Source organism: Dreissena polymorpha, chromosome 1, assembly GCF_020536995.1.
Source record: "Dreissena polymorpha isolate Duluth1 chromosome 1, UMN_Dpol_1.0, whole genome shotgun sequence".
Taxonomy (NCBI): domain Eukaryota; kingdom Metazoa; phylum Mollusca; class Bivalvia; order Myida; family Dreissenidae; genus Dreissena; species Dreissena polymorpha.
Window position 1 is genome coordinate 145,136,924 of NC_068355.1, and position 60,948 is coordinate 145,197,871.

The window sequence follows — 60,948 nt, forward strand, 5'->3', positions numbered from 1 at the left end:
GACCGCGGCACACAAGGATTCGGTTGGTGCTCACTATAACAAACATGTGGGGTTTGCTTCACGTACCCCGGCCACGACCTGGGTTTAATCACTGACCGCGGCACACGAGGACTCGGTTCGTGCTCACTATAACAAACATGTGGGGTTTGCTTCACGTACCCCGGCCACGACCTGGGTTTAATCACTGACCGCGGCACACGAGGACTCGGTTGATGCTCACTATAACAAACATGTGGGGTTTGCTTCACGTACCCCGGCCACGACCTGGGTTTAATCACTGACCGCGGCACACGAGGACTCGGTTGGTGCTCACTATAACAAACATGTGGGGTTTGCTTCACGTACCCCGGCCACGACCTGGGTTTAATCACTGACCGCGGCACACAAGGACTCGGTTGATGCTCACTATAACAAACATGTGGGGTTTGCTTCACGTACCCCGGCCACGACCTGGGTTTAATCACTGACCGCGGCACACAAGGACTCGGTTGATGCTCACTATAACAAACATGTGGGGTTTGCTTCACGTACCCCGGCCACGACCTGGGTTTTATCACTGACCGCGGCACACGAGGACTCGGTTGGTGCTCACTATAACAAACATGTGGGGTTTGCTTCACGTACCCCGGCCACGACCTGGGTTTAATCACTGACCGCGGCACACGAGGACTCGGTTGGTGCTCACTATAACAAACATGTGGGGTTTGCTTCACGTACCCCGGCCACGACCTGGGTTTAATCACTGACCGCGGCACACGAGGACTCGGTTGGTGCTCACTATAACAAACATGTGGGGTTTGCTTCACGTACCCCGGCCACGACCTGGGTTTAATCACTGACCGCGGCACACGAGGACTCGGTTGGTGCTCACTATAACAAACATGTGGGGTTTGCTTCACGTACCCCGGCCACGACCTGGGTTTAATCACTGACCGCGGCACACAAGGACTCGGTTGATGCTCACTATAACAAACATGTGGGGTTTGCTTCACGTACCCCGGCCACGACCTGGGTTTAATCACTGACCGCGGCACACAAGGACTCGGTTGATGCTCACTATAACAAACATGTGGGGTTTGCTTCACGTACCCCGGCCACGACCTGGGTTTAATCACTGACCGCGGCACACGAGGACTCGGTTGGTGCTCACTATAACAAACATGTGGGGTTTGCTTCACGTACCCCGGCCACGACCTGGGTTTAATCACTGACCGCGGCACACGAGGACTCGGTTGGTGCTCACTATAACAAACATGTGGGGTTTGCTTCACGTACCCCGGCCACGACCTGGGTTTAATCACTGACCGCGGCACACGAGGACTCGGTTGGTGCTCACTATAACAAACATGTGGGGTTTGCTTCACGTACCCCGGCCACGACCTGGGTTTAATCACTGACCGCGGCACACGAGGACTCGGTTGGTGCTCACTATAACAAACATGTGGGGTTTGCTTCACGTACCCCGGCCACGACCTGGGTTTAATCACTGACCGCGGCACACAAGGACTCGGTTGATGCTCACTATAACAAACATGTGGGGTTTGCTTCACGTACCCCGGCTCCTCCAACAAACATGTGGGGTTTGCTTCACGTACCCCGGCTCCCCCAACTGAACAAGACCACTTCAAAATTTAATGTACTTCAGTAAAAAGGTAAATAGGTGGTAATTGCAGCTACGACACAATATCGTCCCGAATTTTTCATAGACCAATAAACACTATGTTAACCGCCCGAATGGGCGAAACGTAATGGCTTTCGAAGTTTTATCACACCGTCCTTCAAACAATGTCAACAAAAATGAAGTGTTTACAAGTGCCTCAATAAATTTACTACACATTTCCTAAATGGATTAACATATGGTCTCTCAGCAACGACATATCGCAAAACGTGGATTTTTCAATGTCGAACTCATTAAAACAATCCACTTTGACAACTTAAGATTTAATTATGTGTTTAGTTTTAGCTATGTTATTTATTATGTTGGAGAAACCAGTATGTTCATTACGATTGTAACTGGTTTTTTATTGTTGCATGACAAATTGAAAATCTACACTGAATTGTAGCTTGATTAGGAAAGATTTGTTTTAATTGCCATATCAAACAAAACTGAAACACGTACCAAACAACTGTTTGGATTTTAAATCTTGCTATTATTTTACAAGAACACAATGTTGCCTTTAATTAATGAAAGAAACATTTTCAGCACTGTCATGTGATGTAAGATTTAATGGATCTAACTTGTTTTCTTTTACCTAAATTAAATTCTTTTTTCTGTTGATAATAGCAAAACTGAATGCTTCTTTTGCTTTTTATACCAAAATTTTGTTTGCCCAAAAGCAATAAGGTTTCTTTTTGTCAAGCATTTATTAAAAATGCTCATGTACTCGAAACATGAACATTTAAAAACAGATACAACAAGGGCTGTTTGTAAAACATGCATGCCCCCCATATGGGCTGTCAGTTGTAGTGGCAGCCATTGTGTGAATACGTTTTTTGTCACTGTGACCTTGACCTTTGACCTAATGTAAGTTATCATCCGGAAACCATTGTACTATTTAGAGTCACTGTGACCTTGACCTTTGACCTGAAAATCAATAGGGGTCATCTGCCAGTCATGATCAATGTACCTATGAAGTTTCATGATCCTAGGCGAAAGCATTCTTGAGTTATCATCCGGAAACCATTTTACTATTTGGAGTCACTGTGACCTTGACCTTTGACCTTGTGACCTAACAAGAGCTGTCAGAGGACAGTGCGCTCGACTATTCGAGTGCTTGACAGTATAACGTAAGCCATCATGGGGAAATAGTTCATATTCACTAATTTATTAGACGATCTTTCAAAAATAAAAAAATATAAAAAAAAATTGGGGGGAGGGGGGGGGGGGTAGGGGGGGTGAGATGGGGGTATAATGTGGGGTGTGGTAATTTATTATATGTTTAAAAAAAATTGAGGTGGTGGGGGGGTAGGGGGGAGTAAGAGGGGGGGGTATAATGTGGGGTGTGGTAATTTATTAGATGTTTATTAGATGATGTTTAAAAAAAAAAATGCGCGGGGTGAGGTTGGGAGGGGGGAAGGGATTCTGGTAGGTGCGTGGGGTATTGTTTGGGTGGAATCCATTGTGGTATTCAGGTAAGTGCTGTTTTGTCAAAGTAATAATAAAATGTGATCATAAAAAATAACAAATGATCTCACACTGACATGAACAAATATCCTCTATTTATTAAACATGAAATTTAAACTTATTGCATTTGTTTCCACTGTATATAAGAAAGATATAGTGTATTACCTGCCCTGTCCTGCTTATATTTATATTAATCAACAAAATTAAACATTAACACAATATTTATTATACAAAATATACACAAAATCTCATATTCTGATATTTTTACTGATCCACTTTATTTTACTCAAATGATGATGTTTCATTGGACTGATAATTATAGATTTAGGATTACAGACCAGTTGCTTCAGTTGTATTGTTCAGAGTTCGCCCTGTTGGCCGTGTATACGTTCTTGAGTTATCATCCAAAAACCATTTTACTATTTCAGGTCACCGTGACCTTGACCTTTGACCTAGTTACGTCAAAATCAATAGGGGTCATCTGCGAGTCATGATCAATGTACCTATGAAGTTTCATGATCCTAGGCCCAAGCGTTCTTGAGTTATCATCCGGAAACCACCTGGTGGACGGACGGACCGACAAACCGACCGACCGACAGACATGTGCAAAGCAATATACCCCCTCTTCTTCGAAGGGGGCATAATTACAAAGCCGTGTGCTTTTTGTAGATCAACTCAGCAAAGTAGACCACAATAAAAACCACTTGCAACCTTAAATCAACAGATACCCAAATACATACGAAAAACAACAAAACATTTTACGGGCACCGCACTTATATTTTCATAATAAACACAAAATGCACTATTTAAGACATATCAAATAGTGAAATGAAAAAAGTTTACAAAGATTTTCTATGCACGTAGAGAAATCCAAACATTGCGCTATGCTTCAATGCAAGGGAGGTAACTTCAACAGGTTTTGTTGTAAGCCAATTCAAGGGAGGTTACGCCAGATAGCTCAATCTGATTCGGAGCCTGACCCAGAGCCGCTTTCGCTGCCAGACTCTGCGGCAGACCCAGGCTCAGAGTGCTCAGGGGAACTCAGGATCTCCTCCTCATCAGGCAACTGAAACAGGCACGGGAAATATTAAGAATACAACATTAATTGTTCAAACAGTCACTTGTGTTTAATGCTAACGTTAATAAGTAACACCACAATCAAAATAGAACAGGCCAAAATATACCTTAGCAGGAAAAGTTTCATATAACATGATGTTTATCTGAAATATATATGTTTATCACATAAATTTGACTCTTAAGATTTTGTTATTGCAGTAATGAGCAATGAGTAGGAATTAAAACCTACCAGTGTGATAATGATTGTCATTGTTCATCCATATTTAAGGCAGCCAGAACAACATCTGATTATATCTTTAAACAGACGTCCTAAATATGTGTATATTTAGACTAACCATAAGTAAAATACAAGCATTAGCCATCAAAATAGATCTGAGACCCTAGGTGAACATCTAAACTTTGTTATCTTCGAATTGGCTGGAGGTCACAGATGATTTTTAGATAAGATCAGCATATCTCAATATAGGCAATTTAAAGGTAAAAAGCGCTATGTAACAGGAGTGTCAATGTGCCAATGAATGATAGCATGTGTGAAGGTGTGGGTAGACAATTAATTAAATTGGGGTCAATGTGTGAATCAGTTGTTGTAAACTTTTAGTTCTTACTCATGAGAGAAATTGACATAAATGAACAAGAGCTGTGTTTGTGAAACACAATTCCCCCTACTGCAGTGCTTTGAAGCCATATAAATGACCTTTTGACCTTGAGGGATTACCTTGACCGTTCACCACTCAAAATGTGCAGCTCCGTGAGATACACATGCATGCCAAATATCAAGTTGCTATCTTCAATATTGCAAAAGTTATTAACAAGGTTAAATTTTTGGGACAGACACACACATACAATGACGGACACATACAATGAGACAGATAGACAAGCCATAAACAATATACCCTTGATCATTCGATCCGGGGGGCATAAAAACAGTATCTCCTGCAAGAAATAAATGACCGTTAAAGGACAATATTATACTAGAGCTTTGTCACAGACGTGACGAATACCCCCACATGCTGCATTGACACAGAATATTTTGCACGTTGTCTTCACAATAAACAGAGGACACCATGCTCAATGTTTAAAATGCACTCAGTGACCCCGTGACCTAGTTTTTAACCCGGCATGGCCCATGTTCGAACTTGACCTACACATCATCAAGATACAACTTTTGACCAAGTGTGAAGAAGATCGGATAAAAACTACTTTAATTAGACAGCGGACACCATTCTCAATGTTCAAAACGCACTAAGTGACCCCGGGACCTAGTTTTTGACCTGCCATGACCCATGTTCGAACTTGGCCTAGACATCATCTAGATACAACTTCTGACCAAGTTTGGTGAAACTAGGATGAAAACTACTTGAATTATAGAGCGGACACTTAATAATGACTGACAGACTGACTGACCGACCAACAGACCGACAGACAAGCTCACTCCTATATACCCCCCTAAACATTGTTTGTGGGGGTATAATAATGGAACACTAGAAAGCAATATACTAAAACCCATCCCGCCATGACATATCAAACCAGGTCCTCACAGTAGAGTTGAGTTCTAGCTAACACAACTCTGAAGTGAGTTCTAGCTAACACAACTCTAAAGTGAGTTCTAGCTAACACAACTCTGAAGTGAGTTCTAGCTAACACAACTCTAAAGTGAGTTCTAGCTAACACAACTCTGAAGTGAGTTCTAGCTAACACAACTCTGAAGTGAGTTCTAGCTAACACAACTCTAAAGTGAGTTCTAGCTAACACAACTCTGAAGTGAGTTCTAGCTAACACAACTCTGAAGTGAGTTCTAGCTAACAAAACTCAAAAGTTTGTTCTAGCTAACACCACTCGAAAGTTAATTCTAGGTTACATATCTTATACCTCTCCAACATCTGACTCCTCCCCCTCCTTCCTCTGTGAGCGCCGCTTGACTCCAGTGGGCTTCTCTTCCTCCTCATCTGAACCTGAGCCTGACCCTTCGTCTACCTCCATTTTCTCCTCTTGCTTCATCTTCTGATGCGATACAAGCATTCACAATCAACATACACATTTACAATACATTTGAATGTAGTGCATACTTATTGAAATAAACAAAATAAATTTTTATCAGTAATTAGGTACATTTGCAAATGAAATAGCCATTGCATAATAGCATTCAAAGTATGAAACAACATAAACTACTCAATAATAATTGCTTTTGAAAAAAACGACATAGGACAATTACCAATAAGAACTATCAAGTTGATGGCTGTAAATCAAGTTATTTACTTGAACTTGACATTGAATGAGAGTTGTCATTACAAAATGTACTGTGGGATAAGTAATACTGTGAAACCATTTATTTTCGACAGCACAAAATTTCGTCATTTTTATAAAAATGACGATTTCGTCAGCACTTAAATTCGCCGATTTCTGATTTTGATATTTAAAAAAATGCGTTAGTCAATATCCGATTTGTGTGTAATACATATTCGCGATCAATCGCAGTTGCGAAAAATCGTGGTACGAATGCGGGAACACACTAGAGAATCACTGCAGTAGGTGGGGCCTGTTTGTCACATGCCAATTAACTACCGGTAGTCTTTTGTTATCAAGGGACAGTAATGGACCCTCTTTATGCATGTCATTCACACGTTCATTGTTATGATTAGCGGACATGTGGGATGTAACTGGTATGATTTTTATTAAAATGCTGTCAATACCGTTTTAAAACTGTTTGTGTTATACGAAAGAGGTTCCAGTTTGTTAAGTGTTTTTTTTCAAATAAAATGCTTTTTTATTCTGATATCAACATTAAAATTATAAACTCTATGTGTGTGTTTGTTCTTAAAAAGTAAACTACCGGTATATAAATCAATAATGTCAATAATTTAAAAATAAATAAATTGATACATATAAAATAGTAATAAGTGTGGTTAAACGCAAACAATCAAACAACAAACAGCAATTAAAATATTCTTTATTAATTTGTGATAAATACGCATGTTGATCACACATCGTCATCTTTTCATTTGGTTTATTGTCTTTCATCGGCATTCGCTGCGTGATGGCTAATATGCAACACCCCTGAAAAACACAATGCACCTAATGGGTAATTAAGTTATTAACAATTAGCGCTAATTCATTACCAATCTACATAAACGAAGTCAACGCATTCGATACAGCTGTAATGCACACGCGTTTTAAAGAAGTGTAACGTGTCAGTTAAGTACCTTGTGTAATCTACATCCCTTTGTGTCAAAACCGGATTAATCTTGATTACGAAACAGCAGTGAATGTGTGCATGGATTATGGTGGAATTTAATGCCTCATGTCTTCGGTAAAGTTTTAAAATATTGTTCAACTTAGTGTTTGTTTTTGTTCAAACATAGAGCATGATTGTTCGTTAGGATCTTAAATTCGCCGATCGGTCGACTGACGAAATTTATGAAAATTAATGCCTGACGATTAATAATGGTTTCACAGTATACAATATTGTAAATCTCAACACAAATGCTCATACTGAAAGTAGTCATTGTGACAAGAAATAAACAAGAAAACTTTACCTAAATCAATGTGAATTTAAGATATTTAAATGAGTTGTGATATGGGAAAACAAGGCTTAATGCATGCGGGTATGTATTTTTCCAAAAAGGGAAAAACCTTTCTGCTTTATTTTTTATTTTTTAATGCTCCCCGAAAATGTTTGGGGAGCATTTAGTTGCCAGTTTGTCCTTCCTTACTTCCTTACTTCCGTCACACTTTTGTTACAGTTTCTCATAGCACCTTCAATACTTAACCGATCTTTATCATATTTGGCATGTAGGTACCTAGCATGGACCTCTACCTTTTGATGAGGTTTGAGGTCACTGGGGTCAAGGTCACCGAGGCTAATAATAGATTTTTCCGTCACACTTTTGTTACAGTTTCTCATAGCACTTTCAATACTTTACCAATCTCTTTCATATTTGGAATAGGAACCTTGCATGGACCTCTACCTTTTGATGAGGTTTGAGGTCACTGGGTTCAATGTCAAGGTTACCAAGGCAAATAATAGATTTTTCCGTCACACTTTTGTTACTGTTTCTCATAGCACCTTCAATACATTACCGATCTCTTTCATATTTGGCATGTATGTACCTTGCATGGACCTCTACCCTTTGATGAGGTTTGAGATCACTGGGGTCAAGGTCAAGGTCACTGAGGCTAATAATATATTTAACGTCATGCTTTTGTTACTTTACCGATCTCTTTCATATTTGGCATGTAGGTACCTTCCATGGACCTCTACCTTTTAATGAGGTTTTAGGTCACTGGGCTCAAGGTCACCAAGGCTGATAATAGATTTTCCGCCACGCTTTTCTTACAGTTTCTCATAGAGCATTCAATTCTCTACCGATCTCTTACATATTTGCCATGTAGGTACCTTGCAAGGACCTCTACCTTTTGATGAGGTTTGAGGTCCCTGGCTCAAAGTCATCGAGGCTATTAATATATTTTCCGTCCCGCTTTTGTAACAGTTTCTCATAGCACCTTCAATACTTTACCGATCTCTTTCATATTTGGCATGTAGGTACCTTATATGGGCCTCTACCTTTTGATGAGGTTTGAGGTCACTGGGGTCAAGGTCACTAAGGCTAATAAAATATTTTTTTAGGTGGTTATTAACACATATATTGACAAAGGGCATCATCGGGGAGCATCCATCAGTTTCACTGATATTCTTGTTTCTTTTTAAAATCAGGTTCAATCAAGCGAGTTTAGAAATTGTCGTCCTTGAATAGCCTCAACAGGCTAATCTGTGATGACACTTACGTATCTGCATTCATCTCTCTTTTCCAATACCCCAACCGAATTCATTTTTTTTCTGTAAAAAAACTAAATCCTATAACAAAACCCCTTACAACAATATGCTACAAACCTTCAGAGGCTTATCATCATCATCAGAGTCACTGTTTGAGGACGACTCCTCATCAGATATGAACTCCTTGCTCTTGTATGCAGAACCAGACCCAGATTTCGTGTCAGATGCAGTCTTCTTGGGTGAACTTGACTTGGACTTTGCTGGCTTGCTAGAACTAAACAATCTTGCAATTAAACATTCATTGCTGGAGTATACTGTATGAATAGAATTATAAACTAACATTTTGACAACAGTTGCCCACATTTATTCTTGTTAAAGTACTGTTGGTATTGAGAAGATACAATTTTAACAAATAATTAGGAACTTCAAAGCACTTGTGAATTTTAATCTCTGTATACACTATAAACCATTTAACAAGAGCACGGCATAACGGTTGCCACGCTCGGTTGCGAAAGCTTTTAAGAGGTCACAGTGAAGTTTCAAAGTTGTAGGTGGAAGCACTGTGATGTTAATGGCAAAGTTAAAGTTTTATATTAGAGGTCACAGTGACCTTGACCTTTGACCTAGTGACCCAAAAATGGGTGTGGCGTGTAGAACTCATCAAGGTGCATGTACATATGAAGTTTCAAAGTGATAGGTGAAAGCACTGTGATGTTAGAGGCAAATTTAAAGTTTTATATTAGAGGTCACAGTGACCGTGACCTTTGACCTAGTGACCCAAAAATGGGTGTGGCTTGTAGAACTCATCAAGGTGCATGTACATATGAAGTTTCAAAGTTGTAGGTGGAAACACTTTAATTTTAGAGCCAATTTAAAGGTTTTAGCACGACGCTCGGACAGCAGACGACAAAGAGGCTATGACACTACCTCGGAGTTTTCTCCGGAAACAGCCGAGCTAATAATATATTAAGGGATGCTTCGCCACAATATACTAACAAACGTCCTCCTGGTTACAGTTTCTAGAAATTTTGAGACAAAGAAAAGCTACTTTTTGCAGATGAAATGTTTACTTATGAGATGGCAAAAAATATAGATACCACAAAATACTTCTGTTTTACAATTATGAGTAGAATCGCCTTGACAAATGAACAAACTACATTATATTGTAAAGTGTACAATTGTCAAATACATGGAATTTATAAAGGTAACAATATGCCTTGTGTTAGATACAATGAGCATTAAATGAGCATCTAAACTTGCCTATTCCAACAGATCAATCAAAGAGATGGCAAAAAAACAAAGAGTATAAAACAAACAAACCACAAAAAGGTGTTGCCAACTTTTTTGTGCACAACTATTCTATTAAGTTAAGTTACCTAGCCTTTGGAGGCCCCTCTTCCTTCAGTTTCTGGTTGTACTCCTTCATGACTACATCATACTCCTCCTTGGCTTTCTTTGCTTTCTGATTGAAGGGCTGTAATGTCATGAATGATATGATAGTGTTAACTAGTGATAAAAAAAGTTTTCACAACAGGGACCTAATATTTATCAAACAAGAGGGCCTGAAAGGCCCAAAGAAGCTCACCTGATATTCAAAGGAACATACCTGTTCTGTGCATCCCAAGATGTCATAAGAACAAAATGTTCTTACCAACTTTCATGACTAGTGAACACCCTGGCAGCCAAGATTTTCTACAGACCAGAACCATTTTTCATACACATCCAAGGTATCATTTAAACAAATATTCTGACTAAGTTTCATAAAGATTCATGAAGCCATATAAGGAAAAATGCCCAGCCCCCTGGTGGCCATATTTTTAAAGCAACTGGAACCATTTTCAAACTTGTCCAAGATATGATTGGGACAAATCTTCTGGCAATAGTTCATGATGATCGGACAATAATTATGGCTTCTATAGTGTTAACAAGGTTTTACTATAGCTATATAAGGAAAATTGCCACGCCCCCTTGGCGGCCATGTTTTTCCACCAACCGGAAGCATTTCGAACTCACCCAAGATATCAATGGGACAAATCGTCTGACCAAGTATCATGATGATCTGACAATAAATGTGGCCTCTAGAGTGTTAATAAGGTTTTACTAAAGCAATATATAGCCATATTAGGAAAAATGACCCGCCCCCTGGTGGCCAGGTTTTTAAAACAACCGAAACCATTTTCGAACTCATCCAAGTTGTCATTGGGACAACTCTCGTGACCAAGTTTTATAAAGATTGGAAAATAAATGTGGACTCTAGAGTGTTAACAAGGTTTTACTATAGCCATATAAGGAACAAGAGATGTGTTTGTCAGAAACACAACGCACCCTATTGCGCCGCTTTGAAATCAAATTTCAATATATCACTTGGCAGGTTTAGACATTATCTCCCATTTAAAGCTTATTACTTTTCTAGGATTGTATTTTTTTACTTTGACCTTGAAGGATAAACATGACCTCGACCTTTCACAACTCAAAATGTGCAGCTTCATGAGATACACATACATGCCTAATATGAAGTTTCTATCTTCAATATTGCGAAAGTTATGGCCAATGTTAAAGTTTTCGGACAGACACACAGACAGACAGACAGACAAACAGACTGACAGTTCAACTGCTATATGTCACCCTACCGGGGGCATAAAAATGCCCTGCCCCATGGTAGCCATGTTTTCCAAACAACCGGCATCATTTTTGAACTCTTCCAAGATATTATGGGGATGAATCTTCTGACCAAGTTTCATGAAGATCGGACAATAAATGTGGCCTCTAGAGTGTTAACAAGATTTAACTATAGCCATATATAGCCATGTAAGGAAAAATGCCCCGCCCCTTTGCAGCCATGTTCATCAAGCAAATGTAACCATTTTGAACTCATGCAAGATATCATTGAGACCAATCTGCTGACCAAATTTCATGAAGATTGGACAATAAATAAGGCCTGTAGAGTGTTAACAATGTTTTACTAAAGCCATTTATGCCATATAAGGAAAAATGCCTTGCCCTCTAGTGGCCATGTTTTTAAAGCAACCCAAACCATTTTGGAACTTATCCAAGATATCATTGGGACAAATCTTCTGACCAAGTTTCATGAAGATCGGAAAATAAATGTGGCCTCTATTGAGTGTTAACAAGGTTTTACTATAGCCATATAAGGAAAACTGCTCCGCCCCCTGGCGGCCATGTTTTTCAACCAACCGGCATCATTTTTGAACTCGTCCAAGATATTGTTGGGATAAATCTTCTGACCAAGTTTAATGAAGATTGGATTATAAATGTGGCCCCTATAGTGTTAACAAGATTTTACTATCGCCATATTAGGAAAAATGCCCCGCCCCTTGGCAGCCATGTTTTTCAAGCAAACACAACCATTTTCGAATTCGTCAAACATATTATTAGGATAAATCTTCTGACCAAGTTTCATTAAGATTGGATAATAAATGTGGCCTCAAGAGTGTTAACAAGAGTTTACTAAAACAATATATAGTCATATAAGGAAAAATGCCCCGACCCTGGTGGAAATGTTTTTCAAGCAAATGAAACCATTTTCGAACTCATCCAAGATATTATTGGGACAAATCTTCTGACCAAGTTTCATGAAGATCAGAAAATAAATGTGGCCTCTATAGTGTTAACAAGGTTTTACAACAGTCATATAACGAAAAATACCCCGCCCCCTAGTGGCCATGTTTTTCAAGCAATCATAACCATTTTCGAACTCACCCAAGATATTATTGAGACCAATCTTCTGACCAAATTTCATGAAGATTGGACAATAAATCTGGCCTCTAGAGTGTTAACAAGGCAAATGTTGATGCCGCACAACGGACGACGGACAAAAGGCGATCACAAAAGCTAAAAAAAAAACAACACTTCATGATTTGAACTAGATTTGAACTTACAACAAATATAATCGGACAGGTATCCTGACCTTTTTTTATGAAGATGGGAGAGAAATTTTACTGCTATATTTGTCACAAGCTAAATGTTGACATATCACAATAGACAAAAGATGAATCCCACAGTGGACAAAAGGTAATAACAACCGCTCATGTACAACATATCATGTTTACCACATGCTGTCTCAAAAAAACCACAACTTCAACTGTTGATGAGCAGAGACAGAGCACACATTAAAATACAATGTTTGCCACAACCTCTTTGTCCTCAGCGGACATTCCTGCCCACAATTCTCCGGCCTTCTTGGATATCTCGACCACGGAAAAGCCTGGATTCTCCTCCTTGATTTGTGCCCGCCGCTCCATGAACCACAGGAAGTAGGCGGTCTGTGGCCGCTTTGGCTTGTTGGGGTCCTTGTCTTCCTTCTTCTTTTTGCGGGGCTTCTTAGACGTCTCATCTTTCTGCAGGTTTATGAATATTTTATGAGCCTCACTCTGAGAATATGGGTTTAATGCATGTTTGCAAAGAGTTGTCCAAGATCAGCTTTTGCTGAAATTCTGAGTCCTGCAGTTTGTTTTTTTCTCCAGAGAAATGATTTCAAAAAACTTAGTAGCGGACCACCATGATATATTTTATGCACAATAATACAAAAGCACATCAAATGTGAAGTATTTTATTTCCTATAAAAACATAATATTGCAGTCTTGGTGGGTAATAGTGCATGTTGTAAACCTTAGATATTTTTTAGGAACAGAACTTAAACGAATGACAAAATGCTGCTCTGCTCCCCAAGAATGCAATGACATTTCATGTCCCCTGACAGCACAAACCACAGGTTTGGACTTTTTCTCTTTCTCTCTGCGCTCCTGTTTCTCCTGCCTCCTCTTCTCCCTGGCTGCCGCCTTCTGAGCTTTCTTCTCCTCATCTCCGGAGCCTGAACTGCCGTCTTCCTGTTAACAAATGTTCATAGTTCATCCATAATGTATTTCCCTTCTTTGAATGAATATTGTTTAGCATGAGTGGCTTGTTTGAGTGTGTCTGATAAAACGTAAATAACTTACACTAAAAACAACACTTGTAGCAATTAGAGTTAACGATTTCCAAGTGTCCTTATTCAGTGAATAAAAAAACAAACAATTTGTGAATTAAGGATGAATATAAAACATGAACTGCATTTTTTTTTATTTAACATCAAAGTTCAACACAAACACACACAAAAACTGTTCTATAAGTGTGTTGTTTTTAATTTCCAAGTTTTGAAATTCTACCAGAGAGATTCTTAAAGAGGTAAAAATAACAATATGATAACTGCCTAAAAATAAGCATTTACTGTTGTTTTGCTATATCATTAGGTTACTGAATCAAATTTTTTAAGTTTTTAAGACTGTTTGCACTTTGCCCACCTCTTCTTCAGAATCGGATGAAGTTGGAGGGTTACTATCATACTCCTCTGCAACATCACTGGCTGAATCCTCAGGCTTGAAATCCTCATCTTTAATATAACAATAACAATTCTGCAACAATCTCTTTAAGTTGCAACTGATAAAATGGAGAAATGCACTGAATGAGGAGTGGGGCATATCGCCTGGATAATATGCCTACCAAAATCATTTATCACAGACATTGTGAAAGAATTATGAACAGACATGTCCTAAGTTCTGCTTAAGGTATCGCACCTCTAATGATTTCCCGCGATTTATTTTACGATCATTGCCGATCTTCAATGATCGGTTATTTCCGAGAGATGCATTTTATTTTTTTCAAACTTCAAATTTTGATATGTGTTTACCTAATTCATTTAGAATACATTATTTTCACTTTAAATATTGACTTTGATCCAATTATCATCTGAAAAATACAATTTCGCGATTTCTTCAAAGATCGACGAGCCATTTTATCTGTTTACTTATGGATATGTAATTTAAGGTTGCACTGATGTGAAGTTGTCATGGCCGAGTGGTTAAGGCGATGGACTAGAAATTTTTTTAGATCTTCCTGCGCAGGTTCGAATCCTGCCGACATCGCATACTTTTTGGGACGCGTTTTATTTCTTTTCTAACGTAATTTGATTCAATTCAGCATATAAGCTTTGTTTATTGTTAAATATGTTGAAAATTGTGTGCACATCCTTCAAGTTTTAAAATTAAAACAACGTGATGGCTAAATTGGGTAATCTACTGCTGAAAATACGAATGATGCATGTTGCATTTTTATTTTTATTTCAAAAAGTAAACGGTAAATCTGTCTATTTCTTGGTATTTTTGCTGTATATAGTGTTTCTATAAAACAATTAGTTTAAAATATAACTTAAATGATACTATTTTGAATTTTATGACACTTTGTTTTTAACCGACCGAATTTTTACTAGGCTGAAATCACTAACATTTCATGGCGCTATTCCATAGATAAAAATTTGTAAAAAATAAATGTCTGTCAAATTACTTATTTCATCTTGTTTCAATTTTAAACACCTTTACTGCATCTGTACACACCAACTGCATGCCCATATTTGGAAATTTGAATGAATTATGGAACTTTTATATACCCCAGGGGTGAAAATAAACTGGACAAAAGCCGAGCGTGAGGGTGGTTTTGAAAAAATCGGTATATTTTCTTAAAAAGCATGGAAAGCCTACCCACAAATTTGCATGTAGTTCAGTGAAATGATGCTAATTAGGAAAATAATTAATTAAATTATATTTGGATATGTGCCCATTAGGGGTGCGCTACCTTAAAGCAATCAAACAACAGCATGGTGCAGCATTCTCTCTTAACTTAACCATTTTTAACCTCAGTACCATGGTAATATCTGAGGTGTCTTAATCCATCCCATTATCATCCGCATTACCTTCAAAATTCCCTAGGAGTAGCTTCTCTACCTTATCATCATAAACATAACAACACTAAAAGAGTCTTTCCCCTTACCTAACTAATAATAATAATGACAAAACCAAAGGGGTCTATGCACTCATTTAAGTCTTCACTGTCCCATTCTTGCCTCTCTTAACCTATTGCAACCTTATGAAAATATAAATTCCAGAGAAGTAGCTATCATGGTTAAAGTTATTGCTGTCCCTGCCAATTTTACCCTTCCCTATGTCATTATCATTAAATACCTGAGGAGTCGCTATCATCATCAAAGTCGTCGCTGTCCCTGTCCTTGCCCTCTGCCTTCATCCTCTCCAGGTAGGCATCATGCTGGCCCTGGTCTTCATCTGAGTCCAGACCCTCATACAGGTTGTCTCCACTGGCCTGGAGTGGAGTCATGGGTTACAAACAATCGTATTTGAGCAATATACATGTAGTTATTTTGCTTATTTGAGACAAACTCTGTAACATGTGTCATATGCACAGTACGTTTTCTTAAACATGGTCAATAAGAGCAATAAACCCACAGTGGCGCATTTCAAGCAGGTGTATAACTTCATTTAAGGTAATCACACAAGTCATTCACTATTTCACGTTTATAACACAAAAGACAAAAAGCTCCTCTTTGATTGAGTAAATCAATTGCTTTATTTCAATGGCACATAATCATGCAAATGAACATATGTCATTTTCAACATACCACAAAAAAACTTTGTTTCCAGGGGTAGAGTTATGAGCATAATATTAAATCACCAATAAACAATGAACATCAAACTCTAATTTCATTATATTTTGTCACAGGACAAACACTTTCAAAGACACCACGTGACAAACAAATTTGTTTTAGAATTAAACCAATCTTAAAATTTGATGGATCTGGATCAATGAAACATAGATGAAAAACCCACCTTCTTGTTGCCAATGTTCTTCATTCTCAGATTCTTGTTCTTAGCAAATTCAAACAGCTTCCCATATTCATCCCTGCAAGCATGGAAATTAATACCTTTGTAATTTTCCCTAAGTTGCTGTAACTTTTAAGTATTTTATATTAGTTGAATCGAGAGATAAGCGGAGTCTTAATGTCATAATCAATCATAGAATTTTGTCAATTTAACTATAACACTAACAAGTAAACTTTGAACAAGTAACATATGTTCCAACTAAAAAAGTTACATCACAATAGCTATATGACAATCTTTCCCTCAAAACAAACAGAAACCCTCTCAAAAGTGTTTGAACATGGCTGATACTTGTGCAAAATAAAGCCAAAATAGATAGTTTCACAATAAATGTTGTCTTACTTTTCAATATTTGAGAACGTATAAACATTCCCAGTGTTGGTCTCCACATCAAAGTCAAATGACCGAGTGCTACCTGCACTTCTGGCAAAGTTGACTGCCGCAAGCTCGTCGAAACGGATGTGCACGGGAGGTTTATGAACGAAGATGAAGCCTCTCTCGAGGGGGTAGAGTAGCCCAGTTGCAGCCTTGTAGGAGCAGCTGATGGCTGGAGTGCCCGAGTGACTGAAAAAGAGGCTATGAACATTATCATTTTACGGCATGAAAATTTTATAATAATGTGAGTAATCAAACAATTGCAACATTATTTTTTTATAGCTTAACATTTTGTTTTTTTACTGAAAACAACAATTATTGGGAATATTGCATGTTATTCAAATAAGAAAACTTCAAAAATAGCTGATCTTAATAAAAAGGACCAATACTGTGTAAATGACTTGCAACCCACCACAATAATTAAGTAAATGATCTTTAAACAAGGGACAAAATTGTCAGAAAACCAGGTTTTCAATTTAAAAAAAAAAGTCTGAAAAAGGGAGAGAACTCAAACTGAACTGGTTTCTCATAGTTACCCCCCTTGTTTCAAAATAAATTTATTTTTAGTTGTGGTGACCTTGACCTTGGATATATTGACGTAATTCTTTCACGCGACACACCATCTAATGATGATGAACAAATGTACAAAATGATTTTAAAATATCACAATGAACGACAAAGTTATGTCCCGGACAAGCTTGTTCCGCCCACCAGCCCGCCAGCCCGACGACATTCGCCAATCTAATAAACAGTTTTTTCCTTCAGAAAACCTGGTTAAAAAACATTTCCAACATGTTTCCCAATTCGGTGTCATTATTAGTGTCAAATGTTCTTGCCCCATTCCCAACCGCAAAAAGTAGATATTTTTTGCTAATGACTACCTAAAATGACCCAATGTCAATTTTGAAAGTAAATAAAATATCTCTTTTAATCCAAATGTTTAGTTAAACTCCCCATACAATTACATTTTCTTTAATTTTAATTTATTTGTAATGACCAAAAAATCTTCAAACCATATATCCAAATACAAGTCAACAACTCCATTTTTCCCAATTCCAAGGGCCTAGCCCCATTCTAAAAATGAAGGAAGATACATGGTTACTGTTATCTTTAATTGTAAATGCTCTATTTAACAAGTTCAAAAACAACTATTTTAAACTCTCCCAGATATCTGCATATATGTACTTGCCCATGTATTTGTGCAACACTATATTTTCAGAAGAACTCTCCCCTCTCACACCCTGTCCCTGACCTATACTCCCCTCACGATCCCTGCTCCCTCTACCCCCCTCACCATCCCTGCTCCCTCTACCCCCCTAACCATCCCTGCTCCCTCTACCCCCCTCCCCGTCCTACCCCAACTTCCCCCCTCCCCCATACCCTAGGAAGCTGCCTGGTACTGTGATCTTCCTCGTGGTGACTGCCTTGAAAACCTTGCTGACAATCTCGTACTCTAGTCCGTTCATCTCCTTCTGAAGCTTGCCTTCATACTTTTCCTCTAGCTCACTGAAAAATGGGTACTGTTATGAGTACATTGATATAATTATACACTTCATTGGATCTTAACATACCTGGTGAAATATTTTTGTAAGATTTAACAGTGAACGTTTCAAATGCTTATTTTCATGTCACATGAAAAGTTAGTGTTTTGAATAATCATTTTATAAAGAAAAAATGAATGTTTATCACAAGGCGTTTCAAATGCTCATTTTCGTCAGACCAGAAATATTTAGCAGATTGTGTTACGTCATTTTCTATGTTTTCATGAGAATCAATGTACACATTTTTACCAATTACTCCATCAGAGTGTAACTCGATGAAATCTAAATCACAATTAATAATTAGAATTCAACTGAAGAGCTACTTATAGTTTATTCATTTCAGCTCAGTTCTGCATCTCATTAAAATGCCTGCTACTATCTTTCAAAATATTTTCATATATTTTCTTATAAATTACTACTGTACATTTTTAATGTCTGGCCTGCTAGGTGACAGGTCCCATTTTATGGTAATGTGTTTTATGTGACACACAGACATTCCATTACCTGTGCACTTAAGAGAATGAGTAAATGGTTATTCAATTAAATGTGTTTGACACAGTACAATCTTCATAAGAACTTGACCACAATTTTAAATACGACAAAGCTTCACCATGACATGCTAAACAATTCATGAATGATACGCCAAACACAAAATCATAGACATTTAATTTTATAATGTTGTATTAGCATGATTTTATCAATGGCATTAGTGATTATGTCCTGATTGTATATGACATCAGAGATATCAACACAAAGTGAACAATGGACATGAGGTACGTACTCTCCCAGGCCACATTCAAGGGTCATCTCGTCGTCCTTGGAGAAGAGCAGGATGAGGAAGTGGTAGCGGGTCTGACCCTGCTTGATGGGAGGATCCAGGCTCACCTGTACAAAAAGATATGATAGACCTGGCATGTATAAATCAGAAGAAGACATGATACACCTGGCATGTATAAATAGGGAGGAGACATGATACACCTGGCATGTATAAATAAGGAGACATGATACAACTCGTGACCTGGCATGTATAAATAGGGAGGAGACATGATACACCTCGTGACCTGGCATGAATAAATAGGGAGGAGACATGATACACCTGGCATGTATAAATAGGAAGGAGACATGATACACCTGGCATGTATCAATAGGGAGGAGACATGATACACCTGGCATGTATAAATAGGAAGGAGACATGATACACCTGGCATGTATCAATAGGAAGGAGACATGATACACCTGGCATGTTTAAATAGGAAGGAGACATGATACACCTGGCATGTATCAATAGGGAGGAGACATGATACACCTTGCATTTATAAATAGGGAGGAGACATGATACACCTGATGGAAACATGTTACATAAAGGATGCATGGTTGTGTGGTCTTGTCTTGTATCTTTTGAAACTGACTTCCAATAGCCATATGATGCTCTTTTTGTCTGTAGGTTCGAGAGCTTAAGGCTAGAGCTAAAGGCAACCTATTTGGCTTTATCATACCACTGCATTGATATCTGCCTGATATATAGTTGCCTGATGTATTATTTTATATCATGGTCAACAGGAAGTTCTTATGTCAGTCAATGTTTGCAGTTACGTGGGATATGCAATAAGGTCTACAATTTCTATCAACATGAATCAGGTTCAACGAAACAAACAATTTGACACCAAGAACATTCATATTTTATTCTAGTTTAAAGTCATTAATCACAACAACGTTTATTTTTTTTAAATCACCACAGGCCGCACTACAGAAGTTAAATGAAGTCATCAATGGGACAATAAATCTTAAATATCGATATAGTCATTGCACTCGCAAGTGTTGCACAGAAAGTCAAAAAAAATGATAACTGTATGCTAATCCTCAACTATTTAAATAAACGATTTAACAACATTTTTTCAATATTGACACCATCATCAAAATGTCAATTTCAATACACATCTCCAAAATGGCGTCTCCAAACTATTCGGTGAAGTGTGTTCTTCAATTAAATTTGTCGCTGCAGTGCATTCCTTATCTCCAATTCAAGACGTTTATAATTAAAGCGGGTGTACTCTTCCTATTCGTACTGCAAACAACTTTTTTCAATACGATGTTTCAAATAAGCGATTATTCATGTCGTCTTTTCGAACGCTGTTGCTACATGTATGTCATCGTGTAAAAGCCGGATCAGCAAAATCAGCTGGGATCCGTACATTTAAATATAAAACATGGATTGTTTTGCAGATTTTAAGGAAAGTGTGGTATGTTTAACAGAGCAAGAGATGTTTTTGTCAGAAACACAATGCCCGCTATTGCACCGCTTTGAAGCCATATATTTGACCTTTGACCTTGAAGGATGACCTTGACCTTTCACCACCCAAGATGTGCAGCTCCATGAGATACACATGCATGCCAAATATCAAGTTGCTATCTTCAATAATGCAAAAGTTATTGCAAAACTTTAACCAAGGTTAAAGTTTTGGGACACACACAATGAATGAATGACAGACAGACAGGCCAAAAAATAATATACCCCCGATCTTTCGATCCAGGGGCATAAAAACATGTTACTATCCCATCGTTTTGTAATATATCAGGCTCAGCACGAATAAAATAACGGCTCCGCAAGCCTCGCCGTCATATTATTCTAAGCCTCGCCTGATATATTACAAAAGGATGGGACAGTAACATGTTATTCTCTATTTCTTATGATTCCATCTTTGGGAAAAAGAAAAGCTGAAGGTGGTGCTGCCATGGAGTGAGAGTAGGACAGGTCAATGGTCACATCACCAAACAGTTCTACTGATATTTGCTGATCCTCTTTGCGCAGGACCGGGGACAGTTCTGCTGTGGAATTGAAAATCAGCAGTGGGGCTTCATTCTCTGCTTGATTTATGCAACTTGATTTATAGCCCCAACTCTGGGACTGGCTGTTGACGTCTCTAGCAATTATGAAGCCAAGGTCTTGGTTTTGTCTTCAGATACCATCCTGTCGTTGTTGCAGTGGTAGTTGACCAGCTCTGTCCGGTTTGCTACTTGGTAATCTTGGTGCGGATGTGCTCTGCCTCTTCTATTTCATTCTTATGTCAGGAGTTCAGGTTGTATCTGACCATGGTCATCACTCCTCCCTTCTTCTCTCCATGACAATAGCTGCTGGTACACTCTGATAATGGGGGGGGGGCTTCACTTCTTACACTTGTTTTTCATGTATGCAGCAGATGTTTTATGCTGTGTTAATGCACACAATTTTTTGGCTGTAAGTTTCAAACTCTTCCTGCATTCCTTTGCATGATGTTTATACTCTCAAATCATGTCATTGTGTGTTAACAGTCTGATGAAAGACCAATGAACAGCTAATTGCTATTTGTCTTCAAACATGTTACTTTTTCAAATAATAGCAAAATTAATCAGCTAATTTGGCTATCAATGATTAATATGACCAAGGCAAACTGAAACCTCTTCTTCCCTTTTACTTGCGTACTATCATGCATGTTATCAAATGTATTTCATTTTATACCTGAACCTTTTATATCTTTTAACAGCATGTCCCTGTTCACTGGAATTAAAGCCATGAATTTATGTCAATATACTTACAACAAAGAATATTTGGCGTCCATCTTTATGTGGAAGCAGGAACAGTCTTAGAACAGAACTGTATGGAACCTTGTAGTCGAATGTTTTACCGTGAAGCTGTAAGAATGTCGTGTACATCTTGATGTCATAACGACCTCTGGAAAAAAAAGTGTGCACCTTATCAACATATTTTGTTGTAACATGGCTTTCCAAATACATTGTGAACAAATGTCCACAGATTATACCATAAATTGACTATTAAATCTCAATCAGAAATTTCTCTCAAATTTGTTACTTTACTCAATTAGCCATCATATTATTTTCACTAATGCATAAATAAACCTCATTTTCATTATTGTCATATTGAAAAATCCAAAGAAAGCATGAACCTAAAAAATAGTAACAGTTTATGTACAAGAATGCGTCATGGTCTATGAAACAATAGAATTGAGTTAGTCAAGCCAGTGACATACCTCGGTGTGAGGCACTGCACCTCTGGGAACACACAGACAGCATCTCCAACAGCCTGGATAATGTCAGCGTTCTTCATTACCTGGTCATAGAACTCCTGAAATTAAAATCATTAATATGAGCTTCCATCTCAGAAAACTGATCTTAATGCAGTCCACACGGGCTAATCAAGTCGAAGTTGACAAAATTTAATAACTTTTGTCATCATATGTGCAAATTCAAACACAAGAATAGTAAAGTAAGAAAGCTGTTGAACAATGTAGGAGAACGCCTGCAGACAGTTTGTGACTACATATAGAAAGATGGACTGACAAAAAATGATCAATCCCATTGGACCTAGGCTCTCTAACTTTGTTACAGGGGGTAGGGCATTTTAATCCCTTTTAGTCTTATCAGTAATGAAAATGTAATTATGTTCTGCTTGCACATACAGCAACTGTGTCAGCATCTGGGTTATTCTGATCACTGGGAATATGAAAGCGCAGTTCCATCAGTGAGACAGCAGCATCATCATTCTGGTGAAACTCAAGGGTAATCTCATTCTTGGCTGGGGTTGACTGGGACACGTTGTTCAATGGAATCTCAAAGGCAAGGTTGTTGTCAATCACAAAGTTTAAGCCATTGCCTGAAACATTACATGAGCATTGATTGTATCAGAAAAATGGATTACTCAGCTATTTAAGAATAACAGCATAGTTATTACACTGTTTTGACTTAGTATTACTCTAAAAACCTATAGCAGTATTTCATGTTTCAACAAAAATGAAATTTTTTTTTAACTTTTACCAAAAAAATTTTCTCTAACTAATTGTGTCCAAAATTATTTAGGACTTTTTGATCGCACTATTTTTGTACACATGTTATTCCTAAGATAAGGTTTTGAATAACAAATTAATCATAATTATAACTCATTCTTGACCAGAAAATGCCATAGATATGTTGAAAATGACTCTGTCAATAAAATGTTTGCATAAAAAATCAATGACTGTTTTTTTCATTAAAACATACACACTACAGTAACTGTGTATGGTTATGAAACCAAAAGATTTAATTGCAAGCAACCATTACAATCTTCAAATGACAAAAATGTTAAAAATTGTTCTTTATTCTCTGTTATGTTAAAGCAAGGCCCTCTTTGGCTGTTTTTGGGGCCGAATTTCGGCCCTATTCTCCCCTTACAATAGTATACTTTTTTCCACTTGTTCAGCTAAAAATTCCCCCTCAAAAAAAATAATATTTTTTTTACTTTAATACCTTTGTTGCCAGCTTGTATCGTGCTATTAAAACCTTTGATTAAATTTATATTTAGGTAAATAACATTCAAATATAGCAATATTAGTGTTGAATGGTTTATGAAAAGATATTCCCCTTTTCGCCCAAAACAACGCGAAATCCCCCCCCCCCCCCTCTAAGGGCCCCGGCCCCAATCCCCCAAAATGTATCAAGGGCCCTGGTTAAAGGGACCTTTTCACAGATTTTGGCATGTATTGAAGTTTTCATTGACTGCTTTATATTGATAAATGTAAACATGGATCTAAAAAGCTCCAGTAACAGGGCTCCCTATGGCTCAAAATTTTCTGTAGCCAAATTCACATTTTTATGTCTTAATTCTTATTATTTTGGATATTTTATGGGTAATAATGCAGAAATACTTGTAGACAAATGGAATTTTTGTAGCAAAATTTCCTTATTTGTAGCCATTGGCTAATTTGGCGAATGGCAGAGTAAGCCCTGAGTAAAAAACAAGAATAAAATTAAAGAAAAATAAAAGTAACCCTCAACTGGGCTCTAACCACTGACCCCTGAAGAAAAAGTCTAACGCTAAGAACACTTGGCAAATCGTGCTATTACAATGAGTGATGTATTTTATAATTTATATAATGCAATCCTCATAGTGTCATAAGATATAACGACAACAAAAGAACTCTCCAAATTATTCAATTGTTGTGCGTTGCAATGCTTTATTATTTTCAGGTTTTAAATCGTCAAAAGATGCATATAATGGATATTTTAGAGCATGGTGAATGTTCAGTGTTACTCATTCCTCACAAATATCATAACTACAATGAAAACTTGGGAATCTGAAAAAAAATCCATTTTTTTTTTACCAAAACATGAAAAGGTTCCTTTAAATAACTTCTATCCCACCACTTCATATCAAACAAAGACTTTCTAAAAATTCAATAAAACAATATTTATGAAAAAAAACATGTCAAAAAGAAAGTTTGACTGGATTCTATTTCTTTGATGAATGCTTTATTTCACAATGAGAAATCTAATGAGAATTAAAACAAGTGAGAACTGCTTGTTTTACATGATCTTAATACTACAAAGTGCATTGTGTATTGTGATTGGTTAAACTCAAGTATATAAAGATTTTTTGAAAGGATCATACTTCGTTATCCACATTGTTTGACTTGATGTCTTTACTTTTTCTTTTGTTTCTTACTATTTTGGTCATTCCACACAATCATGTTTTTTTGCAAATTTTCTTTAATTTCAACAGTTTGGATATAAATTATTGGCCCTGAACTCTTCTTTAGATGTCTGTGTTGCTACCACGTGCACAGTAAATTTCTTCAAAGCAGCCTAAACTGAAGTCTGGGCCTCAATTTATGATTTGCTAGCAGGAGGTGTCTCAAGTTTTGATTTGCTGGCACAAGGTGTCTCAATTTGTGATTTGCTGGGACAAACACCCTGTCTAAAATTTCATTCTCCATAAAATTCCTATAATGACTTACATGTAAGTTCTGGAAGAGATCCAACGCCTGAATAAGTGTCCATTTTTTATTTTATTAAATTTTTAAAAATACTTAACCATACCAAAAATTTAAATATGAAGAAAGATATTGCATAAAACACTAAAAATGCAGGATACTACTTGGGATCAAAATGTACCTTTTAAAAGGAGATTACACTGCATTCAAAGTTAAAAACAATCGCTCCACTGAGGATATTTCCCTTTTCACATACATGTACAAGCATACCTTCAAATTTAGCTTGCCCCCAGTTCCATCCTTTCACAGACAAGTCAACTGTCTCCAATTTCAAATCGTAGTTCTTTGACAAAAAACTACCCAACTTTTCTTGATCCTGAAAATTTTCACAAACTTGGTATACTTACATGTACACATGAAACATAGGCATAAGATAAGATTTCACCATTTATTTAGAATTCAATCTCAACATTGGTTTCTATGGACAAGAGGGAGCTGTAAAGAAGTCTTATGATAAAACACAAAAATAATAAGGTTAAAAGATGGCCAAGTTGGCACTAAAAGTGTAAGGCAACCCAAATGGATGATTGCACAATGAATGTTTGTAGAGGACCACAATTCATTACAAAAAGTCCCCCCCCCCCCCCCAGACAACATCTATTTTGATCCCAGGGGTATAATTTTGAACAACTTAGAGGCCGGGCCACACTACATGTATATGATGTACCATGCCAAACATTACACTTGTCTTCTTTCTTATGTTGATGAAAAGTAGACTTTTTAATTGATCTAACTTTACTAAGTTTTTTTCAAATAGTGACTCTGTGGTATTACCAGTTTTGACTCCAGGCCTATGATTTAAACAATCTTTGTAGAGGAACACTATCTTTTGAAAAATACAAGAAAACAAATCTGTTGGCAATGTGGTTGAAACAAACAGATTTGTCAAGTTACCATTCTACACAAATCAATATACATTATCAGCGTTTTCATTAGGAGGCGGCCGGCGGCCGATTTGACCGCCTCAAATGTTATTTGGGCCGGTTCAAATTCGAGAAAAAAAATCTTTAAAAAATCGGCAAATGTTCACGCAGATGCAAGATATTTAGTATTCATTTATTAACTGTCTGAAATGGAAGTAAACAACCGTAACCGATATATGTTAATTGCTTACTCATTGGTCGCTTTGTTATAATTGTCCAATCGCGAAGCGAATAACATGAGTGTACGACTTTGATTAAAGGTCACGAACTGACAATGTCAACATGTCTAAAAAAGAAAAAGAAATGACTTTTTCTTTTGTGTTTCGAACTTTCGAGTAAGACCAATAGTTCGCTGTTGAAGTTATTTTGTTAAAGTTTTTTTTAACGTTTATCATTATCCGGCACCTCCGGATGAATGCACTTTCGTGTTACATTTCGGTTTTATTTTCGAAAATTTTTGTTGATGGTTCCGATCATGCCGAAGTTTGGTTTCTCCGCGGAGTTTTGAACCTCCGAACGGTAAGTGGATTTATTTATAACCACATTTTACAGAAGAGTGAGTCTTTCATTAGGAAACTCTCGAGCCCCAAACTATCCTGATATCGTCATGATTAAGGTTGGAGTTTGCCTAGGCACAATGCCTAAAATTTGTATTGGAAAACAATTGACCAAAAGAAGCTTCCTCGGCAACATATTTAAATCCTAAGATTGCCTCAGCTTGGGCAACCTATGCGCGATTTTGTTGTAAAATCTGCATTGCCAAACTGCCAAATTTTTCTTTAAATTGGTATGCTAGGAGAATCTATGCCCAAATTTTATGCATCTTTTCCAGGGGGCCTCTGACAAAATTTTAAGGTCATCCATGATCTTGAACAGTGTCTTCTATATTTAATGGGCCATTTATACTGTTCTTTGAAAAAAATAAAGATCAAAAGTAAAATTTAATCTAAATTGAAGTTCAAAAGTAAAATTCAATCTGAAAAAACATGCTACATTTCCATATTGATTATTTGACTATTTAAGTCCTGAAGCCAAGCAGCCTATCAAGTCAGCAGTCAAGCAGTGGCTAGACAAGAAGGAGCGGCGGAAATACCCCCGAAGCAGCCAAGGGCCTCAGCATCAGCACCAGTTCTTACACTTGTTGATGCTAGGGTCCAAACCGATGCTACTGAGGGGAATAATGAGCTGAGCATCATTAAGACAGCTGTCGATATAGCCATACAAAAACTTAACCTGGCATCAAAGGAATATGACCCAGAATCAGATAGTGGATCATCGGATGATGATTTTTGTAGCAACTAGATTAGAATCACACCAAACTCTGTTTTATTTTGGAAAATTAATTATTAAAAGTCGAATTGGTGTTCCATGTTTTAATGTTTTTTTTATACATAAACATGTTTATCTGTTTTTATCAAAATCTTGATAATTGCAGAGTTGATGTAAACTGAGGACTTTATTTTTCCTTTACCATTGACATAAATATCCTCTATTTTAACAGAGCAAAATTATGTACATTATGAGCCCAAAATCGCTCAGAGGCCACGATTCGGCACCTTTATTTAAAGAAAATTCAGGGGGAGCGAACCCCCCAAGCAACTAGCACCTTCGGTGCTCGCACAAGTTGGCCTCCTCAAATAACTGAAAAGCCTGCTACAAAATATCCTAATGAAAACCCTGCATTATGTGCCCATGGCCAAAGTTCTTAACAAACTGTGTACATGACCATAACATGCTATTATCTCAACCAATACCAAAACATGTTGTGCTCAGTTGAGCTTAATTAAATTAAGTAAACATGTGTCTACATTTAGCAGTGCTGTAAAATAAAACTGGAACAATTGTATAGACTCGCCAGAAAAAAACAACTCTATTAATCCACTCACAGAATCTTTGAAGCCATCAAATCTGTGTATGGTGCCATTATGAAGTAGAACTTTTAGACAGAATCCCCTGGCCCTCTTCAACCAGTAAACCTTATCAATATCGGTGCCTTGGAATTGGTCCTGTCGCCCTGTCTTCTGGTTACGGAATGCAATATTGTTGGCCTGGAATTTCAACCTCCCTGGGTTCTGGAGTTGACACATTGTCTACTTTAGATAAAATGTCAGAACACACTATGCAATGCAAATCAATTATTCAATTGTACTACACTATCCATGTAATTATATGTCATTTAAAAAGAGCATGCTAAGATACAATTAAAAAGTTATCTTTGCAATACGTACCAAAGCTCCCCTTACTTCCTGGACCACATCAGGGTACTCCTGAAAATCACTCATGGTCACCTATGTTGGTCTGCAAGTGATCTGAAAGGGAAAATTTTAATATATATATGTACATGATTCAGTGTTTTTCTCCATTCTTGGAATGGGGCCAAAGCCAATTGCATAGGGAAAAAAATCATGTTGATTAGACTAAAATTGGGAAAGTGGTTTTGTTGTTTTTTGTTGCTAAATACTACTGGAATATTGAGAAAACGTGTCTTAAATGTATTATTAACTAAGGTTCAATTCATAAAGCTGTATAAGGAGATGAAATAAATGTTGCAATTATAAATATATATATTTATTAATTTTCTGAAAACCTACATTTGGATTTTTAGGCAGTCATTTGGAAAAAAAAATACTTTTGGTGAATGCCAAAAAACAATAACACTGTGATTTTAACTTTCATTCAGTTTTTACATTGTTATGTTTGTACTGATACATAAAAACATCAAAAATATCAGACAAGGCATTTACAAATAACTTAACTATATAATAGTCTATTGTGCCCAACTATTTTCATGGGAAACTGTTATTAATTGTTATCTGTATGTTGCCAGCACTTGGTTTTACATTGTCCGCATGTAACCATTTCATATGTCTAACCATTAATTTATTTGCATAAGAACAATAATATAGATATAGCAATCAATCATTTTCTCGATGTTTTCATCAGGCATATAAATTAGACTAGAAGCCAATGGTCCCTACATGTAAAACTTGTGGCAAGCCATTATTTTTTTTATTATAGAAAAATCCCTTGCTTAATATACGGTATATGAGTTATAGAAAGAACAAATATATTACAAGTAATTCTTAACATTCTGTCAACAATTCAATTTAAAGAAGAAAATAAAGCAGAAGAAGTAGAAGAATTGACAAAACATGTGTTTGCGCAACATGGATCTTGAAACTTAGATAGACTCTGCTTTTTTATTATAAATAACGAGAAATTGTTTAATTTAGTTGGATAAGGAAATAATAAGACAGGGTTACGCTGTCGGTCACCATTGTTGCCAGTGGCAAAAATTTTAAAACTCCGGCAAAAATTTAAGCTAATGGCAATTTTTTTCGAAAATTCACATCTTTCTGCTTTATAGTGTTTTCTTAAAATGACAGAAGATGCTCTGTTTTCAAGCCGCTTTGACTTTAGGGCAGTTGTTATTCAATAGATTGCCATGATGTAAGCAATACTGCTGAAAGCAATAGAGCATGGTGGTGACTGCTGCAATGTGGCATGTAATGATGATAACTGCTATTATTCAGGGTGTTGTTACAAGTTACATTACAAATTTATCTATATTTGTCATTTTTATGGCTTCAGACATAAGGCAACATTGAAATATACCAGCTTTGCACACACGTGTTAATTGCACACATGTGTCAAGTGTTTGTCACAGTATACGAAGCAGATAAACTTCACTGAAATGTATCAGTGATGAATTATTAAAAGTTTGGATGACAAATTTGTGCTTTAATCATTATTTGAAACAAATTATACACCCAGGTTGACTTTTTGAAAAAACTGTAAAATGACATATATACACTAAGTTTTTTTCAATGTTTCCGCATTCACTAACAATACTGTACACATTGTAAGATAAACAAACAATACATATTTGGAAATGGTTTACTTATATCCATCAGAAAATGAATAATTTAACTGGGTTTATTACAATTTTCCAAATCTGTGGTTATTGCTACTGGAGGACTGTTCCCAAGGCCCTATGCTCCACAAGCAGCTCAAGGGAATAAAGATACATGTAAGATCATAACTGGCATTTGATGTTGAGATTAACACACTTGGATTTTGGGGTAATTTTTGTGAAATTTGAAGCTCTTTGTGAAGATTCTCATCAAATAAAAGGTGTTTACTCATAGTAGTTGCAATGCGCTCTCTCTTGTCCATGAGTGAAAATGTTGTCAACAATGCAAGGGTTAAGGAACACTGAAACTGCAAGAACTTATTAAAGTTTACCTGTCTAAACCACAAACTCATCCAAATGGTACCAGTAAAGCAAGAAATAATTGCTTTTTATTGACTTATTTTTTCTTTTGTACGCTGTATCCGCCCAGGGTTGTCATTATGATTGTAAACAAAGAATTATTTAATTTGTTGGAAAAGTAACTGATTCGGCCAGGGGTCAAGGGGGCCGCCTAGACACCCTTGTAGGTCCAGGGCAAGGCCCTGGTAGGGAGGTCAGGTGCTGCAGTGTTTTTTTCACCATTTTGGGAATGGGGCCGGGTCCTTTTGCATTGGGAAAATTGGCGGGGTTTTGTCTAAAATTGGGAAATTAATGTTGTTGTTGTTTTACTATCAAATGCTTAAAAATTGAGGATACAAGTGTATCCAGTATTACATTTACTAATGTTGATCTTATATGGATGGGAGATGAACAATATATTGAGATCTAAAAAAAAAAATATTGTTTTTTTTTTTTTAACCTTCCATTGGGAATTTTTAGCTCCCATTTGGGAAAAATATATACTCTTTTTCATTGGGAATGGGTCCGTTTACCGGACCTGATTTTGAATGAAAAAAACACTGGGTGGGAAAAGCCCCCAACCAAAAACAAATTCTAGACAATTTAGGGACAAAATACTGCTATTCTCAGAGCATAAAAAGTTAAAATGAGGTCGAAAACGAATAGAAAATTTTAAGATTTTCACATTTTTAGTATACTGTTCAATGTAAAAAAAATAAATATTGATAGATCTTTTCATGTTCCAATTCTATCCATTACCCGATAATCCAATATAATTACGATTTCTTTGTATCACAACCAAATTACGCCCAATTTTGACGATGAATGTCGTCCGCCATTTAACGCAAGTGCATAAACAAATTGAATTGTGGGATTGGGGAATTCCTATTGAACATGCGTGATTCACATGACGCGATTTGAGAGCATTGAGAACTGTTTATATTTAGTAATAACGTCAAGTCAATCACGCAATCTAAACTGTTTCATGTACGGTACCTCCTTTCAGAAAAGTTTGCGAAAGTGAATTTATGAGAATAAAAACGCGCCTTTCTTTAAATTTTACAGAGTACTTTTCATTTCGGATCGTGATATAACTTGTCATGTCATTCATGCATGTAGACCTACATGTATATGTATGCATAGTTTGGCAATCTCAAAACACGTTATTTACCTACTTATTACATTATGTGTTATGACCATTTGTATAAAAAAATGCATTATTTAATTGAAGTATTTTCAAATCATTTTCAGATTTCAGTATTCATGGAAAATTAAGAAAATTCTAGCAACAGAGACACATTTCTCTTGTTTTTCATGTACAGATGAAAATCATGCCAAAGTTAGACTTCATGTATAACATCACGTCATTCTTCGTTGGGGAAAGCGTGGACTTTAATATTTAGATGCTGAATAACAACTTCGTAGCGCAGAGGTCGCTAATATCTTTTATATTGGTAGAAAATCGAAGAGCGTTTTTTAATGTGTGGAAACCTTTTCTCTAACTAAAAAAACTAGTAAATTACGCTCTACAGTGCAACATTCGTTGAGATACGGTTAGTAATAATCTGTGAAATGTACAGCTACAGGGCCCTAAATCCACTTTAGGGGAAGCGGGTGGCTACCCATAGCAGGGGGAATTTTCGCGGCGTTTCCCTTTTGTGGGGATTTTTTACTTACTCTCTAATTATAACATTTGTACATGTTTGCACTATATTCATTGCTTTTTTCATAATTTAGTATGTTTGAAAAGATTAAATTAAAATAGAATTGAGATATAATAATCATGCGACACATCTATCTATAAAAAAAAATGTTGTGTTTTTTTTTTTCGGGGTATTTTCCCCCCAAAAGGGGAAAAAAGTATACTTTTCAGGGGAGGGGGGGGGGGGAGTTCGAGACAAATTGAGGAGAATAATGAATAAACTTCATAAACATGATAAATTTACCTGAATGGCAACCTACAGATGTTATCCTTTGCATGCACCCTATAAAAACACGACGATGTTTCAACACACTTTCCTCGCTGACATGTTTTATGTTTAAATTTGAAACAGTGTATTCTGTATCAAATAACACATCGTTATCGACTTTGTAGCAGGGATGGAAATTAGCGGTTGCCCGTGAGCCCGGGGCCAGTACATTTTGGCCTGGGCAACTCAAATTCAAAAGTTAGTAGTCCGGCTGGGCAACTTACTTTTTAAGCTTGAAACAATTCAGTGCATTTAAACATTTAATGAAATTGACGACTGTGAGTTAATAATTAGTTTAATAAAATTCATTCATCAAAGACAATGAAATGATTTAACTCAGACTTAAATTAGGACATAATACACAGAAAGTTTGTAAATTAAGCAATGTTGTTGTTTACTTATCTTTTATTTTATTTAAAGAAAATCTTATATACACACAACCCTACATGTACATTGTACTGGGCTCGTTAGTCTTTAGTTGGGCACCCAAAATACTAAAGATGGTTGCCCGTGTGGGCAACCAATTGTAAAACGTTAGTTTCCATCCCTGTTGTAGGCTCCCAGGGCTTTTTTTCCTTCATTGCAATTGGCCGTGGACGGACATTTCACAATTTTGACACGGCCAATTCACAAACCTGACATGGCCGTTAATGTTTACAAAATCGGCTGTTTTAAATCGTGAAAAACCGGACTTTTCGTGCTCATACCTGTCAAAAACGGCCATTTCGGATGGAAATATAACCTAGTTTTTAATTCTAAATTCACGAAAAATTATCGACTCACGTAACCGATATTTGCTTGTTTTAATCGATTTTAAAGTGTTGTGTAACTGGTGAATCCAGCGTAAATAGTAAAAGCTCTGCCTAGCAACGTGCATTCACTATAAAAAATATGGTGACGCGGAAAGCTTGTTACTACACGAAAAAAAAATAAAAATGCAAAATAATCCCGATTTATTGAAATTTGGGATAACAGTGAAGAAACAAAAGCTTTCTACAGAAGGGTAAGTTTTGAAACATGCACATTGATAACATTATAAGGAAAGTCATTTGATAAAAGTGAAAGCATCTGCCGCGGCTTATGTATTGATGGAAGCTAGTAAAAACGTCCCCTAGTATTGATGACCGAGACTTGGTTTTCGTATCTGTTTACGATTGTAAATCTTGGTTAAAGTAATAATGTGGTCCCTTCATATATTTTTTTTAAATTTAAATGCATATTCATGACGCATATTCATGATTCAAACTGTGTATGTAGTCTAATTATGCTTTGTGAAAAAATGTGAAAAATAAAATAACTCGTTTACATATCTTACAAAAGTACTGTTGTTCAATGTATACCTTATGTTTCAGATCAAATGACAACCTCCCAGGGAGATCATCATGCACTGGCTAGAGATATTGAGAGAGTTATTGACATTTTCAAGAGTAAAAAGAACAGAGTTCTTAAGCTGTAAAGTCCAGAACACCTCTGAGTTATGTGCCCTTGAAATGTTTATAAATGTTATTCCTGTGGTAAAGAAGTGTTGGACCAGGTATTTTAGTTGCATTTCATTTTGGTACATGCTAGGTTGGCGCTAAGGAAAAATAATTAGTAGCCAAATTTCAGCACTATAACCTTATTTGCTCAATGAACGACATAATCATTATCATAAATCTATAGGTATCAACAATGACTGTACTGTATTAAATTATCAATGAAGTCACATTTAAATAAATTATTTGTTACCTGAAATCAAATAATTTTACGTTTTTTTATTTTTCATTTATATTTATTTTCATGCACTGGCATAAACAGTATAAAATGTTAGAACTTTCAGATATGCCCCGGTCTTTGATTGGGTGGGTCTTGCGTAACTCTTATTCGCCATCCCCCTTCTCCCAATAATTTTTGCCGTAGTCTGGTGCTTCTTGATTTTTGAGAAATACATTTACTGCAATGTATTCTTGAATTGACATATTTTTCCATGGTTGCAATATATAATAAATTGAAACGTACCGGTAAATTTGTAAGTCTTAAATACTGCATGTACTGAGTGGCTAGGCTATATTTAGTTACACATCGTCTGTTTAAAAAAAATGCTTTGCATGCGTAGAACTTGGCATTGCAGACGGCAGCAATAATTTCGCGCTCTTTCTTACACAGGTTTTACATGGCATACCGGTATTAATGCATGGTGAATAGTTATTATCACGTGGCTGTAGAAAAACGGTGTAAATCAGTTCTACAAATAGACATGATAAAATATACATGCACTGGATTTAATTTGTTACCGCATCAAATTATTAACGGGTTTTGTTTTTCACAACTTACTCACCGTAAGTAATTTTACACTGCTCACCAATTGCAATTAACTTCTCATAATTAATGATTGTTTACAGTACGGTCAATAGGTGTGATGATGATGCCCGAAACCGCCTTTAATGTACTGCTTTATTTACCGGTTTTATATCACGTATTAATGCTACAACTGTGATTCATTGTTAATAAACGCTTACTCTGTGACCGACGTCAATCAAAAATAATAATCCCTATATAATTCGGCCTCCATAAACATTCTCATAACCGATTGGACGTTAAATATCACAGTTTGGCGACTGGAAAGTTACCCGAAAATTTTCCGTGATGCCTCTGTCAGCATACATGACTGTGTTATGTGGCTTGAATATACGATACGGGCATCCTGTTATCTCTTATCAATGGACTATCCATTACCACCTGGAGCTTTTATGGCGATTACATGTGGAAATCGGTACCGAGTTCTCTTTAAAAGTAGGGAATATTATATACTTATAGAGAAATATCAGGGTATTTTGCAATCGCCATTTTCATTCACATTTTAAACTTTAATCGCCAGCTGAAAGATTCAATCGCCAATGGCGATTTTGGCGATCAGAAACGCTAACACAGGTACATGAATGTTTTGCAAATCAGATATATGTATATGTGTTGTTATTGTATCAAATACAGTATTCATAGAAGGAAAATATGCCTTTATTTCATTATTTAAGGAAATTTTGATAATATTCAAGTGTTTAACATGCTTTAACTATACTGATGCATTGAACTTTGAATTTCACAATGTTAAGAAGTGCGCGACTCGTTTTTTTTCCACAATTTGAAGAAGTTCGTGACTCAATTTTTCACAATTTTGAAAAGTTCGTGACTCAATTTTTCACAATTTTGACAAGTTCGCGACTCATTTTTTCACAAAGTGAGGGGCCAGGGCCGCTTCACAAAGTCAGGAAAAAAAGCCCTGGCTCCTACACATAACCCAACGTGCAAAATATTGGTGTACTGCGACCTAACCAATATTGGGTCAATTTTCCAATATGGCCGATACAGCGTACGAAAGCAAAACTAAGTCAATAAAAAGGTTTCCAGTCAACTCGTACCTAAGTCAACTCGTACCCAAGTCAACTCGTACTCGATTTGGTCAACTCGTACTTTAGTCATTTTTCAGATTGGTCAACTCGTACCTTTTTAATATTTGTTCTTTATGGAAACAAATTGCGATGGGTGTTTGCATGCATTTGATGTTTTTTATGTTTATTGCAGGTAAGAGTTGACCAAATAAATTTATATTTTGGCATAGACTAACATAAATTGTATGTTTTTTTTTACCAGGGTATGATAGGACTAATTAAAGTAATTACCTAAGTATATATATATATATATATATATATATATATATATTATTCTTATTAATATGTCCAATATACAAAGATTATATTATCTAAGAAATATATAGAAATCATTTATCTTTCAAAATATATATTTATTAACAACTATCATTATCGATGTTAAAAGAAAAAATCTTACGGTATGAATCAGTAAAATATTTGTTAACTTCTTCCATTGCATGATTTTTATAAATATTACCAAATTGCAAAATAATTATCATCCATGTCGTTACACTTGTGTATTAGTTAATAAATGTTGTTGTTGTTGTTGTAGATATATATGTCTTGAATTATGGTTCGTCTGAAAATTGAGTCCATGCTTTAATCAATTAATCAACACCTAAAATACTTATTAACACCTAAGTGACACGGGTCGTTAATATCGTAATTTACCTAATCTTTACCTTTGTTAAATACTGATTAACACATTACTTGACACAGGTCGTTAATATCTAAATCGATTTAATCTGCACCTTTGTAAAAATGAAAAACACCTTTGTATCCAAACTAACAACGAACCATTCAATTAAAAAAGATTAGGATTAATGTGTAAAACAAACGGATATGAGTATTTAGATGTTTTAGCATTCTTCAATAAAATTATTAGATTTCCATGTAAATTTGAAACAACGGTCATAATATTCGAATAATTTGAACATTAAAATAAAAAGAATGCAAGTTATTGTCTCTTGTGTTTTTATTATGGCATTTATAAAACACTTAAATAACATATACTACATTCACATTTAACACAAAAAAACACAATATATTTCACACAGGGTAACAAACAAACCATCTTATACAAATACTACATACATGTTTTGAACACAAGAACTTTTATTAAAATTAATACAACTACCGACATAGATTATGTACAGCAACAAAGTTTCACACTTAAAACAGAAACAGAACCAACACTTGTTTTCAAAGACCACAAACTTGTTCACACAGATCAACACATTGTTCAATTACTCGACGGCGTCTGTGACACTCACAGTTGGCTTGTACAGGCAGCTGAACGCCTTCAGCAGACCTGTGGAGGTGAGGTTGCCCTCTCTGTAGCTCTTCCACAGGGCGAAAGTCTTCCCCTGAAGAGTCGCATATGTTGCCGCTGGTATTGGCGGAGTTTCATATCCGAAACGAGCTCCGCGTTTCTCACAGCGGTGACGGCCTCATCGTGCATAAGCTTCGCCAGAAAATAGAATGGCGGGCAGCTGTCGTTGGCCTTGTGGTTGAGGCGTCGGTGCCACACTGAAAATAAGACATCAAATTACATCAAAGAAGCAGTAAAATATAATAATATATTTAAATTAAATGTAAGCAATATTGAATTAGTTATATAAAAACGTAAATTAGTTATATATCATTCACGTTCCATAAATACATCAGTTCTAATTGTATATACATATGGGGCCTGCTTTCTGCTAATCTTGGTATTAGTGTACATAGTACAACACACCAATGGCGGCTGAGCGCAGAATACTGCAATCAAGCCGCCAAAAAAATCTATATGGATTTGCGGAGCAAAGATACTCTTACTCTAACGTACATTTAGTCGTGTTACTATGTCAATTGCGGAAGAGAAACCTATCACCGAAGACGTAATTTATCATATATATCGGTCATTTTGGTTTGCTTATACAATAAATGGTCTTTTTAATTGAAAAGGAAGACGCAATCGACTAAAGTTTTAATATAAATTGACGTTTTATCTCTCCATTTGGAGACCGTTTACATAATTTTCGAAATTGGCCTTAAAGTTGCGCTGCTTACCATTTTAATATTTATATAATTAAATAATAATAATCTTATACCTTAATGTTTTTATTATAATTGAACATTTTCTTTGAGGCCAATTTCTACAAAATTTAAATTATACTGCTCTGTTTCATTTACATAATTTATGTTTATTTACTTAATCATACGCTAATAATCATATTAAAAATCATTATAAAGATAATTTCTAAAAAAATTAATAATAACAGTTCTGTTTTATAAACATGATTTATGCATGCATCAATATTTATTATACTCTTTAGGATAATAGTTTCAACTTAATAATCATATTCTACATAACTAATTTCTATATGATTTAGTAATTGTTCTCAATGTTAACTATATAAGGTTAATACGACACTCAATCATTCAATTAACACAGACTGTTATCTCTTTAATCTCTTAAATTAATCGACATTGATCAATAAAGGCCAGTTGCTACTTCACACAGTGCAATACCTGCGAGAATTATTGGAAGTTGATCAGTTTAGTAAATTGAATATTGATGATGTTTTTATTGAGATTTAATGATGTTTATATGAATTTTAAATTTATTTGCCTATGCAGGGATCGACAAGATTACAATAAATTAGATAATCCGACAGACGGTGGTTATATATTGCTGAATGAAAGAATCATAAACAACGCAAGAAGTTACACTCAAAATCTCATAATCTTAATGATTATAATTAGTGCTGCAACAATACGCCAAAAACCGTATCGCAATATATTGTCAGTTCAAAAACCCGTATTGCAATATATCGCAATATATTGCTAACTTGTACCAAAATTATAACTTGCCAATTACCCGATAATCCCATAAATTCCAATTTTAAAGCAAATTCTGGTAAATATTTACTATAAATGTGCTCAAGAATAATAAGAAACACAAACATTCGCAAATTTTCTTAAGTATCAAATACATTTTTGCAATTGTTACTATTTAAAGATGTGATGAAATAACGTCCAACCGGGGCGTTTTTCCCACTGAACATGCGTAATTCAGCTGACGTGATGTTCCCGTTTTTATACAACACAAAATACACCCTTACTTTCCATGCGACGTTCTACATGTCTGTATAATTTTCTCGCGGTTTTTATTGAGACAAAGGATAAAGCACTTTTTATTTGATGCTATAATTTTTTATTGTCGCGTTAGCATTCAAATTTGGAAGCGTGTTTCCGAAATTCGGATTACAAATAATGCTCAAATCAGAATCAAACGAAACATTTACAGCTGTGCGCAATTAATTCAACGATAATCTGTTCAAAAGCATCGAATGAATGCTCCCATGTAACATCGCTACTCCGTATAATACACTTTTTAGAATGCTATTTTTACGTAAAAAATAATTTACACTGCTTTGTTTTGTTTACCTTTTTATCATTATTTCGGATGGCTTTTCTGGACGAAATGTGAATGAATTTTTGTAAAATTTTCGTACCGGTATGATGAAAATCATATCGCAATACAATATGCGGATTGCGTATTGCGATATATACCGATATACCGGTATATTGTTGCAGCCCTAATTATAATACACATATTAATGTACAAATAATTTATAAATTTAATATATACAGCTTATATATAAAATAATAAATGATGCACTTTATATTGTGTACATTATAATTTAGACTTTACATACTCACCAGTTCCAAATAGTGTATTTTAAATGATTATAGCTAGTAATAATGATACAATAATAAAAACTGAATAGCTATATTTCATTGAGATGTTTTTATTATATACAATTGACAAATTAAATTAAACTAACCAGTTCCACAAAGCCGATGCTGCCAACGTTCACAAACGTCGCGGACCCGATACCGTATATACGTATGTACTGACGCTATATATTATAAAGATGTAAATACCATCAGTTATAACAAAAAAAAAGGTTTGTATTCCTCAGTTTACGCTTCTATAGAGGTCCGTTTCTCGAATGAAACTTATTTAAAAAAATATAAAGGGATTACTTACCAAATTTACAGTGTCTGTGTTGCCATCTATCACATTCATCGCACATAATGGCCTTACACTCATCGGAAACAATATGTCCACAAACAACACAAACACAGTCCCTATCTCCCTCATCCATGATGAAGCAGATTAATTAAACAAAACACTTTTAAATTATAATCCGAGATAAACAATAAATGATATTTAAGTCCAAGACACGAAACACAGAGTCCGTATTTAGTTTCAAGATATTAATGATTAATGATTAAAGCCAATCTGCAAAGCCTTTGTATAGTAATTTGGGGATTTACTCATATAAAAGTGAGAAAAACATACTCCTTTAACTTCAAAGTGGATCATACCTTTAAAGGGATCTTTTCACGCTTTGGTAAATTGACAAAATTGAAAAAAGTTGTTTCAGATTCGCAAATTTTCGTTTTAGTTATGATATAAGTGAGGAAACAGTAATACTGAACATTTACCATGCTCTAATATAACCATTATATGCATCTTTTGACGATTTTAAAACCTAAAAATTATAAAGCGTTGCAACGCAAAACGATTGAATAATTTGGTGAGTTCTGTTTTTGTCGTTAAATTGTGTGCAACTACGAAAATTGCTTATATAAGGTATAAAATACGTCAAGTACGTATACTCGGCGGAATAGCTCAGTAGGCTAAAGCGTTTTTACTTCAGGATTCTGGCAGGACTCCAGGGGTCACTGGTTCGAAACCTGCTCCGGGCAATGTTCTTTTACTTTTTTTAAAATTTTTTCTTGATTTTTTACTGGAGCTTTTACGATCCAATGTTTACATTTATCAATATTAAGCATTTAATGAATAAGTTAAAAAATGCCAAAATCTGTGAAAAGGCCCCTTTAATTGATTTAGTCATCATGCGGTGTTTACAATCAAACATTTTATCAAAGAAAATGCCGACAACTTCCGCGCGTGTCATTTTAGATGCACGACAAACAAATTGTTTAACAAATCGCCGACAGTCCTGTTGTCATAAAGGTGTTATTAGTCAACATTTTATCAAACAAAACGCCGACAAACACGTCCTTTATAATTATACACGTGTGAAAAAATAATGAACTTGTCTACTTTTGAAAAAAACAACATTTTTTTGTATAACCTTTATTTATATTCATATCAAAAACATACACAAAAACATATTTCACGTCTTTGATATATATAAATAATTTTTAGGAGAGTTGACTAGTGGGGGTACGAGTTGACCAAAAATCGGGTACGAGTTGACCAAATCGGGTACGAGTTGACCGAAGGTAGGAGTTGACTTAGGTACGAGTTGAATAGCTCCCAATAAAAAGCAATTATTTATTGTTTTAATGGTACCATTCGTATGTGTTTGTGATTTAGACCATAGGGACCGTTAAGTAAAAATATTCTATTATACTACATATATATACAAGGGATACAACTGTGAAACAGCGATTTTCCTCCTTCTTTATAAAGTACCGGTAAACGGTACTTTCCCAATCGAACGAAAATTCCCAAATTCCCAAAACGGTACTTTCCCAATCGAGCGAAAATTCCCAAATTCCCAATCGGCATCTGGAAAAATCCCAATCAGCGTCCGAATTTTTTCTCAAAACGATAGAAAGTTTCGTAAAAAAACCAACTTTCGGCGAGCGAACAAAGAAAATCGTATAGTTGTGTGTAACCACGCGCTCGATTAATTTCGGGTTTTATTATTCAGCGCATTCAATCAATAGAGTTGTTACTGTTTCCGGTTCTTTTGCCAGGCAGCCAGCGTACTGTTTTACGTCGGTTTGTAACCTTATCGTAGTTTGAAATGAGTCATAATAGCAAACAGTGCTCCAGCTAGCAATAAATAGAGGGGCGCTGCGCCCCTCTAAAATTTGCCCACTTAAAAAGCGCCCCTCTATTTTTCTGTCAAATGCCCTTTTGATCTCTTAATTCCTGCTCTCAGGCCGTATAAATCGCCAGAAACATCGACATGAATACACACATAACATGACTGCCTGGGGTGTATTAAGTCAACACATTGTGAACAAACAAGCCCCAAGGGCATGGTTTGTTATCAGATCACTAATTAGCCTTTTGTTGCAGACGATAGTAGCATGCTGTGAAAGATTATCTCTGAGGTCACGCTTGGTTAGGCACAATCACACTCGAATGAAATCAAACTCAGCACTATTGGTTATTTTAAACTTCTGAATTCTTTGGCTATAATTTTTTGTTTGCAAAAATAGTGATTTCAATTCAAAATACCTATTAACATTTGAAAATTAATCATCTTTTTTTTAATGTGAATATGCGGTTAATTTTTAGTCCGAAATTACGGCATGGAAAACATATTTGTGTTTGGATTTTATTTCTGAACTTTAAAACACTGTCTGTCCTCAATCATGATGAATTTTAACATGAATAGGGGCAGACAGTTGTTATTTCAACAAATAAAGAACTTGTTTGAAAGGAGGATTTAGCACTCTGCAAGTAAAATGTAATGTTGATATTGTCATATATTTTCGCGACCTAACAAAACTGTCAACGTTGTTGACATTAGTTGAAATAACGGGTTGTGAAATAAATATATCCTAGTATTAACAATAACAATGTGTCATTTTAATCTCCAGACTGGATGCTACTTCATGGTGACATTGATCATTGTTTAGACTTTAAATTTGTCAATATAGATTTTTGTTTTAATTAATATTATAAATTGTGGACAAACATTGGCTCAAAGTTATTTAAAGCAACGAATTTAAGTATTGACAGTCACAACGTTTTTTGACCCAGTGAAACCCCTGAATTTATTTCATGTTTTCTTCATTTCATTTTCTTCTAAAAGGCCACTGATGCTGAAAATGGAACCTGAAAGATTAACATGCAGTTCAATGATGATAGGTGATAAAAAAAACATCAAAATTCCCCCCTCCCCCCCACACACACCGGAAAGAAATATGATATCTACATATCTCCAATGCGTGTAGTCGGATGCTAGCCCAAGTCGGTTAGGAAATTGGCTACTAAGTTGTTTTCCTTAGCGCCAATGTAGATAGTAATATATTTATTGTAATTTCATTACACAAAATGAGGAACAGCATACAATTGGTGAAGTCATCCAATGCACTAGTGTTTACAATTAATAAGTATATAGTATAACCAAAGTATATACATGTACTTAAGTATATTTATAAATAAATGCCCTATTTTCCAAAATTACGCGTAAAATGTGCCCTTTTTGGGGAATCTCCCCTCTATTTTGAAAAGCTGGCTGGAGCACTGGCAAATATTATGCCAAAAAACCAATCGGAACCATCAATCACAGGACACATTGACAGCAATAATGATGCTGTGCAGGGAGGGATGCAAGCAACTGAGTGATGATTAAACATCAAAGATTGTTGAAATTTCACAAAAATGAAAGAGAGAGACATTGCTTTAAAAGAGATTAAAACAACTAGTAATTGATTTGGTGTGTTCTTTATAATATTTTGTTATTTATATAAACTTTATAACTTAATGGTCATTAAGGCATGCCTGCAAATGATTATTTAAATGGGTATGTTCAATTAAGTATGAACTGTATGATGTATTCAATAAGACCCAAACTTCACGACGCGATTTTCCCAATTTCAGGATTTCACGACTCGATTTTTCCCAATTTTGAGGTTTTCACGACTCAATTTTTCCCAATCGGACCGGTACGGGTACTTTTCCCAATTGGACAAGGAAAATCGCTGTGAAAATTCCTGCACACAACCATGGTGTAAACAATAGCGAAAAATTTGCTTCCAAACGCAATAAATACGCCAATTAAACTGTATTACAACAGCCAAGACATTTATCTTTCAGAAAATAATACACTTGGCAATAAAGTACAAGCTTTTCATTGAACTAAGAGAGAAAGTTTCATACAAAATGCTCAAAAATCCTTACTTGGACACAGGTGTGCACAGCTGAAAACTGAGAATTCTAGAAGTAATTTTCATATTCCTTTGTTATAAAGCTCTTTTGCTGGTACATATTCCTTGGATAGTTTTTTTTCATAGTAAAATAGAACATAATTACTATTTAGTGAGCATATTTTGCTAGAAATTCATATCAATCTGCTTCAATTTCACAATGACAATGTTTTACTTTCATTTTGGATACTTCACATGTATTTCTAACATGCAATTTGATTGGTTGAATTTCCACTGCAGTAATAAATCCAGCCATTCACGTTCCACGTAACATTACCTGACAAATTGCATACAAATCCTTGAAGATAGTAGAAATGTAAACAAATTTAATATTGACGGTGTTTTACATATATGCAGTTACATGCAATTATGGAAGGTGTCTACTTTGATTAATAAAGTGTCTATGGATAATAAAACAAGGTAAAATTTGCTCAACTTCTCTGTAATTATTAAATTATGAAACAAAATGTGTCAAAGTGGGTGTGCACACCTGTGTCGCATTTGGAAAATTTTACCGTTTTTCACGAAACTTTCGTTTCAAACACAACTATGAACACTTTTACTGCTATAAACATAGTTATTATCTGATAGACATATGTCTGAACTGTTGTTATACAGTTTTTTGGTGTAATTATTGCTTTTGGAAGCGATTTTTTTGCTATTGTTCAGACCATGATGTTGTGCAGGAAATTTGACAGTTGTATCCCTTGTATATATGTATATAGTATAATAGAGTATTTTTAACCTAACGATCCCTGTGATTTAGACAGGTAAACGTTGAGAAGATCTTGCAGTTTCAGTGTTTTTTAACCATTGCATTGTTGATTAAATTTTGCACCCATGGGCAAGAGCCGGCGCATTGCAACTATCAGCTTACCATTGGGTTATAAAGCTGAGAGTTGAATTATTGCAACTACAAGTACCCGTGATCTAAATATGGCGGGAATTGAGATCAACGTGATCGGAAAATAAACTAGTTTAAACAAAACGAAAGCTAATTAATGATAGTTAAAACAATACATTTACGCAAAATACCTTCATTGAACGGACACTTTATAATTAAAACCGAATTTTCGATATTCCCTGTATGTTTTTTTTCTTTTGCGTAAAAATAAGGTTTCGTCTTTCACAACCGGAAGTCTCTATCATACATACGCTTGATGAAAGCATGGTGATTTTGCACTAAAATTTTTTGGGGTCGCCAGACAACTCGCCCCATTGCCAACTCGCCCCAAGTAAACTCGCCCCGAAAATAGGACAAGTCGCCCCAAATGTATTGGACAACTCGCCCCAACCGAAAAACAACTCGCTCCAAATGTATTAAAAACTCGCTATGAATTATTTCGTCATATAAATAACACATTTTTTTGAAGATATGTTTTTGATATTTAGCATAAAACGAAAGTCGATTTTACGGTGTTCCCGGTAATTTTACATATTTGGACTTATTCTTCAAAATAGACCCAAAATAGACAAGTCGCCTCGAATTTATTGGACATCTCGCCCCAACCGAAATTCAATTCGCCCCAAATGTATTAACAACTCGCTATTAATTATTGTGTTATATAAATAATACATTTTATTGAAGATAATTATAATATAACAATATTTAGTAGAAAACGAAAGTCGATTTTACGGTGTTGCCGGTAAAAATACATCTTTGGACATATTTTCCACAAACAAAACGACCAATATGGAAAAAAAACAAAATTCAAAGTTTATATTCATAATTTATAACATTGTTTACAGCAAATATATAAATAATTGTTTGAATCGCAATAATACTTGTCCTTTGTTCGCACCTATCAACGCTGACCTTTCAACCTCAATTAAGTTTTCACGCCTACTAAAAGTGATGATTATCGTAATTGTCTACAGATTAAAGCATATGAAACCAAACAGATGCAAATCTTCTTGTCAGGGCATTTATATTTGTGCCTTATATACATTAGTAGTAAAGTGAGTCGTACACGAGTTCCGAATAACAACGATAGGAATTTCATGTCAAATAGTTATAGATGTTAAAAGTCGTTGTCATTAGGTATGTCAAAGTGCTGACATAAATTTGCAATGTTGTATCTACTTATATAAGTTGTATGTAAAATTTAGAGTTGGCATTTATTTTCGCAAGTGTTTTCATAAAACATTTATATGACCTCGACGCATACAGCGTTAACACCTTTTTGTAAATGAAGAGCACTGCTATGAACATTATCAGTGCAGAATTGTTTTGCAACGACATTCATTGGTTCAACATGAGTAATGGTACCTCTATTGTATTACAAAACCAGATTGTTCGACGGACGCCAGTGTTTGCTACCCAATATCGTACGCTAAATGGCGGCTGTGCGTGTGTTATAACTGCAGAGCTAAATCTGCGATATGGAAGATGCAAGCTGAAAGGTAATATATTTTGAAAATTTTTAAAATTAAGAATGTTAATTGATGTAGCCTCTGAATTATTCTTGTAAAGTGCATAAATTTTGTGTAATGGTTAATATTCCAACTCAATTATAATTTGAATTTAGGTGATATAAAATGTTGAATAGTTCGATGAAATCCTTCATGCCAATTGCCAAATTTCTTATAAGAATATTTGCTTTAAATAGCATCTTTGGTTTGCATAAAAGAAGTGTTATTCCTGAGTTGAATGTTATCTTATTGTATGCCCACATTCTTATACGTTCCCTATGCCTTCATGCTGACTTTAAAAAGCGTGCGTAGATGTTAAATCCTTCCACGTGTCGCATCGGGAATGCATTTAAATAATTAAACTGTATTGAAATCGTAATAGTTCTCGGAAGCGAATGCACCATTCATGATCAGTGTGGTCATATACGGGGCTCTAAATGTGACCGCAATCACACCGAAACCTGCGTATGCAGCAATCAATATGACAACAATACGGGGCGTGTACAATTAAACGTAAGAAATTATATCCTCAGTGTTTTGGTACAGACATAAGGTAAACAATTTTAATGTTTTGATAAAACACGGAAAACGATGGATATCCAAAAGCTCAGAATTACTTCCAGACAAAGATCATGACTCGATTTATAAAAAAAATTGTTTAATAAACTCTGAATTTTATATGCACTGCTTGTAGTATTATTATTTGCAAGAATTAAATCAAATTATAAGGTTTTGTTTAAATTTTATTTCAGAAGGTTGCATTTATTCCAATATTGTATTCATGTTAACTCAAATATACACTGTCTTCATTGATTGTCATGACATATAACGAATATATGTTTGCTTTCGATGATTATTCGAAAAACTTTATTGCATCCCTTCACTTAGGAAATATTTCAATTTTTTTTTGCCCGAGAGCTTGCTTAAATCAATGAATGTATATTCTTGATTGTTCCAATATGACCCGCTCCTATCACAAGTTGGTTTAACGTCGGGACTTTGTCTGATAGTCAGTCACCTTGGCCAATACGACTCAATGTCATGATTATCAAAAGTTGGCATTTCAATATTTTTATATTTGTTTTAGCGTTATCGAAAATAATATTGTGTGTTGAATATATAAGCATGTATAACTTGAATCTTTACTGCTAATATCTACCTGAATGTATATTTTGAGTTGTCAACCATGATGAAATGACCAGATTATTATTAATAAGAAAATGATGCAATTCAGAAAATATTATACATTATTTTTCAAATCACATTCATTATATCATACTTTACAATAAAATAAAATGTGCTATGACCTTTGAAACATAAAATAGAATCACCCGAGGTAATAACTTTACTTTCCAGTTAAAGCAATATTATTGCATACTACTACCTATTTTTTATTATTTTGTTTTGGTCTTAAAGATCACAACAGTTCTAACATGCGATACAAATATATCATTTAAACAAAATGAAATTATTACATCATCCAATATATATTCAGGGGCGTTCCTGAGGCTATTTCAGCTATACGCACTGCGAGTGAGGGTTAGGTGCGGGAGGGGGTCACCCACTCTGCTGGAGGGGGGGGGGGGGTTGGGGGTATCCCAACTTTTGCTTGAAAAAGACCGATAAAAAGAAATATTTTATGAAACATTGTCAACAGCAATATACTTTCGACCATAATTTATTTCCTAAGTTTAAGTGTCAATGCTTAAAAATCAAGAAGCCTTATTGCGTTAGAGAATGGATCCGTAGTTGCATGGTTGTGCGAGGGTGTTCAGCTCTATTGCTGGCGGGAGTATGGGATCCTTCCCAAGAAATTTTTGGAAATTTCTTTACAAAAAGGTGTTATTTGGTGTTGCATTTCAGGCACATTTTAGCAATGTTTATCCTCGAATTTAGTTTAAAAAAATCGAGAGTCCGAATATTGGTTCCCAAAAAAATGAAAGACAACAACACAGTCGTAAAACGAGTACAGTGTACACATTGATTACTACCTCTCATAAGTGAAAAAAAGACTTGACTTCGTATGTTTGGAGTTATGATTGTGTTGTGTTTTAGTGTAAACCTATTTATTTTAGCTCGATTGCATCGAAAGCCTAAAGCTTATATAAACGCTCTCGAGTCCGTTTCCTGGGCCTAGAATCAGTATTTGGTGTCTTTGGGGAAGATCTAAAAAACGGTGGGGATCGAACCCGTGACCTCCCGGTCGCTAGGCGGACACCATATCCATTACACCACAGCGACCTGTGGTGTGTTTTGTACCCACTATTATTTTCTAAAAGTGGACGTCTTGTTTTCTTGTTTACATAATTATATCCCTATCCCCCTTAGCCCTCATTTTTAACTGCATTTCTCGAATTTTAAGAGTTTTCATTTTTTTAAGCTTCGAACTGAATTATACGCACATGCGTACTGCCGTATGCCTAGGTACGCCCCTGATATTACAAACTCCGATGTCATTTTTTAGTATTGTAATAAAACGCAGTGATTTCTGTTGATTGTTATATATATTGCTAAATATGTTTGTCATACGACTCGTTTGACACTCAACACGCGATTGTGTTAATGCTTTGAAGGTCTGACGAGCCCGTGTTATGCGGACGCGGACTGCACATATATCAGTAACGCCTCCTGTCACGCATCTTCTTCCGGAGAAAAGGTCTGTAGTTGCAACATTGGTTACAAGGCATTTTCCACTGCATAGTGTGTACTTAAAGAGGTAGGTAAATAAGGTAATTAAAAAAAGCATAGTAACATGGCATATTGTCCAATTATCATTAAAGTAAATACGTTTACTCTCAAACAGCATTTGGATGTAAGTATGTATTAAGGGACTGACAATACAACGAATCTGACGAACTGTGTTTATGCTGGTTTGAAGCCTCTTGTTTTCCTGAATGGTTCCGGTGGATTTATTCAAGAAATACAAAAAATGAACATTTGTTAAACATTATTTCTTACAGCTATCCTGACGTTAAGTTACGTAACTAAGTCAAACGGCAAGGAGCAACTGATGTCAGCATGTGTTTATGAATTCCAGATTGGTTTTTTATACACAATTTCATGGTAAATAAACGTTTGACGAGATAAAGGTAATGCTTTTTTATTAATGCTTGTTTGCATTTCATTACATAAAATACGTTAATTTCAATGCGTGAATATATCGACCTACTTATTCTTATTAATCACATCCTGTTTTGATATATTAGCAATTGCAGTATATCAAATTAGTTTTACACAAACTATGAATTCACACCAAAATTCAAAGAGATAATATGATTTTTTAACTGTTTTATGATTACTGACAGCGTAATCGTTCATACAAAGTCAATGAAACAAATGACGGATGCAAGTTTCAACTCGATAACAGTTGATGATTTGTTTCAAGAATATTTAGACACTAATCTAGTCGAAAGATGCTCGCTTGTCAAAGTGGTAAATATTTAAGTGTACGCATTCGTCGTATTTCGTCAGATTTATTAACTTGTTACATAATATAATTTTATAACCCCATTGCGCTGACTATAAAAATGCATTAGTTTGTAAGGGGTTTTCAATGAAATATCTGATAATGGTTTGTATGAACAATTTATACTTGTATATACTGAAATTGATTTATGTGGTTATATTTTCTGTCATTATATTCATTCAATTTTTCAGTGGAAATGTTCTATATCAACATATTACGGCAATGGGTCAGAAGCTCTATACAATATACTCAGTGTCGATTTTAAAATCGTCGAGGTATATTTAACACTTGCTCAATGTCTTTGTAATGATTTCACATTTCTTTTGAACTGAACATATCTGAAGCAGCCAATATGTTGAAAAAGTAGAATATTTTCTTACATTCTAGACCATAGTTGTTTTATTTGTTGTTTGAAGTAGTCACTATTTCGTTCATATATGTTTAGATACATAACTAATTTGCTGTTGAATCTATCAGTTAGGTTATCCCACCGTTTATATTCCACGAGGTGGTGAAACCTTTTTCAATTTCACCGTCAATCTGCCACTGCTGTGTGATGGTAATGAAGACTGCTATTTGGAGTTGCAGCTCTTTGATGAAACGGACAATTATAACTGCCAGGATGCCACCGTTGCAGTCAAGGTATATAAATTGGATATATAACCATGCATTAGTACCCCCTTAAGAGGCGGAGGCAATAAGAATGGTACTTGTTCGACCCTCCTTCTCAGCGTTAGTTCTGTTCGAGGCAAAACTCCTCTTTTACTTTTGGGTGAATACGCTCAATTTTACAGTTAAATGCCCTTAATGAGAAGATGATCATTAAAAATGGAATTTTGGCGTTGTTTATGTGTGCAGAATAATGGCCCATGGTCGTTGCTAATTTAGTCCCGATTTTTTGTTTGAAACATCTAGTCATTGTTGAATTTTGCTTATTTTTTTTAATCTGTATTACCTTAACGCTTAGATGAACGTTAAGACGTGCGTCTAGTTGTGCCCAATTTCTGAAGATGTATTTCTTGTATCTTTTTTTACATTATATAGTAAATATTACTCCGTACTCTGTGTACACAGCCACTCTTTCTTTGACTTATCAGAACATTTTGAACTAAACATCTCTTGTGTATCGATTAATGTTTCTTAAGTTATAAATGTGGCATCAAATGTCTGTAACAATACAGTGAAGATTTTGAATTGTGAAAGGTCAATAATCATTGTCTTTGTTATTATTAGTAGCCGTTTTTCTCAATATGATTAATGTTTAATTAACTTTGCGTATTAAAGGGGCCTTTTCACAGATTGTGGCATGTATTTAAGTTTGTCATTAAATGCTTTATATTGATAAATGTAAACATTGGATCTAAAAAGCTCCAGTAAAAAGACAAAAATTAAATTAAAGAAAGAAAAAAACGAAACCCTCAATTCGACTCGAACCACTGACCCACGCAGAAAAATTATATCGCTTAGACCACTCGGCAATCCGTGCTCACACAACGAGTGATGTATTTTATACTTTATGTAAGCAATACTCGTAGTAGAACAAAATATAACGACAACAACAGAACTCCCCCAAATTATTAAATCGTTTCGCGTTGCAACGATTTATAATGTTCAGGTTTGTAAATCGTCACAAGCTGCATATAATAGATATTTTAGAGCATGGTGAATGTTCAGTAATAATGTTTCCTTACACATATCATAACAACAACAAACATTTGCGAATCTGCATCATTTTCTTTTAATTTTGTCAATTTACTAAAACTTGAAAAGGCACCTGTAAAGTTAAGCATGACACACGTTTGTACCATTTTACCTTTAGAACGATACAATTTAAAGCAAACATTTTGTGAACGTTTGCACATATCATATATCCAGCACATTTAATATATATTAATAATTTCGCAGTGTAAACCAAATTTGTGATAACATATATAGTACACATAAAAGCGTCATGGTAAAATATTTAAAAAGAAATTAGTGGGGATTTAATTCTTTTAAGTATTAGTAGTTAACTGTCCAATAAGTTTAACCTTGTATACATGTAGAGTAACAAAACATGTGGGAACAGAATTCAAGGTGAAAAGCGAGGTGGTTCCAAGCCCGGATTACAAAAAAGTTACCAAGGTAGCATGCGCCTGACGACGAAGAACAACAAGAAGTACAAGTTACGAAATTTTTCACTTTAACCATGACAATTGAAGCCTTCGGGGAAGTAGACTTTTTTTGGAAGAAGTTCAAACTTGGAACCCATATTCTGGCAAGAATGAAATTTTCAAAATTGTATCCAATATGTTATTTATGTAGATTGTGATCTTTGAAATCGACACACTAATTTTTCTTACACTTACACAAATATCAAATAAATATGTTACTGTGTTTTTGTAACGATTGGATGCACACCATAGCGTGTGCTTAGTTTTTTGTCCTTTTAAACACATATATAACTATCAAACTTAAAAAAAATGTTTTACAGGTTGTAGTGGATGACCACGACCGCTTCTGGAAAAACACATTGTGTTACGCAACAAACGACCCAAGACTCAAAACGTTTGATGGACAGTAAGATTCAAGCTTGAAAACCATAAAACAACATACAATCAATATTTTTATGCGCTTTTTATTTATCAAATACTATTTCTATAATAGCTAAGTTAAACAAAAGTAATGTGCTTTCATAATAAAAAAGCTTACATTGAGTAATCAAATTTTCGTGTTTTTGATGCACGTAGATTTTTTGTAACTTTAAAACGGCTAATTAACATGCCAAGTTCTGATTCCTTCATTCGTATAGATTATCAAAAATATATTGAAAGAAACATAAATTATGCATTTTATCATTTCAGATACTACAGCATGCAACATGAAGGACAGTTCATCATGTACAGACATAAACAATTCCCAGCGGAGGTAATGCTTAAGAAACATGTTCACATAGTTTTTTCAAACACTAGCAGCATTGTTATCTCGCGATTTAATTTTTCAGAGAGCTTTGTAACGGAAACTATGCATCGTGTACATGTGGTGTTTCTGTGCGCGCTGGAAAAGACCTGTTTGTGGTGAACCATTGTCATGATGACCACATTGTAGCTGCTGTGAACACCACTGATGGGGTCTTAGATGGCGTGCAGCGCTCGAGCTACAGCCAAGAAGTATGCTACTATTGTACATGTGTTAAGCAATTACATTTAGATTATGTTCAACCTGAATGGGTTTATGAATGTCATTAAAATCTATTTAATAAAAATCTATTTTAATTTTCCATGTACATCTCGGGTATAACTAGTTTAATATTTGAAATGTACGAGAAACGAATATTTGTTTTTCGTTACAGATTTTAGTTCTACTTTCCATTTGGAACTTCAATAAAAGTTGACTACGTTATGTCAAGATGGTGGTCACCCATGAACGTATATATCTACCTTTCTCCTTCTGATATGAACAACGTTGAAGGCCTATGTGGACACTTTAACGGCAACTGGAGCGACGACTTTGTACATCGTAACGGTGCAAAGACACTATCCCACAGTTACTACTGGAGATGGTGGTTGTTAGGAGGAGATCCTGTAGTTTTATCTGACTCTTGGAAGTACGAAACAGTAGTATTTTTTTACATGATACGACTTGAGTTTTTACGTGCCACATGTCTATTTTATCTTTTCCACAATGAATAAAAAAAAATTGTTTTTATCTCATTTTAAAATAATCCAGCCTATCAACAGGCAAGTATGCACAGTTTGTGTTAAATCACTGTTTACAAATTAGGAAACATAGTCTTCTTTGATTCATATTGCGTCTTTCTTAGAGTTTCAGACAACGAGTCCCTGTTAAATCCCGACCGGATTGCAAAGCTTTCAACCTGGAACGAAGAAGAGCAATACTGCATCTGTCCAAAAACATTGGATGGAGACAGAGAACCGATCTGTCATCGTATGGAGGCTGATTCGTGCGTGAAGATTGAGGAAAAATCTGGGAAAAGATTTGGAACATTTAACACCCGCAGAGATCAACATTCCATCAACTATTTGGATGAGAATGATTTAATCGAAAGACTTCGTAATTTGAAAACCAAGAGAATTTACAAAACTAAAATCAGTCGTGTAAAAGTAAGTTTAAAGATAAGGTGTTTCTTGTCCACTTTGTTATCTTTTGTCTAATTTATAGATGAAACAATAGTAGAAAGTTTTCGATAAAATCAGATTATTTCGTAACTTTGAGGTTCGTCTAAAATTATGGTCAGTTTTATTCTTATTTCTTTACATTGACCGTTCCAAGCCGGTTAAAACATCCTACATCCCTTTTAAGTTTATAGCTTTGTTGTTTGTCGTGACTAAATTAACGGAGTTCAGATTGTAATAAATACGTTTTTCTTGGTGATTACTCGTGAGTTTCGCTATTCATTTATCCGTAATGTATGCTATTTTTATTAATAAAGCGGCAAGTGGAAGCTTCAGATGAAGATTTTTATAAAGCGGCCGCAGAATGCCAGCAGTGTCTCGTTGCTAACTGCAATGGGGAAGACGCTGCATTGGTATCGAGTATAGCTGGAAATAATTCATATGATTGTGCACAGGATATAATGGTATAAAACGTAACCAGTTGTATAACGATTCGTGTGCTTTTATAAAACTATATACCACTATTAAAATGTTAAGTATTTTAAAAGGTTTAATTTTTTTCATTACGTTCAAGTTTTTATCAAACTAATATAGACACGTTTAACACAAATATTGTTCACCAAATCGAGACCAATTAATCGCAGGTTGATAAAAATGCCACTGAATGTGTGAGCACAACGTCGCTTGCAAAACATATTAAAGGGACATAAAATTCCAGGTAGTTGAAATAAGTTTTTTTGGTAAATACGAAAGTATAATAAAAGACTATTTAGATATCTTATATTCCATTAGATTAAACCAAAATTAAACAACACTAATTTTGATTCATTCCGTTTGCAAACACTGGATCAGCACTTGACTCTAAATGAAAATAATCCCAAATTAAATGCATTAAATAAGGATGTTCTGTTAACTCTGACGCGTATTGTCATTTACATTGGAGAATCGAACATCATTAATATTCATTTGATGCAACCGAATAATTATTCTATTTATAGGCTGCACATCCCGCTGTTTCTCATATGTTTGAACAAACATGCGTTGACAATTGTCATGGAAACGGCGTGTCAGTGCCGTAGCCAGACCCAAATTTAAGCCGAGGCAGTATCTTAGGTCCTTCTAGGGGGGTCCGGGGGCATGCCCCACCCCCGTATTTTTTTTTATACCTAGAACGTCTCTGGTGCGTTTTAAAGGCCATTAAAACTATATTTTATACCTAAATTATCGGAATCGTGGACGCTACATATTACCGTTGGGTATCAATAAAGTTAACCAAAAAAAATCTGCTACAAGTTCATTGTCAATTTTATATTCTGGTACCATAAACGGTGTTTGAAGTAACAATGATGTAACAAACTCTACTACAGAAAAATAGTCATATACTTCATTTAAAGTCAGATAGACAAAATAAAAAACTGAGACGCAGCTCTCTCATACAAGCAAGCCATAGTATGTATATGGATAATAGAATGTGCTTTACATATTTATTATTGAATACTGAAATAAAATAGATCTACCTTATAATATGAAGAAACAGATCTCTCAAACATGTTAGCGAATAATGTTTCATGAACATGTTTTATTATTCTTCAATTTTTAAATATCAATCTTATTGAACGCTAATTTAACTCTCTTGTCTCCAGTCGAATTCCACATTTAAAGAATTTGTTTTCGATCAACTGGAATGTGTTCATGCACAAACATTAAAGCGATGCCATTAAGCCGTATCTCTTTCATAGTAGAACGTGTCCACGTTTTAAGCCTCCGCAATGCGCTAAAACTCCGCTCACATGTACAAGAACCAATAAAAAAATATTATTATAAGTTAACATCAAATCAGCTTCCGCAATCGTGCTGTTGTAGTTAAGACAAGTTCACCGTGAAAAAATTCGTGGACGATTTGTTTTTCCATTTAGAGCTTGAAAGCACAATAGGGCTCTTTAAAGAAATATTTAAATGCATTACATCAAAAGCGTTTTCAATCATAAACACTATAAAAAGGATCATTGATGGAATTTACTTAAACACGGACCTTCTGGGATTCGAACCAACGCAGTGACAATATAATAGTGAGTAATGGATCCAGAGTCAGACGCCTTACCGATTGCGTCACAGGGGCATATTGCTTTTCATGAGGAGTATACATATTTAACTTAAATCAGTAAAGTGTTTGGCCATTTTTTCAATTTTCTTGTGTAACATTTTGTTTTAGCACTGCGTCATCATTTTCTTTCACTTGACAGTTCTATCATCAACGTTCTATCATCAACTTCATTGACTTTTAAAAAGAAAAGACTTGAACTTCTTTATATCAAACAGTTTAATAGATCTAAGCGGGATATCATAATTTAAAATTATAATGTAAACAAAGATTCGTACCACCTGAAACGGTCCCGGATTAAACTCAACGCCGGCCATAAAGAGGAGAATTCCAATAAAGGCGAAAACGCCAACCACCCGAAGTGTGTCTAGGTCCAAAATAGACCCAGACCTGGTCGTAAAACACCCGATCCTCGCTTGGTACGTTCCGATGTCCACAATGATTGTTACATCGAAGTGTACAGTGCGACGTTTAATATAAGGATTTTCCTAATCATTTTGCTGAGCCATTTGGCATCAATTGAAGTTATTAAAATGAAATAATTATCCGCCTAAACATGAACCAATTGTACTCAATGATAATATTTGTTTGTGAATATCAAAGTGCCTTAAATTCATTATATTGCCTCAATTTCTTATAGATCTATAGATTTTATTCTTTGACATTCATTTTCCTTTTTTACCTTGTAATCTCAACATTGCTCTGCAAATTTTAGCCGAGGCAACTGCCTCGGTGTGCCTCAGCGTGGCTACGGCGCTGTGGATGCAAGGGAAATGGTGAGTATTTACGTAAACATATATTCAATTGTTCATGGTTTGCTATTTTCTTACTACGGTTAGCAGAAATGTGTCTCTGTGTTAGTCACAACGTTTATGTTAACATGTTTAATACAATGTTTTTGTGTTTTTTTTTATAGGAATGACTGCCGCTGTATCGTAATGATTCCACGATGACAAATTAATATTTCAATCAATGAAATAAGCAAGTCAGTTCTTGTAGCTGTTATGATGTACTTACTATTTACAATCCGTAGACACGTGTGACTGTTTCGAAGGTTTTGACCCGTTAAGCAACTGTAAGGTCAACGTATCCGAACCGCCCGAGATCATAAGCACCACTGGAGGCGGCGTTTGCCATCAAAAGGTGAAGTCGTGCGAGGCGTTACGATACACAACCAAGGATGGCTGCAGTATGCAAAGTGTGTGCAAGATGACGACAAAAGAAGTAGTTATTTTTAACATTAATTTGTTTAGATATGTTATTGTTTATATAATTATTAATATGCCTATCAACAGATTCATCTCGAGTTATAATAATCGTGTTTTTTTTTCGATAACCAGTTTTACGAAAGTGGGAAGACAGTTACCCATGAGACAACCTACGTTAAGGCAATTTGTTACAATGGCTGGGACGCATATTGTCCCATTCCTTTCAACAGTCGACGAAAGAGATCTGTCGATCAATTGCTGGTAGTGGAGGTACTGTTCGTTATTGTGTTGCATATTTCAAACTGTGGTGTTCGCTAGTGTTTAGTTTTCCATGAGTCAATTTTATTTCACTATATTCGACGTACCCGCAATATCCATAGCAACCGTACATATTGACAATCACAATCAGGTCTTAACTTGAAATTTTATATACTCCGCAATTTATTGCGCTATATATGTCCTTGTATAAAACGCTGAATAAATGGCGTATATATATATATATATATATATTAAAAATATATTAGATACCCCTATATACCTTAATTCGTGTTTATATCGGATAAAAAGGGGTATGGAGAACCATGTATTTAAAGTGGGAACCCCATAACATATTTCTAAATCAGAGACCCCGTAACTGGCAATATGTGTGAATATATATATATATATATATATATATATATATATATATATATATATATATATATATATATATATATATATATATATATATATATATATATTACGGCCGATTTACTGCTGACTGACTGTCCTTATGACGTTTTGAAAAGTAGCAATGTTAAATGGCAGCTTAACAGCGCATGTTAAGATTATAATGCATCATAACTCGGTCCGTAAGTGCGTTTAGTAAACCGGTTATAACCTGACAACGGTGTGTCATCGGACCGTCAATCTAGTCGTGCTATAATACATACATAATATATAAACATTTAGATATTACATATGCATTTAAATATCGTTTTTGATAATCTCATACCTTCAGGGTTTGTTCAGAATCATTAACGTATTATCCACAGCCGTTGCATTGTCTGATTGCTGCCACATGTATTTCCTCTGACGAGAAGGATCCTGGGAAAACGTGTACCTACTGCAACACAGACAAGAAAAAGTATGCTTGGAAAACCAATGGTGAGCATGAAAAAGAATATAACGAGATGTCATTAGCGACAACAAAACTGTTACTCTATACCGTGCATTGCTATGTATTTTTCTGTTAAATAAACACTCACTTAATACTCAATTAATCATGTTTAGTATTAGTTTGCATATCATTTTGATGTTAGTAATATGAATATAATGGTATAAATATGGACTTCAGTATTATGTGCTTTTCAATCTTCTGGGCTATATAAGTGTACATAAAAATTGCGAAAACATCTATATATTTTAACAGATTTATACATGTATTGAAATCAAACACCGATATTGCTTGTTGTGTGTAATTAGTATGTTGGATCTGTAATTATCTTAAAACATGTTGTTAAGGTTGTGAGGAGCCCCAAGTCCAACACGTCTTCTGTGACTATTGGCGTAGCGGTAGCTGTAACTTCCGCAGTGGTTCTGTTGGCAGCAGTGGCAGTTATCCTGTACACAAAACGCCGTTTGAACAAAAAAGGTATGTTCCTTTAGATGGCATGGGTCCTTTTCGTTCATTACAAAAAGGAACAAGGAACCGTTCCTTTATAACATACACATTTAATGTCAGTTTTTCGTGGAATATACTGCATGCAATTTTTACAGTTTATCAACCGAAATCTTAAATTAACTTAATTAATAGATTAATCCGAGAATAAGGAATAAGAAACTAGATCCTTCTTTCTTATTCAAACAGAAAAAGCAACTTTTGCTTTCTAACGCAATGATACCCATTCAAGAATATACCAGTTCGCCTATAATATTAGAGATATGTATGTTTGACATATACAATGTGTGTATTTCAAGCAAGTATCATACACTTATTTATGTATTATAATAAATATACCACAGCCTAACTCACGTGTAAATTTATTTTCAAATTAAATCTAAATAATATCATTTATAACATGATATACAAACATATGAAAAAAGATATGCACATTATTATATTGGTTTACATATGTTTCGGACGTTTCTGTTGCAATTATTAACGATAAATAAAGTAATTGGTTTTAAACAAACAGTAGATTTTATTTTCGTGATTCTACTGAAGTCTGGTTGACACCTTACAACAATCCAACTTCAAGAGCCCCTCTCGGCGAGTAAACAACGCCTTGCTACGACCTGCCGTATCCACGAAGCAAAACCCAATTTGAATAAAGACAGAAAAAACGCATACTTACGCTTTAATATTATTTCAGTTTATTTTGCCAATAACGAACATGATTTATTGTAATTGTAATGTGATGTTTATAAAGGAATTGAGACTATAACATATTTTGCATATAGTTCAATCTATTAGAATAGACGATTCATACATATACGTATGCGAGCATTTTGAAAAATCGTATTACAATATAGTATTTTACTATTAAGTAGTATCCTTTTAGTATAACTTCAAATCAGTTTAGTTTATAACTCTGTTTCTAATAAGTACAAAGAATAAGCAAAAAGGTATGTTATTCCGAATTCATAACACCATTGCGATGTTTGTGAAATTTACAACAATTCAATACCGATTTCTTATTTACCCTTGTAAGGTGCTTTAATGAATAAGTCAACCATCTTAATACGAACAATATTCAGTCAAATGTTTAAGGACTGGTGTGTGGTTTCTGTTGTGTCTTGACCAATACTAATTTATCACAAAAATATTAGCCTCATATTTCTGAACAACATATAGTTTGGCAAGTGCAACAAAAACATGGACCAAAATCAAAAACGCGTAAGCAAACTGAAAATACACGTTTGATTACGGCGTATATGAACTAATCACGGGTAATCAACATGTTGAGTGGTTGTAGTAAATGTTGTTGTTTTTTCGTAATAATTATTTTCCATGTTTGTGTTGATGTTTTTTTTATAGATTTGATAAAGCAGATATTTTATGGTTTTATCTCTTTAAAGGAATTGTGTTTGTTTCTACTTATAGTTGTTAGTGGAAGGAATTCTAATTGTAGTGTCGGCAGGCTGCCGGGCTGGTGGGCTGGCGGGCGGGCGGAACAAGCTTGTCCGGGCTATAACTATGTCGTTCATTGTGAGATTTTAAAATCATTTGGCACATTTGTTCACCATCATTGGACGGTGTGTCGCGCGAAAGTATTACGTCGATATCTCTAAGGTCAAGGTCACACTTTGAGTTCAAAGGTCACAAATGGCCATAAATGAGTTTGTCCGGGCCATACCTATGTCGTTCAACGTGAGATTTTAAAATCATTTGGCACATTTGTTCACCATCATTGGACGATGTGTCGCGCGAAAGAATTACGTTGATATCTCCAAGGTCAAGGTCACACTTTGAGTTGAAAACCTGGTTTTGTAACAATTGTGTCCCTTGTTTTTACTTTAAAATGCCAACCTCATGAATTCTTAGTCTCTGTTATTCTTATGCGTATGCGTGTTTTGCAATTTAAAGTTTGTCATTCACTTCGGAATATGGTTTACCTCCATTGTTCAAAATAAGGTTCAAACGAGATGTGAACATTTTTTTTGGCGACCGTCTATTTTAAATTAAGTGAATTAACTTGAAAGGTGATATAAACTGTCTGTTTCATAAAA

At 35.3% G+C, this 60,948-nt stretch overlaps 2 protein-coding genes and 1 long non-coding RNA gene across 6 annotated transcripts; 2 read left to right on the plus strand and 1 right to left on the minus strand.

Moving 5' to 3' along the window:
- Positions 1 to 3,880: 3,880 nt before the first annotated feature.
- LOC127854034 (FACT complex subunit SSRP1-like) lies at positions 3,881 to 45,126 on the minus strand. 3 transcript variants are annotated; one of them, XM_052388966.1, is made up of 19 exons: positions 44,971 to 45,126; positions 28,564 to 28,644; positions 28,222 to 28,407; positions 25,623 to 25,728; positions 23,067 to 23,260; positions 22,638 to 22,732; positions 22,186 to 22,321; positions 19,394 to 19,497; positions 18,452 to 18,577; positions 17,039 to 17,260; positions 16,646 to 16,718; positions 15,986 to 16,121; positions 14,273 to 14,361; positions 13,700 to 13,819; positions 13,127 to 13,330; positions 10,349 to 10,446; positions 9,090 to 9,246; positions 6,071 to 6,199; positions 3,881 to 4,190 (listed from the first exon to the last, which is right to left on the minus strand). In XM_052388966.1, the coding sequence occupies exons 2-19, from the start codon at positions 28,615 to 28,617 to the stop codon at positions 4,083 to 4,085; spliced, it is 2,337 nt and encodes a 778-aa protein (XP_052244926.1). In that variant the 5' UTR covers positions 28,618 to 28,644; positions 44,971 to 45,126; the 3' UTR covers positions 3,881 to 4,082. The 3 variants fall into 3 exon arrangements, with proteins under 3 accessions (XP_052244926.1, XP_052244906.1, XP_052244915.1); XM_052388946.1 differs by having other exon boundaries at positions 6,071 to 6,202; XM_052388955.1 differs by lacking the exon at positions 44,971 to 45,126 and adding an exon at positions 43,910 to 44,094 and having other exon boundaries at positions 6,071 to 6,202.
- Positions 44,213 to 52,065, plus strand: LOC127854080 (uncharacterized). Its single transcript, XR_008036907.1, has 9 exons — positions 44,213 to 44,355; positions 46,227 to 46,338; positions 46,730 to 46,860; positions 48,921 to 49,063; positions 49,308 to 49,436; positions 49,653 to 49,779; positions 50,005 to 50,088; positions 50,291 to 50,455; positions 51,859 to 52,065. It is a non-coding gene; the product is annotated as an uncharacterized LOC127854080 (long non-coding RNA).
- Positions 52,066 to 52,281: 216 nt separating this feature from the next.
- On the plus strand, positions 52,282 to 60,271 carry LOC127854042 (uncharacterized). Of its 2 annotated transcripts, XM_052388979.1 has the most exons (12): positions 52,282 to 52,372; positions 52,657 to 52,720; positions 52,797 to 52,962; positions 53,145 to 53,399; positions 53,616 to 53,916; positions 54,246 to 54,392; positions 56,745 to 56,805; positions 57,063 to 57,253; positions 57,370 to 57,507; positions 58,272 to 58,383; positions 58,741 to 58,870; positions 59,444 to 60,271. In XM_052388979.1, the coding sequence occupies exons 4-12, from the start codon at positions 53,194 to 53,196 to the stop codon at positions 59,544 to 59,546; spliced, it is 1,389 nt and encodes a 462-aa protein (XP_052244939.1). In that variant the 5' UTR covers positions 52,282 to 52,372; positions 52,657 to 52,720; positions 52,797 to 52,962; positions 53,145 to 53,193; the 3' UTR covers positions 59,547 to 60,271. The 2 variants fall into 2 exon arrangements, with proteins under 2 accessions (XP_052244939.1, XP_052244948.1); XM_052388988.1 differs by having other exon boundaries at positions 52,657 to 52,962; positions 59,418 to 60,271.
- The last annotated feature ends 677 nt before the right edge of the window (positions 60,272 to 60,948 follow it).

Excerpts from the sequence above, each read along its gene's own strand:
- LOC127854034 (XM_052388946.1), bottom strand. The coding sequence starts at position 28,617 with ATGAGTGATTTTCAGGAGTACCCTGATGTGGTCCAGGAAGTAAGGGGA. Across the intron at positions 25,729-28,221 it reads TTGATGGCTTCAAAGATTCT|GATCAAGAAAAGTTGGGTAG; the intron begins GTGAGTGGATTA and ends GAAAATTTTCAG. Across the intron at positions 10,447-13,126 it reads TGTCCGCTGAGGACAAAGAG|CCCTTCAATCAGAAAGCAAA; the intron begins GTTGTGGCAAAC and ends ATGACATTACAG.
- LOC127854042 (XM_052388979.1), top strand. The coding sequence starts at position 53,194 with ATGTCAAGATGGTGGTCACCCATGAACGTATATATCTACCTTTCTCCT. Across the intron at positions 53,917-54,245 it reads CTAAAATCAGTCGTGTAAAA|CGGCAAGTGGAAGCTTCAGA; the intron begins GTAAGTTTAAAG and ends TTATTAATAAAG. Across the intron at positions 58,871-59,443 it reads ACGCCGTTTGAACAAAAAAG|TCTGGTTGACACCTTACAAC; the intron begins GTATGTTCCTTT and ends ATTCTACTGAAG.